The sequence below is a fragment of the Canis lupus genome, unplaced genomic scaffold (genome assembly GCF_011100685.1).
Source record: "Canis lupus familiaris isolate Mischka breed German Shepherd unplaced genomic scaffold, alternate assembly UU_Cfam_GSD_1.0 chrUn_S1789H1986, whole genome shotgun sequence".
NCBI lineage: Eukaryota > Metazoa > Chordata > Mammalia > Carnivora > Canidae > Canis > Canis lupus.
In genome coordinates, this window is record NW_023330644.1 from 6,876 (window position 1) to 70,919 (window position 64,044).

The 64,044-nt window shown below is 39.3% G+C and overlaps 1 long non-coding RNA gene across 1 annotated transcript; it reads right to left on the minus strand.

Annotated features, from left to right (window-relative positions):
• Positions 1-47,040: 47,040 nt before the first annotated feature.
• On the minus strand, positions 47,041-60,624 carry LOC119878663. The gene is made up of 4 exons (XR_005387055.1): positions 60,554-60,624; positions 59,864-59,967; positions 49,671-49,784; positions 47,041-47,100 (listed from the first exon to the last, which is right to left on the minus strand). It is a non-coding gene; the product is annotated as an uncharacterized LOC119878663 (long non-coding RNA).
• Positions 60,625-64,044: the final 3,420 nt, after the last annotated feature.

Consider the following 64,044-nt stretch of genomic DNA (forward strand, 5'->3'; position numbering starts at 1 on the left):
AATTTAAATAAGATAAAATAGGTAAAGTCTTTAGAAAAATTTAAAATATTTTTTTTGGTCCACAAGGGTAACTATTGAATGCAAATTTTGTTTCTTTTGATAACCTTTTAATTTATATCCAGAGTAAGTAGTAGAGCAGAGCTATTCAGACCTTTGCTAGAACACTGCATCAGCTGGATGTTTTATTAGAAAGAAGATGATGAGCTAGCCATCCCTAAACTTTCTCAAGACAGCTGCTTTGAGAGTCTATTGAAAGCTATATCCCTTTTCCTTTGCGGAATAACATGGTCCCCAAATCCTGCCTGTGAAATCAAGGGGCTCACATACCATTGTTAAAAAAAAAAATCTTTAAAATAGAGCAGTGATTGGAAGAAGCCAGGAGAAGGGTTGAGGAAACCATGCCACGTGGAGAACATGTGAAAGTGTTAGCAGTGTTGAGATTGGAGAGTAAAGGGCATTTATCACCCAAGTGGTAATGTGATGGCCCTTACGAGTGCTTCCCAGTCTGGAGCTTGCTGCTTCTGCTGCCTCACCGACCACCCAATCTCCATGAGGTTAGTTCTGGCCGATGGGACCCGAGCAGAAGGGGTGTGCATTATTTCTGGGCTGTGACATCTGGTCACTGCTATGAGGTACATCAGTGCTCCACCCCCCCCCCCCCCCAATTTGCACGGGGGAAACAGCATATTCAAGATAATAAAGTTAATGTTGGGGAAATCCTCCACCAGTGGGGGGTCTCTGAGGAACTGTGATAACCAGAATAAACATGCCATCTGAATAAAGGCTGTATTGGCATTTAGGGCCGGTTTGCTATTGTATCGTTTTTCAAAGCAACCTTAATTGACATGTAAGGAACTGTACACGTTTCGTGTGTATGATTTCACGAATTTGGACAAAAGGCATTTATTTAAATTAATCTGATTGTGATGGAAAATTTAAGACACTAAAAAATAGAAGTTGAGCAAAATATTGCATTACTTACATTTATATCAAATCTGGTACCCAGGGGGAAAAAAAAAAGGTTATCACCCATTCTGATCCTCTTTTCTCCTCTCAGAAGTTGTCCCATGTGGCCATCGTGAAGCCCAATTCCCATTCATCAGTTGAGGCACTGAAATCTAAAAATAAAGTACACATGATACCTGAACAAAGGGGTTCGAAGTATGAGATTTTCAGATACTCGGCCTTCCTCTCCCTGGTCATACATTTGCCGTCTATACTGTGAGAAGGACCTGTTTAAAAACCGTAGGTAAGAACCTTAGTCTGGTTGTCATGAGAACAAATTACTGCCACTTGTTGTCTGATGCTCTTCTGCTTCACGACGAGGACCTGCCCAAGGATTCTCTATAATGAGAAAGAAGAACTTTCTGATAATTAGGGATAATGAAACATTAAATGAATCACAGATCTATCTCCTTGTGGCTAGAAATACTCAGAGAATGACTATGTGGACGGGGTCTGGCCCTGGGGAGGGATTGCATTCCGTGGCCTCGAAATTGCAATCAGAAGCTTGGTGAAAAAAAAAAAAAAAAGCTCAATCAAGGCTGGTTTTGGCCTAAATGTCTCCAGTTCCCTTAAGTTTCCTCAGGCACTTTTTATCATGATCAGTGGACAGCACATACTTTTAATGTAATGCATATAAATGGATGTTTATGAACAATTCTAGAAGGCAACTCTGGATTTTAAAGGTAATAACCAAATTTGCCTTAAACTGGAGTAAGCACAGAATTGAAATATTCAAGAATAATGAGCAACTTTTATGAAGAATGCCGAGTTCAGTGACCACCATCGTTTTAGATTTTTATGTACAGAGCACTAGTCTGTGTCTCTTCATATTCAGAGAATTATTTCTTTTAACCACATTCAGCGTCAGGCGGTAATTTTGTGGCTTGAAACCCCCTCCCCTCCCCACCGTGAACCTGGAGACGTTGCCATGATCTCCTTCCTCTGACCATTTTGTGGCTCATTTATTGTGTCTTAAATGCGAATTCACGTTCTCAAGAAAATGAATCTTGCTCCACTGAACAACTTTCCTAAGGAAAATGAACCTTAGCATCACTGCGTACTAGTTACCATCATTGTTTGGGCTTTTAGGGAAACTAATTATTATTTCAGGATCAAATATAATATAACATACTTCATCCCTTTATGAAACAGTTTATATATATATTTTTTCCCTGATAATGGCAAGAATTCCTTTGTCTGGGCATGTAAGTAATATGTTCAAGTAAAAAAAAAATCTCTTCGAACTGGTTTATATGACTTTAAGTCTTCTGTTGCTTACATTGGGAAATGAGTCCGAGGAAATCAAGGTTATTACTCGCTGGCTGCGATGGAGCAGTTCTCGAGAAGCAATTAGGATACATCCTGATAGCGGCTGGATTAGCTGCTGCAGGTGGAAGATAAAAAGAGACTGCTTGCCTCAGAAAGGAAGGACAATAGTCCCGTAAAAGTCAGAGGCACACATTGTTCATGAAACATGGTCAACTGGCATTTTCTGGATGTGTGACCTTGAGTAAATTTCTTGACTTTTCTCCGCTCAAATTTTCTGCATCACTAAGATGGGGGTAATTGTACCTTGCTCATGCTATTGCATGATTAAATGAGTATTGGAAGCACAAAACATGTAAAACAAAACATGTAACACCTTGTCTGGTGTGTGGGAAGTGCTGGATAAATAGGAGTCTGTTGTTGGCGTTACCGTATGCACGCTTAGTGGGACTGGGTGCTCCTGGCGCAGGCCGGGGAAGGCCAGGGAAGCAGCAGGGAAGGCCTGTAGCTGTGGCAATGGTAGGCCATTCCTCACCGGCAGCCCTGGCTTCTCGGCCCTGATGTCGTGCCAGGAGACTGCACGGTGTCAGCAGCCACTCACCTGAGTTAGAGTTAAGATACCCGCTTGTATTCTGTTCACGTGTGTCTAGACTCAGGAATCCCCCCCTTTTTTTTTTTCCAGTTATAAATCTCTCCCATTTTACATGAGCTAGCGCTATGATCCCCAGAGCATTGTAGAGCGTACAGCTCCCAAATGTTGAAAATGACAAACGGGGGTCATCAGGTTACTCAGATCTGGTCAGGTTACACCTGACGGTTGCGGCCTGTGACTGAGAATCCAGTGTGTGGAACCTTCTGGCACGGGAGGGGGTGGGGGGGTCAGCGTTAGGGTGTGCAGAGCTGTGTTCTGGCCGTTATTCTCCAATCTCATCCTTCCATTCACAACCCCAGTGCTGGTTATAACCGTGTCACATCACGCAGGGAAGGGGGAAGGCCACGCAGCCTGTGACTCGGAATGTCGCCCTGCTGCCGCTCACACCTGTTTGCGGTCAGGGCAGTCCGTATGCAGACGGAGGGCGGCCGAGCGAAATGAGCCCATATGCCATAAATGCAACAGCAATTCATTATACCAAGTCAGAGAATGAATTGGTGGGTTTTTCTGAGTTACTTGAACCAACGATGAGCCTTTTAGGACTGTAATTAGATAGAGGTCATTGGGCAGATGCCATAGTAGAGCTTACAGAAAAGTTGTTTTTTTTTTTTTTTTAAAGGCATGTCTGGTCTTAAGGATGGAAATGTCTACAAAATGGACAAGGCCAATTATCCTGAGTACAAGCGAACACTCTGGAATAATCGCACGGAGCTGTCTCCTGCATCCCTCATTCAGGGTAGAGCTGTCTTCCGTATGTTTGGAAGTGGTCATAAAATTTACCTTTCGGTTAAGAATTATGGACAAATTTGCCCTTGATATAAAGATTTTTCACAGCATCTGTTCTCTCGAATCTACCAGGGCAAGGGTCCTAAAGGAGAAAAGGGCCGAGTGGGGGAGCAGAGGTGAAGCCTGTGCCCCCCGCCCAGCACACTCACCTGCACCTGTGCCTGCCTGGCGGCCGACCGTGGCTCATCGCAAAGGGAGAGGTAGGGGTGCTCAGGAGGTGAGCACGCAGGGGGCCCTCCAGAGTGAATCCCCGACTCTCACATACAGACCTTTGCTCCGAGGGTCTGAGAGGGCACTTTGCTTTCCACCCACATGGGCTCATTAAAGCTGCCTCCCTCCTGGCCGGCCGGCAGGTCAGGGAGCGGGAGGGTCAGGGCAGTGGCATGAAGCCTGGATGGAAGGGGGGCCAGGCTTTCCCACTGAACGTGGCTTGGGGCCTTTTGGTGGGAAACCCTGTTGGACCTTAGAGAGGGTCTCGTAAAGCATTTCTTTTTTTTTTTTTTTTTTTCGTAAAGCATTTCAGAGGAAAAGTCAGACCACAGAAATGTCTGTGGAGCTTTGACCTCCAAATGGCCATAGCAATGGCACAGGTAGTAAGACAAATCTGAAAAGAAAAGCTGCGTCATCTCCAGAAGATTATGGGGCATCCTGTTCATTTATTTAGATGTACACGTGCATACATGTAAGGAACCTATGTAATTACGTAGAAAATTACTGGGCCATAGACACGCAATTATTATAGAATGCAAAACTAGAATATCTATAAATACGTAATGCTTATTTATTAACATAAATAAAATCTATGGAATATACATAGCACATATATAAATAAGTTGTATAAAATTTGGATTTTTACGTAAGACTGTCTTAAAAAGCGGCAAGTAGTAGACCCTCTGGTATTTTCTCTTTGCCATCATATGTTATAATCCTGCTTTCTTCCTGTGTGAGGTGGCCTGGGAGTTGGTATTTTCTCATTGGAACCGGGGTTACTTGTGCCGGTCAACAGAGGGCCAAGCGATCAAAGGACACAACCCTTCCCTCCAGCAGATCGAACTGCGTCCGCCCCCAAACCAACCTGGACAGCCCCCATAGGGGACGGCGGGGGAGGCCACAAGATGCTGAAATAACTAGATTACTTCCTGCCACTGCTCTTGTTTGGTTTGGGTTTGGTTTGGTTTTTCTTTGGCTCTACTTAGAAGTAAAAGCATACACTTCCTCACAGATGCCAACAATGCCTCTTCCTTCGTAATCTCCTGACAGAAGTTGTTCCAAATCGGGTAGCCGATTTGGCGGTGTTGAGTCTTTCCTACTCATGATGATCAGTTAATGGTTTTAAAATTCTACCTTCAGAAGGAGGAAAAGAAGTCAAAGCACCCGGAGTGGAGTGGAGGAGTGGAGCTCGGTACTCACGAACCCTGTGTTCGGCGTCAGGGCCGCGTCCTCTGTGTGTGTTCAGTGTAGGCATCTGGTCAACTCGATAACCGCTCGGTTGGTTGGCCAGATGCACAGTCGGGGCACGAGAACTGTTCTAAGACTTAAAGACAAGGGACCCTTGTTTCACCAGGAGAGTTGGCGGTAGAGCTGGGGTGGTTTTGCTCGGTCACCTTCCCGTGGCCACACACCCCAGAGATTTCTACGGGCAGGCCCCCGCTCACCCAGCGAGCCGCCTTGCTTCTGAGGGGCAGTGTGTGGGCCGCTGATGGCCAAGTTAGGACACAGACTGGAATGGTTCATTTGGCCCACGACGTGTCAGGTTTTGTGAAGGACTTCCGCAGATGTTTTTAACATAATCCTCACGCCTGCTGGCCGACAAAGCCTGGGATACAGTAGTTGGGGTAAAAGCAGAGCATTTTCCAACGTCTGTCATGGCCAGTCCCCACTTTCCGCCTGCCCGTCGCCGTCCTCCTCAGGTTCCCCACCACTGGGGCCCTGGCCCTCACTGAGCACGGTGAGCCCAACACCATCCTCCTCCAGGGACTCATCTTGAACTCACTTGATACCTCCTTGGTGCTCCGTATCTGTGCTCTGTCCTTCTTTAAAATCGCGTTTTTAAAATCTCCAGGTGGAGGCTGGTGAATCATTTTTTTTTTCTAAATTCAGTGATGAAACTCCTCTCTGGGGCAGCATGCAGGGCAGGCTGTTGGGAAAGCAGCGAATCATCTTCATCCTTATTCTTGTCCTCAGAGTTCTGTCAACAATTACTTCCACGAAAGAAGGGCCTGTTCCCTGTCACGCACGACACACGCCTGTATTTTAGACATTACTTCCTTTTCACCCATAACACACCAACAGTCCCGTGACCTCCACTTTTACTGATGAGGCTACACCATTGGGAAATGGTGGCGTCTCTACTGGAATGCTGTTCTCTCTGAGTCCAAGTGTGTGCTCTCCCCATCGCTCCTGCGTCCCCCCAGGTACTTGTGATTCCTGTTTCAGGTCCTGAGGAGGAGAGTCCGTAGGGAACACGTGTGATGGGGTCGCAGCAATGGCTTCTCCTGAAGGATGACATCACCTCTGGATTAGTTCCTCACTGGAAGACCTGGAAGAGAGTTCTTACCACGCATGGATGGCTCTTTGGAGAGGTAATCCTTAGCGACGGTACCCCAAGGACTCCCCAGAGAATTGCAATTGCGTTGTTCTCCATTTTGAGCATTTTGAGAACTTCTCTGAGGCCCGCTCTTTGACCAGGTGATGGTGACGAATGCACACTGGTAGGGAAACGTGTGCATTACGATACCACTTGAGATGCAGGGAACCTTGGTTGTAAGATTAATACGTATTTGATTCTGTGTTTCGAGTAGGACAATATGTATTATTTGAGGGGTGAGACTTTTGTCCGCAGGTACGCACAAGGACTTACAAAATATTTTGCAAGATGAGGTCACAGATTTTATCCTGAATTGGGCTTTGGTTGAACTAAGGGGCCAATTAGGAAGGCAGCCACTTGCAAAACTGTCCAGACGTGAAGTAAGTGCTATTTGTGATCCTGGGGAAACCACAGGAGAGATGGGGTGGAATAGAGGGAGGAACAGCAAAGGGGGAATGCGTACTTGCCCTGCCAGGAACTAAGCCTCCGGTGTGACTTCGAAGCAGTCCCGTCACTAGCATCAGGCTCACTTCCTCGTCTGGACTGGTTTCTACAGTCCCAGAGCTGCCTCTGCTGGGATTGGAGGTGCGTGTAGGATTTCTTTATCATCAGAGTATACTTATTTTCTGTTCGTTTCCTTAGACATCCTTTAGCAAAATGAAATGTAGCCTTAAGTAGTTGAATCTGATAGCTTGGTCTTTCTAAGAATCGAAACCTGTTCGTGGGGGTCACCTTTTCTTGTTATGTTAGTGTTTGAAACATGTATATTTTAACCAATTTATACGTAGCTGCCCAAAGTATACTGGCGTTACTGATGTGTACTAGAGATATTAGAACATACAGGCTTCCTAACTCCACACAAGTGATTTACATTTTTAAAATTTTACTGTAACCCTACAACATAAATCTAATTGGCTGAAATGTATCCCCACCACCCCCAGATTCAGAAGTTGATGTCCTTACCCTCACCCTCAGAATGTGACTGTGCTTGGAGGGAGGGCCCTCACAGAGGTAATTCAAGACGAGTGCAGTCTTACGGACAAACCCTAATCTAATGGGACTGGTGTCCTTGTAAGAAGAGTAGATTAGCACACATACAACCAAGACCAAGGGGTGACTGTGGGAGGACACAAAGGGACCCACCTGCCGGCCACGCAGGTCTGTCTCACACGAGCCTGTTGTCCCCTTCATCGTGGACCTCAGGTTCCAGAAGTGGGGGGAAATAGATTTGTGTGTTTTGAGCCACCATCCTGTCTGTGGTACCTTGTTATGGCAGCCCTAGCAAACCAACACGTGTGAACAGGCTCATCTCTTGGTCGAGGGAACCTGACTCAGAGAGGTTAAGGGACTGATGAAAGGTCATGTGGCTGATAAGCGGCAGAACCAGAGTCCAGACCCAAGTTTTCCTCCTCTTCACCTTCTGTGTCACCACATGGTTTCCTGGGGGAGCACACAACATGACCCTCTGCCCACCCCGGACCATCAGAGGGAGCACACGTGGGAGCCTATGGAGCAGGGGTTATTTACATGTCACAAGGATTTTCCACATTTGGCACTTCAACCAAGAAGTGCGGCCTATTGTTCTCGACCCTGAGTTTCTCATTAGAGAGTTCCTAGATCTTGGGTGCTTTGCCTGGGAAGTAAAGGTGTCCACCTCATAAGTGTGTTGGAAGGCTTCAATGAGATACTGCGTGGACAACATTTAGCATAGATCTTGGTATATTTTCAGGACTTGATATATGGTAGCTATTCATAATGCTATGATGATGATGATGATGATGATGATGATGATTTATTTGATTTGATCCTACAGCTACTCTGAATGATGAACAATTTTAGGAACCTCTAAACTTTTAGTGACCATCTTTTCAAGTTAGAGAAGAATTTAAGGCTCTGAAATATAATCAATTTGGATGAGCTCAAAGGTCCATTTTATATGTATTATGTTGTGTTTATTCATGATAGTATGATGTGGCTCAATTTTTTATCTAGTTATTGAAATGATGAGGTGACGGATATTTAGTAGAGACAGATCAGTTGAGCTAAACTGTGATTTTTTTCTTTCTTCTTTACATCTTTAAGATACTGTCCTCAGTATAAAAATGACCTGCTCATTTGTAGTGATCCTTTATGACTCAGAATATTTTAATATACCTGAAAACTATAGTTTTCTCCCCTTAAACATTTCAGTCTTTGCAATCTTAGAGTTTAAAACCTTTGAAGTCATTGGCAATCACTCCTCCCTGCTCCCCAAAATAAACTTGCGATCTGCAGCAAAATGGATGACAAAAAGGATTTACGAAACAGCGCTGTACAGGAAGCCTTTTTAAGAGTGTGTTGTTAAACATCCTCAATATGTACTAAGTGCTTCCAGTGACAAGAGTTGGATTAAGGAAAAACAGGCAAAAGCATTTTTCACTTCAGCAGTTTCTTAAATAAGCATTTCAGTAAGGAGGATAAATAAAAACAATTTGATCATTTGACATTTTTATTAAATTGATGAGGCATTTAGCCCTTTCTTTTTGGGCTTTAAAAGTCTTTAATATCTCATTCAGGTGTGATTTCTCAGTCATCATTTCCTGGAGTGGTTCTTTATTCATTCCTAGGATGTCATGCAGGAGGTAATGGGGAATTAGAGGAGGGAGGAGAGTTTAGGCCAGGTGATGGACAGCAAGAATGTGAGGGTAGGAGTTTTATTCCGTAGGCTCTAAGAGACCTTTGGACACTTCTCAGGAGGAAAGTGGCCTCTAGGGAAGCTGGGAGATTAATTTGGCAGAGATGTGTAATCTCCTACAGCAGAAACCGAGGTTAGGAGTTCATTTTATGTCCTGATCAGAGACAGTGAGCATCTGAACAGTGATGCCCACACTGGGGATGGACAGCAGGGAGGGCAGATGAGAGGCGTCACTTGGGTTGATGAGATATACATGAAAAAGATGGCAGGGGCAGAGTAAAAGTTTGAGTGGTTGGGTTAAAAAGTGAATGTATTGAACACCGATAAAAAATAAATTGAAAAAAAAAGGTGAATGTAAACTAGAAAAGTGGAAAGAAATATCTAAGAGGCATTCAAGCGCAAAAGAGTGTTTTGTCTTATTTTGTTTTGAGTTTGCATCAACAGGTTCAGATGAATCCTAGTCCAGGATAATAATAGTCAGGAACCTTCTGGGAAAAGGCAGGACACTTCTGCATTCTCTTAGGGTACCACACCTTAGCTCTCCAGGCAGCGTGCCAGCAGGTGCGATAGGAGCTCGGGTGCTCCCCTTACTGTGGTCCTTGTGGGGGTGGGGTGGGGGGCGGACGCAGCACCCCTGGATAGAGCTCCTGCACCAGAGAGCCGGGGTGCCCTAAATGTGGGTGGCTCCCCTCCCGCGGAGGAATCTCAGCCCTAGACTGGCTGCTGGAGACAGAGGAAGCCTGTGTTCCCGGCCAAGCCTGCTGGGCTAGAGGTTTGAGTGGAGAGAATGGGAGGGAGCGGATTATGGATTACACGCCATGGACTTTGCCAAGCTTGCTAAGATTTAGTGGATTTTTCTCGAATAAATTCATCTTCATTTGCTGCATTTATGGAGCCTTTAAATAGCTGTCTGCATTGTTTTCATACTTCTCACCAGTTATGCCTGTCGGCGTGGCGAGTCCAGAGCTTCCCACACTTGCCAACTTGCCATCCCAGAAATCGTCTCAGAACTGTGGTTTATTCATTAAGATGCTGGCAAGTGAAATGTGTGTAGAGGCAGAGGAAGGATTGCGAGTGAGTGTGAAAACCAGGCCGTGGGGGTGTATGTGGAACACAGGGAAGGGATGCTAGGAAGCAGCGTTCTCGCAAGTACAGAATGGCAGTGGGACCTTTGCCCCACGTCACCCCACTGAGCGGAACTAAAACGAGCACTCAAATTTACAGGGAGGCAGATTTCATGGGATTTGGGAAACAAGTTTAGTTCAGCGAGAACCAAAGGTGTGGCACTGAGGTCCCTTCGACTGGAAACGTGCGAACAAAGGCCATCTTTTCAGGGGATGCCACAGGTGTCCACAGGGATAGATGGCCACGCAGGATGAATACAGTGCTCACGTGGTGCAGAAGCCAGTGTGGACGCTCCTGTGTTAATCAGGGGGAGAGATGATGCTGGTCTGGACAGGATGAAGGTGGGGAGAATGGAGACCCAGCACGATGGGCCACACCGTGGGGGGCGTACACTGGTGCACGGGATTAATTACAGCCTGTTGCAGACAAATGGAGTTCACCTCGCTTTGCGTTGGGACGCTCATCCCTTTTCATTTGTAGACTAATGGGCCGTAGCTGTGACTTACAGGAACGTTCAGGTCCCCACGTATCTTGCATCTTGTCCTTGTCTTTGGTTAGTTGTGGAATTGTTTCGTTGGTGCTCAGCATCCTACAGTATCAAATATTTGAAAATGTGAGCCTTGGCACCTGACTTATCAAGCAACAACAACAACAACAACAAAAACCAGCACAGAATCCCCCCAGATTATTGGACTTTCTCCTTCTAACAGGAGAAATTTTCAGAAGCAAGATGAACAGTAACACAAGTGAAAACAAAACAATGAATGCATGTCCCCAAGCAGCAGACCCACAGGTCCCAAGGTCAAGCATACTTTCGTGCATTTCTTTAAACCAAGGAATGTAAATGAGGAATATCTCGACCCTGAAGATCTATGGGAAAATTGCCAGAAAGCCACACAAGATCAGCAGAATAAATGGGGGAAAGTTTAAATAATAAAGCCTTTTGGTGGCAAGTAAATAGAAACCCTAAATGTTGTAAGAAACATTCTTGACACCAGATCATCAAAATCGGTAATGCAAACAATTGCAAGAACCTTGCAGTTCAGGTTGCAACTCTACAGTTCACCAGAATTGTTTTTTCTCTCTTTTTTTTTCTTTTTTCTTTTTAACAGTATTTGAGAGATCTCCAATACCTAACTAGCAGAATGCTAGAAACTGTTTTCTTTGTATTTTTCTTGATACTCATGAAATATTTGACATATTGCTTAAAATAATGTTTTTTTTGTGTGTTTTTTTGTTTCTTATTTTTTTTCTTCAGGGAGAATGTATGCACCTGCGGGTCTGTGCATGCACTAGTGGGGTTGTGGGGGCAGAGGGAGGGGGGACAGGCAATCACAAGCAGACTCTATGCTCAGTGTGGAGCCCGACACGGGGCTCCATCTCATGACCCTGAGATAATGACTGAGTGGAAATCAAGAGCTGGGCACTTAACAGGCTGAGCCACCCAATCGCCCCTAAAATGATAAGTTTTAGTATTAATTTCTTCCTTGGTTTCGGAGTGGATTCAATTAAAGTGCCTTAAGATCCTATAATAGAAAATCGGACCTCTGTAAATATTCAAAAGTAGTAAGTCAATATCCTGTACTAGTTCTTTACTTATGTTTTATAATGAGATTCAGGACATTTATCCATTATAAAATGTATTTCAGCAAGAAATTCTCAAGGAAATCTTGATCTTATAATTAAGACAATGTACCAAAATTCAGCCAAAGGATTTTTTTTTTTAAGATTTATTTATTCATTTGAGAGAAAGCACAAGTGGGGGGTGGGGTAGTAGAGAGAAAGGGAGGGAGAGAATCTGAAGCAGACTCCACACTGAGCACAGAGCCCACGAGGGGGTCGATCTCATGAGATTACAACTGAAACCAAGAGTCAGATGCTTAACTGCACCATCCAGAAGTCCCCTTACCCCACTCAGCCAAAGGATTTTGATTTAAAAAGTCTGTTATTAAGAAATAAGAAAGTCTGTTATTGGAAATAATTTTTTTCATCCTGCTGTAATGGGGAATTTTCAACTTTTATATTCCTTAAATTTCCTTTGCAGTTAGGTCATCAGTGATGACCTCATGGTATAATGGGGCTAACATTATAGGAGAAATTCCCTTAATGATCTTATATAGCTTCAAATATAAAACAACAGTTTTAAAACAAATTAGAAAACTATAACAAAAAACATGTTACAACTGTGAACACAGCCATTAATTTGAATCTCCCTCTTGCATTCTTGTTTCTCCACTTTGTCCTGGACAAAATGTGATTTTCATTTTCAAAAAAATGATACTTTCCTGTTTTTGAGAATTTTGAAAACCATTAACAAGTCCCGGGTACAGATTTAACATAATATGCTTTGGAAGGAGTTTCATAACACTTTTTTTTTTGTTTTGTTTTGGTCAAAGATAACTTTATAAGAAATTTGAACACTGGATGGTTTAATCATGAGGTTATTAATTATTTACCTTGAAATATGTGAATAAATAAAATATGTAGGTACTTTATTAGTAATTGATGAGGGAAACAAAGGCAGAAAGAATGTGACCACAAATGATTCATTATATGGTGCACGGATGTACGCCTGGGACATTCCCAAGGGGTCTCGTGACTACTGTTTTACTAGATAATAAAGGACAAGCTTATGTTGACAATAGGCCTCTAAGGTCCTGTTACCTCACTTTCAAAGCACATCGATTCCTTAGAGACTTACTCAGCCCTAACCCCCGCTAACTCAAAAGTATATGCTCAGTCACTGCCCCCCAATCCCAGGTAGCTCTTCCTTCCCACGGGGCCTGTCGTTCCCCAGGCTTTAATAAGTGCACCTGTTTGCACCGTGAAACGTCCCGGGAATTCTTTCTTGACCATCACATGGGATGACCCTGCGTCAGCGATCATCGTGCTCATTTAGAAAAGACTCCTCACTCTGGGAAACGAACTAGAGGTGGTGGAAGGGGAGGAGGGCGGGGGGTGGGGGTGACTGGGTGACGGGCACTGAGAGGGGCACTTGACGGGATGAGCACTGGGTGTTTTTCTGTATGTTGGCAAATTGAACACCAATAAAAAATAGATTTATTAAAAAAAAAAAAAGAATGCCGTGCTGTGTAGGCCTGTAAAGACACAATGCTTCTAATTTAATAAAGTATATTAAATCAGGATCTTCAAATGAACACATACCTAAGTCATCCACAGAGGAATCAGATTACAGAGTTAGCAGATGATGCGACTTGTGCGATCCAATCAAGTGCTCTTTTTGTTTTTGTTTTTTTTTTTAACTTTAATTTTGTCCAGTGAGAGTTGCAGCTTTTACAGGTGTTTTGAAAGGAGAAGTCTGGCCTTGATCTCCTGCATCATTATTTAGAAGAAAGGCTGTTTTGGAGAATAAGAGTATATGATTTCTTTAAGACAAAATAAGGAGAAAATGCCTGTCTTTTTCTGCATAAAATGAAATAGATGGCAGCTTTGAACTTGGCCTCATTGCTTCATGCTGAAAGTAGTCTCCAGGTACTGATTAGGTTGTAGAGCCTGTCAAGTATATGCATGTGACGAGTTCGTTTAGGCTCTCCTCCGAGGCTATGTTAGTAAAAATGGGCTAGAAAATTCTGCAGTATTAAACTGCATAAAAACCTTAGTAGTTTCATTCAGTGAAAGGTTATTTCTTAGGCTCTTTCCCCAAGAGTCAGAAGGAGACTCCCTCTGCCTGTTACCCAGGCTGATAGGGGATTCGTAACCCATGGTTTCATACTCTTCTAGCAGAGGCAGCGAGTACTGAATCTAGCACTGGCTGCCTAAGCTACGGCCTGGAATTGACATTTCTGATGACATTTTACTGCCCAAAGAAAGATCACATGGCCATGCCTGACTTCAGCAGTGCAGGGGCATGAAGTCTTGCCATGCGGCCAGAAAGCGGAGAGCCAGGGGAATATTTAGCAAATAGAATTAACAACGAAACATGCTGAATCTTGTCTCTGGGTCATCGTTGGATAACCCTAAATATATCTCATTAGTGTCAGAAGCTAAAGAATATGTGTGAATATTTTAAAGAACTGACACAGGTTAACATACACATTCTGGATATATGCCAACTGTGGTGATTTCTTTCACAGCGCAGGAGACTCTCATGTTACGGAGGTCACTTGGATCCAGTGACATTATTTAGCTCCAAGTAAATGGCAGGAACGTAGTGAGGACCTAACAGGAAGATCGGATGCATAGGACCTCTTCAGAATTCAGTTTTGGGGATGGTCTGTCTAATAAAAGAATCTGGGCAGGAGACAAGTCAAATCTGAGTCAGCCGCTTGGAAGAGGAAGATTGATCAAGCCAGGGGAGGAGTGTTTGGCGCAGAGTAATCAGAATAAGCAGACTGGCTTGAGGTGCTCCCTGGCTCAAGGGAAAAGGGGTCCGTCCAGCCGGGAGTCTTGACCAGGATGGACGAGATCGGAGCAGGTGAGGAGAGAGCTGACATTGGTGTGGTTACTGGGTCATTTCGGAAGGAAAGGAAATAAAGCACACTGCAGCTGACCTCACAGTTCCCAGTGGGCAGTTTCCTCCATGTCTGTTCACATCTCAAGTCTTTCGATTTCATTAATAGCAAATTTTTTTCGAGAAGTGATGCCTCATATTTTAATATATATGCTCTTTCTTGTGTGTGACATTGAAATCATTGCTTAAAGATCCTCTTTGAACCTTTTCCTTTAAAAATAGAAATCCTCACATATTCAAAGTTAGAGGCGAAAGAGATGACTTCAATTCCTAAAAACAAGACTTTGGTAATTACCCTTTTGTGCAAGAATATTACCATAAGGTCATTACAACATCCTCCTTCATTTCTCTCTTTTTTCAAATTTTTATTTTAGTTAGTATACAGTGCACTGTTGGTTTCAGGAGTACAATTCAGTGGCTCATCAGCCACATACAACACCCGGTGCTCGTCACAAGTGCCCTCCTAATACCCACCCCCCATCCAGCCCATCCCTGCCTCCCTTCGTCAACCTTCAGTTTTTTTCTCTATTGTTAAGAGTCTCTTACAGTTTGCCTCCCTCGCTGTCTTTTTGTCTTTCCTTCCCATTTGTTCATACTGTTTTGTGTCTTACTCATATTCCACATATGGATAACATCATAGTCTTTCCTTTGACTCCTTTCACTTAGCATAACAGCCTCTAGTTCCATCCCTGTCATTGCAAATGGCAAGATTTCATTCCTTTTGATGGCTGAGCAATACTCCCTTGTATAGATAGACCACATCTTCTTTATCCATTCATCCGTCAGTGGACATTTTGGGCTTTTTCCATAGTTTGGCTCTTGCCGATAATGCTGCTGTAAACATTGGGCTACAAGTGCTCCTTCCCGTCTGTGTTTTTGTATCCCTTGGGTAAGTACCTAGTAGTGCAATTGATGGATCATAGGGTAGTTCTGTTTTTAACTTTTTGAGGAACCTCCATACTGTTTTCCCCAGCGTCTGTACCAGTTTGCATATGCCACCAGCAGTACACGGGGGTTCCCCTTTCTCCTCATCCTTGCCAACTCCTGTTGTTTCTGTGTTGTTAATTTTAGTCATTCTGACAGGTATGAGGTGGTATCATATCATGGTTTTGAATTGTATTTTCTTGATGATTGATGTTGAGCATCCTTTCATGTGTGTCAGCCATCTAGCTTCTTTGGAAAAATGCCTATTCATGTCTTCTGCCCATTTCTTTTTTTTTTTTTTTTCTTCTGCCCATTTCTAAACTGGATTGTTTCTTGGGTGTTCGGTTTGATGCATTCTTTACGGATTTTGGACACTAACCCTTTATCAGATATGGCATTTGTAAATATCTTCTCTAATTCTATAGGCTACCTTTTAGTTTTGTTGCCTGTTTCCTTCACTGTGCAGAAACTTTTAATCTTTTCTTTTTTTTTTAGATTTTATTTATTCATGAGAGACACAGAGAGAGGCAGAGACACAGGCAGAGGGAGAAGCAGGCTCCATGCTGGGAACCCGACGTGGGACTCGATCCAAGATCTCCAGGATCACACCCTGGGCTGAAAGTGGCACTAAACCGCTGAGCTACCCGGGCTGCCCAGAAACTTTTAATCTTGATGACATCCCAATAGTTTATTTTTGCTTTTATTTCCCTTGTCTCTGGCAATGTGTCTACTAAGCAGTTGTGGCAGCCGAGGTCAAAGAGGTTACTGCCTGTGTTCTCCTCTAGGATTTTGGTGGTTTCCTGTCTTACATTTAGGTCATTCATCCAGTTTTATTCTCTCTTTGTGTATGGTGTAAGGCAATGGTCCAGTTTTATTCTTCTATATGTTGTTGTCCAACTTTCCCAACATTATTTTTTGAGAGAATGTCTTTTTTTTTAATTTTTATTTATTTTTTATTTTTTGAGAATGTCTTTTTTTTAATTGGATATTTCCTGCTTTGTTGAAGATTAGTTGACAATAGAGTTGAGGGTCCATTTCTGGGTTTTGTATTCTGTTCCAATGATCTATGTGTCTGTTTCTGTGCCAGCACCATAGTGTCTTGGTGACTACATCTTTGTAATACAGATTGAAGTCCGGAATTATGATGCCTCCAGCTTTGGTTTTCTTTTTCAGGATTGCTTTCGATATTCGGAGTCTTTTGTGATTCCATACAAATTTTAGGATTCTTTGTTTTAGCTCTGTGAAAAATGCTGGTGGTATTTTGGTAGGGATTGATTTAATCTGTAGACTGCTTTGGGTAGTGTAGACATTTTAACAATGTTCTTCTAATCCATGAGCATGGAGTGTTTTTCCATTTCTTTGTGTCCTCTTCTATTTCTTTCATAAGTGTTTTATAGTTTTCAGAGTGTAAATCTTTTACCTTTTTATTCCTAGGTATCTTGTTGTTTAGTTATAGTTGTAAATGGGATCCATTCCTTGAGTTCTTTTTCTCCTGCTTCATTCTTGGTGTATAGAAATGGCACAGATTTCTGTATGTTGATTTTATATCCTGTGATTTTGCTGAATTCATGTATTAGTTCTAACAATTTTTGGTGGAGTCTTTGGGTTTTCTACAATAGACTATCATGCCATCTGCAAGTAGGGAAAGTTTGACTTCTTCCTTGCCTATTTGGATGCCTTTTATTTTGTTTTTCTGTCTGATTGATGAGGCTAGGACTCCCAGTACTATGGTGAGTAGTAATGGCAAGAGTGGACATCCTTGTCTTGTTCCTGACCATAGGGGAAAGGCTCTCAGGCTTTCCCCATTGAGGATGATGTTAGCTGTGGGTCTTTTGTATTTGGCCTTTATGATTTGAGGTATGTTCCTTCTATCCCTACTTCGTGGAGGGGTTTTTATCAAGAATGGATGCTGTGGGGATCCCTGGGTGGCTCAGTGGTTTAGCGCCTGCCTTTGGCCCAGGGCACAATCCTGGAGTCCCCGAATCGAGTCCCATGTAGGGCTCCCGGCATGGAACCTGCTTCTCCTCCTCCTGTGTCTCTGCCTCTATGTCTATCATAAGTAAATAAATTAATAAAAAAAAAAGAATGGTTGCTGTATTTTGTCAGATGTTGCTTCTGCATCTATTGAGAGGATCATATGGTTCTTACCCTTTCTTTTATTAATGTGATGTATCACACTGATTGATTTGCAGGTATTGAACCACCCCTGCAGCCCAGGAATAAATCCCACTTGATGGAGATGAATGATTCCCTTAATGTATTGTTGGATTCAATTTGCTAGTATCTTGTTCAGAAGTTTTGTATTCATGTTCATCAGGGATATTGGCCTGTAATTCTCTTTTTAAGTGGGAGGTTTGCCTGATTTCTGGAGTCAAAGTAATACTGGCTTCATAGAATGGGTTTGGAAGTTTTCCTTCCATTTCTATTGTTATTATTATTATTTTGGAACAGATTGAGAAGTATAGGTATTAACTCTTCTTCAGATGTTTGGTAGAACTCCCCTGGGAAGCCATCTGGCCCAGGTTTTTGTTTGTTGGGAGATTTTTGATTACTGTTTCAACTTCCTTGCTGGTTTATGGGTCTGTTCAAATTTTCTATTTCTTCCTGTTTCAGTTTTGGTAATTTGTATGCTTCTAGGCATTTGTCCATTTCTTCCAGATTGCCCAGTTTGTTGGCATGTAATTTTTCATAATATTCTCTTATGATTGTTTGTATTTCTGTGGTGTTGGTTGTGTTCTCTCCTTCTTTCAGTCATGTTTTATTCATTGGAGTCCTCTCTCTTTTCTTTTTGATAAGTCTGGCTAGGAGTTTATCAATGTCATTAATTCTTTCAAAGAACCAGCTCTTAGTTTCATAGATCTGTTCTATCATTTTTTGTTTGTTTGTTTCTATATTGTTTATTTCTGCTCTCATCTTTATTATTTCCCTTCCTCTGCTGTCTTTAGGCTTTATTTGCTGTTTCTTTTCTAGCTCCTTTAGGTGTAAGGTTAGGTTGTATATTTAGTATTTTTCTTGCTTCTTTGGGGTAGGCCTGCATTGCAACATACTTCCCTCTTATGACTGCCTTTGCCTCATCCCAAAGGTTTTGGACTGTTGTATTTTGATTTTCATTTGCTTCCATGTATTTTTTTATTTCTTCTTTAATTTCCTAGTTAACCCATGCATTCTTTAGTAGGACATTCTTTAATTTCCATGTATTTGTGGTCTTTCCAAATGTTTTCTTGAGGTTGTCTACAAGTTCGATAGTGTTGTGGTTGGAAAATATGCATGGTATGATCTCTTTCTCTCTCTCTCTCTCTCTCTCTCTCTCTCTCTCTTTGTACTTGTTCAGGGCTTATTTGTGATCCAGTATGTGATCTATCCTGGAGAATGAATGTTTCATGTGCACTCAAAAAGAATGTGTTCTGTTGCTTTAGAATGGGATGTTCTGAGTATATCTGTGAAGTCCATCTGGTGCAGTGTATCATTCTAAGCTCTTGTTTCCTTGTTGATCTTCTGTTTAGATGATCTGTCCATTGCTGTGAGAGGGGTGATGAAGTCCCCTACTATTATTGGATTATTATCTATGAGCTTATTTATGTTTGTTATTAATTGATTTATGTATTTGGGTTCTCCCAAGTTGGAGTCATATATATTTACAATTGTTGGGTCTTCTTGATGGATAGACCCCTTTATTATGACATAATGCCCTTCTTCTTCTCTTGTTACAGACTTCAGTTTAAAATCTAGTTTGTCTGATATAAGTATGGCTACTCTGTCTTTCTTTTGACATCCATTAACATGATAGATGGTTCTCCATCCCCTCAATTTCCATCTGCAGGTGTCTTGAGCTCTTGAGGTCTAAAAGGATTCTCTTGTAGGCAGGATATAAAAGGGCCTTTTTAAAAAATCCATTCTGATACCTAGTAAGTTTTTAAAAAAATACTAGGCAGGAAATAATTAGATACGTTCATATTTTTTTCCTAATGAGATTTGGTCAAAACTTTCTTATGCCAATTGGAAATACTTTGAATATGGTGCATTTGAGTAGTAAAATTTCATTATTTTACCTGTATCTCCTTTAAAGAAATATTGAATTTTATTTTTTGATATAAGTTCAATTAGTTAACATACAGTGTATTATTAGTTTCAGAGGTAGAGGTCAGTGATTCGTCAGTTGCGTGTAACACCCAGTGCTCATTACATCATGTGCCTCCTTAATACCCATCACTTAGTTACCCCATCCCCTCATCCCCTTCCCATCCAGCAACCCTCAGTTTGTTTCCTATGATTAAGGGTCTCTGATGGTTTCTTTCTCTCTGATTTTGTCTTGTTTTATTTCTCTGTCCCTCTTCCTATGATCTTCTGTTTTGTTTCTTAAATTCCACATGAATGAGATCATATGATAATTCTTTTTCTCTGAGAAATATTGAATTTTATTAACATATTAAGTACTCTGTAAGTCATTTTATGTATATTTTAAACATCCTATGTTGACTTCTATTTTATATAAAGTTATTTTAAATTTATTGAAATATTCTAAGGCATGTAAAATATAAGTGTTTTATTTCATCATAAAGCATGGAACACAATTTTTAAAATTATTATTTAAACCTTTAATAAAATGTAATAGACCTGGATATCTATATTTAAGAGATTTTCCCCCAAAGTCCAGCAGTATGTGAAATAATTTGCCCTTGTGAGAGACATTCCTTATTTAACTGTAGACACTGTAGAGAAGATTATTCATGACCCAGAGACTTCACTGCAGGCCTATTTACTTCCTCAATTTTTTTTCCCACTCAAAATTATAGGAATTTTTGAATGCCTCATTAATCTTAAGAATCTACCCAGCAGTGTTTCAAAATCATACTCCTTCATGTGGAAGAAGGCCAAATATTTTATGCATCATACAGTTACTTTTGTAGTAAATAATAATGCTATAGTAAAGAAGAGATGTAAATAGAGAATAAAGCAAAGATTTTTTTCCAGTTGTTTTCTTTGAATAAATAGGGTTTTAATGTTTACAGTTGCTGTAAGAAACATTATCCTGTTGCTTGAAACAGAGATTTCATTAGGAGAAAGAGTATTTAAGGAAGGCCAGAGGAGAAAATGGGCCTGAGGGGTTAGGGACAGGCTAAGGATTTCTCCAAAGTTTCATTAAATCTTATGGTTTTGATTTTTCCCATCCTTCCTATCCTTCTTTATCTATGTTACCTTTGATAACTTTTTTTTTTTTCAGGAAACTCTTCTGACTTTTTAGATTGTATAAGAGGCTTGAATTATTTAGGTCCATAACACCCTGTATTTTTATCCTTCCTATGCAAAGTAAATCCTCCTTGGAATATAATGTTGTAACTGGCTATTTTCTGAAGATTATCTCTTTTATGGAAGAAACCATATCTTGCTAACCATTCACCTCTAGCACATAGCAAGGTAATCGATGCATTTTGGTATGTAATAAATGTTTTCTGAATGAAAGAACAGTTAAAATTTAGCCCAGTTGAGTGGTACGAGTTGTGTGCATTGGAATTGCTTAGACATAAATGATGGTGGGAAGGGTAAAATTCCACATCAGAATTGTTGAGATAGAATTCTTTCCTCTTTTGAATGCTTGCATTTTAGAGCCAATGAAAGGATACTTACCTAGGAAATAGGATTTCTGATTGTGATCTCATTTTTGCAGAGAGTTACTTTTATGAAATTTGGACAAATTTTCAAACTACCCTATCATTGGCTTCTGCATTTGTAAAAAAGTTAAAGTCAAGTAGATGATTTATTAATATCCTATGAGTAATAATGTTATATGCAATGTGGAAGATCCTTTGCCCCCAATGATGAGGCTGAGAAATTAACTGGGGAGGAAGGATTCCCATGGGATAGAAGAAGAGCACTGCCTCCTTCTGTCATGTTTCAGAAGCAGAAAAAAATAATTAAGACTTCTTCTGATATTCTGGACAAAATGAGAAATGCCTGTGTGTTCATGACATTTCCCAGAGGTCCAGAAATGGGCCTGAAGACATTTTTGTTCTGGAAGCATGGCTCAGGATCAGGAGAAGGAAGTTGAGATCCACGCTGCAGAGGTGGAGTGATGCAGGAGTGAGGATGTGCAGTGGGTGATTCTCACTGTGCCAAGAAGAAAGTGTAATAAGGTAAGGCCAGACCAATCAGTAATGAGTCACTTAAAGGGAAGGTCAGCGTGGACCAGCTCTGCACCTTGTAGGCACCCGGCAACCCGGTTTGGGTTTGGGTGTCCTCAGGCATTGTGCCCACCCCCGTGATGGAAACCAGGCTCCTGCACATTGGGTCTCCCCTGGGGAGGAAGTGTGAGTGTGAGCAGATGGCAGTGTGTGTGCAGCAGACGTAGCATATCATTCCTTCTTACTGTGTGTTTTATTTTTGGTGAGAAAATTTTTCTTCTTGGTGAAAAATACCCACACAAGAATATTCCCTCCTGTGCATCCATGAAGCAAAGGAGAATGAATACTGGTTAGCATATAAAAGTTTACTACTGGGTAGCTGTACTGTTTGACTCTTTTAATCAAGAGAAATGGTCAAATGCATTCAATATGTACTTTATTATCTGTGGAATTATTGCGCACTTTGGTTTCATCAACCATTACATTCAAATTATATACTTCTTTGGTATATAATCATGATGTAGTACAAACATATGCTAAATAGCCATTAAAATTATTTTGTAAAACCATATTTAACAGACTGGAGATGGGTTCACAATATATTAATAATTTTAAAATGCAGATTATGAAATGAAAAGCTAATTTTTACAAATTTTAGGTGTGAATCTATGGAAAATATTGACATATATAAATATATCAATTGTACTTACTGCTGATATTTTTGTTTTAGGTAGTTATGTCTTTGATTTTCTCAATGAGCATATTTTTATTACATAAATAAATAGAAATAATGAAATTCATATACAAAAATTAGATATGAAAATCCGAATGATCACAGAATTTAAATTCAAGTTCATTCTACTTCAGCTATAGCTCAACTAGAATTAGTAATTTTCTTGGTCCAAAGATGAGAGAAGCTTATGATATCCCAAAGGAAATTTGCCACCAAATTCAGGGGAGGGATTGTGAGGAGGAGGGAGTTAAAGCAGCTGGTCTATGATCTCTTTCCCCCTTGATTAGCATGGAGTATTCCAGGAGGAAAGAAAAGGCAGAAAACTGGAGTCCTCTTCCAGTAAACATTGTAACTGGACCTCTGGGCAAATATACCAGTATTTGCTAGGAGACAAATTCTTACCTATCTAGTGTTTTGAGTGGGATGTTTCTGTTTTGCATTAACTTGTGGGAAACAAACTTACAAAGTGTGGGTTTATGAAGCATAGCCCCTCGGAGAATGCCACACAAGTGGTACAATTCTGAGGGATGTAAAATGCAGGTGTTTCGTAATTTTAATACTCCTTGTTTTGTGCGAGACAATCTGCAGCCCTAATGTGTAGACTTTATATATTATTCAGGCCAGAAATTACATGCTTAATTAAGAAGGAGGCCCTGGGAGCCATGTAGGATGCAGTAGACCTCTATCTTCCTATTTTTCCTGTACCTCTTGCTTGCTCATATTTTGAAAATTCTTAAGGAAGGTTGCTTCTGGGGCTGTTAGTTTGTGAGGCGCTACCACAACATAGTATCACAGACTGGCTGGGTTAAGCAACAAAAATCCATCTCACAGTTCCGGAGCCCCAGACGAGGTAGCTAGCTTTTGGTTTGAGGCAGTGTTGTAAGCAATCGATAAGATGAATTCAGGTAAAAGAAGGCAGATGGGTGATAGATGAGAGGGAGGATAGATGAGAGGGATTGTGCAGGTAAGCTCTAGACAGGTAGTCTGCCCAGCGAGCAGTGGTACCCTTCGGGAAGCCCGCAGGAACCGCAGAGTCACCCCTTTGTTCTCACACTCCACCCAGGGCATGCTTTCACTGAGTGTCCTAGTGGCTGAGACGGCCAAACAAAGTTCACAAGGGGGGATGGATTAAAGAACAGAAATGTATTTTCTCACTGATCTGTAGGGTAAACATCCCTGGTTAAGGTGTTTGGCAGCTTTGGGTTCCCCTAAGGCCTCCGTTTGGCTTGCAGATGGCCACCTTCTCACTGAGTCTCTGTGGCCTTTTAATTCCTGCTGCTCTTCCTCTTATGCTGAGAACATCAGTCCTGTTGGCTTGAGACCACCAACATGACCGCATTTTACTTCCCCTACCTTAGGAGTCTGATCTCCTATAAATACAAATATAGTAAATATAGTTACATTCTCAAGTTCTAGGGCTCAGGACTTTAAGCATGTGAATTTGGAGGAAAACAACAATTGAGTACAAAACCCTGGATAGGCTCTCAAAATCAACTATGTATCTTATTGGCAAATTTAATCCTTTATGTTAACTCAGAACAAGATAGTGGTTGTGAGTTGGGATACTCTCACTGAGCTAAGAGCTGTGCTGTATGAAAACGGTTGCACGGTATAACAAAATCACATAGAAAGTGTTATCTCAAAGCCCCGTAATAGCATAAAAATGTAAAGTGAGTGTCTGAAATGAGTACATCATTTAAAAATGTGTTGTTATTTGCTTTCTAAATAGAGTTGGATGAACAATGCATCCTCCACTTTGCCCTGATGCTGAATATCTGCTTGTTTCCTCAGCTGCATTATGCAAGGTAGCAAACATTTTATCATCACAAAACTTGATGGCTATTGTAAGAGAATGTCATAGGCTTTTGATTAAATACACAGATTCCTCCCCCCCCTTTTAAACCAAAATAGAAAGAGATAAAAAGGTTTATATTAGTATGATTCTTTTTTATACCAACTTCTGACCTGGCCGTATGGGATGTGTTCAACAGTTAGTATTTCATGAACATGTAACCAAAGTAATCTCATTTTAATCTATTTGCTGTCCCTTTTATTCCTCCTTTAAAGGAAGCACTTTTTCCAGTCTATGGTCTAAAGGGAGGGTTTTTCTTGCATTTAATCTTACACCCAAACTCCAGTATAGTGCTTTCGGCTTTGTCATGGGTCACCGTCTGGCAACAGTGATCACCACCTGAAACCTTGGACCTGTTTACTCTTCAGGCAGGTGCCTTCTCTACACTGTAGCTGAGGAGTTTGGGCAGAGCAAAGTTCCCTTTCCTTTGCTTCTTCATCTTTCATTCCCTACCTGGCTAACGTCCAAGTCTGCATAGATTTACAGTGGGAAGGCACCAAATTTTGGCTTAAGCTCTGGTGTAGAGCCAAAGCTGGCTGCTTGCCATTTGTGTTTGGCCTTTAATAGCTCGATAGCTAAATATTTACTTCAGCATCATGCAAATATCATCGAAAACAGAACAAACTTGGAAGTGCTCTCAGCGATTTTGGAAGCATATTGTGTTTTATTCATAAATGCCAGTTTTGTGTTCAGAATGCAGTCGTAGCCTAGAATGTGTCACAGAGCTACTCACGGTAGCCAAGGGAGAGCATGCTTCTTTCATCCTTCTTCAATTGTGGAAAATCTGCGTGCTAGGCAAAAGGCACGCAAAAAGGTTGGAAATCCGTTATCATACTCTTAAACAATATGTTCTGATAATTCTTTTAAAAATGTCTTGGAGACTCCTAACTCTGGGAAACGAACTAGGGGTGGTGGAAGGGGAGGAGGGCGGGGGGGTGGGGTGAGGGTGACTGGGTGACAGGCACTGAGGGGGGGCACTTGACAGGATGAGCACTGGGTGTTATTCTGTATGTTGGCAAATTGAACACCAATAAAAAATAGATTTATTATTAAAAAATAAAAATAAATAAAAATAAAATAAAAATATCTTGGGAAAAAATGTTTTAATATTACACTTTGCTGATCAATCTACAAATGTTGAAGTAGATAGGTAACAAATGGCATGTTAATACGAAAGTAGGCTTACCAACAACAGTGATTGCTTTAGAGAAAAGAGATTGCTCACCTGGAAACACTGAACGACTCAAATGATGCCTCTCGTACTCAAGTATTTTTTTACATGGTGATTGTGTCCTGTACCTGGAGAAAAAAAACTTTTTTTGCTAAAATTGGTAGACGTGCAATTAACTCTGAGATGCAGTTTGGAATCTGCAGGTACTTTAGTTCTCATGAGAATCGCTTAGATAGCTCCATTGTGACATTTTACATCAGAGATTTAAGAACATTTTCCTCAAGTGACTCCATAATGGGGCACAAATGCAAACAGAAAAGAACAGAAATAAAAAAAAAATAGAGCGAAGGGCTGTAAGTTGGCTTTTCTAAGTGCTCAGAAAATCCTCTTCTTGGGAGTGCACACAGCTTCGGTTTATGGGATTGCTTCTTTGAAACTGCAACAACGTCAACGTCAACCGAATCTTCCCGTCTAAAGAAGAGTTGTCTCTAATTGGTTGTTTTTAGCAATAAAAGGGGACTTAAGAATTGATGACGTCACCCTTGTCTATAACCTAACATGGTTTCACCGAACCAAACCATTCCTTGCCCCTCTACTCCTCTACATTGGAAGTAAGCATCCATTTAGTATTACAAATATTCATTGTAGTCCCTGCAGGAGGAAGTAGCAAGTGACAGTGTTGAGAATTACTTTTTCTGTAATGCCAGAGTGATAACCCCCCACCCCCCCCAAAAAAAATCGCAACACTATTACAGATTTACAATCCTATTTTGTAATTTGGGGATATTTTGTAATTTTAGCTTTCCGTGCATATTTTCAATATTCATCCTCTGATGATGATACTCAGCTCCCACTTTGGTTGGGCATAAACTGTAATTCTTAACACTCAGGTAGTGTGTAGCCAAAAGGTTTATTTGCTCCACAGTTAAATATACACATTTATTTGCAGGAAGCTCGGGGGAATTTATGAAGGGAACTACACTGTAAGAAATTAAAGGTTAATGTTCCAGTGGATGGGTTATTGCTGGGCCTCAGGCAGGGGGTCCCCAGGGGAGGTCTCCCGTCACTCCTGATCTGGGTTTTCTAAGAAACCCTTGTGTCAGGCCCCTCAGTCTAAAACTCACAGCTTTTCCCACAGGGAGAGAGCTGGCTTTCTGGTTTCTTCCAGCTTCCCACTCCCCCACCCCACCCCGTACTGGCCTACACTGCTTGACACTGGCGACCCTGATGTTCCTTAGCTCTGGGCCTCCCAGGGAGCAGGGAAGGCCTGGCCACGCAGGAGCTGTGCTGTAGGGAGGCCACAAGCAGCTCCATGGGCCCGGGATGCCTTCCTTCAGTGCCCCTGCCAGGGGGAGCTGCAGCCTGCCACATAGTGAGCACTGACCCACTCTGCATGCACTCCTTTCCAAGGACAAACATTAATATTTTAAGAGACTATATGCTTTTAGTTCATATGTAGAAATAATATTTCGTACATTAACGATGTCTCTGCCCTGCCCTTGGAGTATATGGTTCCTCAGTGTTGCTCTGAGGGGCTTTTAATTTCTTTTCTCCTCTTTCCATGGCTCACAGGAGTCATAAAAACGTACATTAGCCTTTAACGTCCACTTTTATTGAGACCTGGGGACAGACTCCAAATTCCATCCCACTGTATGGGTTCGGGCCTGCCTTTGATTTAAGGGGAGGGGAAGCTGGGGATTGCCAATATGTCCTACAACTGACCCACAAATAAATAGTTAAAAGACCTGAATAGGCATATTATCATGCTGCAGAGCAAATCGACATACATAGAAGGGAAGGTTGGAATTAAAATAATTTTAATTCACACATCCAGTTCACAGTGCAGATAACTGAATCTGGCTCCCTCTTCCAGGGGGTAGAATGGCCATCTGGGAAGGGTCCTCAGGGGGAGCTGAGGCCAGAGAACTTCTTTGCAGAATTAGAACAAAATTCTGAGGACTGTGACCACTCTAAGTGTGAAATTAGCCATCTAGAATTATCTGATACCAACAGCAATGACAAAAGAACTCGATCTGAGCCTGCTAAGGGGGGTGATGGGGCCCAGAAAGGAAGGCATTCCTGACCCAGTGGAGGGAGCGTACCCCTGGGCAGAGCACAAAGTGGTTTTAGGGAAACTCAGGAATTCTAACACAGGTTAGTCACCTGGTGTTCGGTGGGTGTTCGTGGTGGATCATGGCATGCAAGGGGGCATGCAAGGGGGGGGGGCGTGCTTGTTTGTCATTCATTTATTCATATATTCAACTACTTTTGATTGAATTCTAGGCTTTGGAACTTTGCATTGCAGAGAATAAAGCAAACCGTCATCACAGAGCTGACCTTCCACAGAAGATAGATCATTGAAAAAGAAGGGAAGGATAATAGTAAGAGTTTAGAATATCGTAAGTGAGCAGAGAAGAGAAGGGATAGTCTGGCAAGGAGTGGGTTTAAAGAATTTTTTTTTAAATATTTTATTTATTTATTTGAGAGAGAGAGAGAGAGAGCACGAGTGAGGGGAGCACAGAGGGAGGAGGAGAAGCAGACTTCTGAGCAGGGAGCCCGATACAGGGCTGGATCCCAGGACCCTGAGATCATGACGTGGGCTGAGGGCAGATGCTTAATTGACTAAGCCACCCAGGTGTCCCTGGTTTAAAGAATTGAAAGAGGTTGGTCCCCGAGAAGACCACATTCGAGATGAAGGAATGGGCTCTGTCAGCATCTGGATGAGAGTCCTGAGCAGAGGAGCACAAATCAAAGACCATGAGCAGATGGTGGCTGGAATATTCCATAAGCAGCAGGAGGCTAGCGTGATTGGAAAGGAGTGAGCCCAGAAGCAGCGAGCAGCCCTGAGACTTATGTATAGATTTGTGGGCCGCCCCATATACTTTGGCCTTTCCTCTGAGTGATAGGGGATTATTATCCTTGAGCATTTGAGCAGAGTAGTGACATAATCTGATTTATTTTTTAAAAGAATCACTCTGGGGATCCCTGGGTGGCTGAGCAGTTTGGCGCCTGCCTTCAGCGTGATCCTGGGGTCCCGGGATCGAGTCCCGTGTCAGGCTCCCTGCATGGGGCCTGCATCTCCCTCTCTGCCTGTGTCTCTGCCTCTCTTTCTCTGTGAAAGAATAAATGAATGAATAAATGAATGAATGAATAAATAAAATCTTAAAAAAATCACTCTGAGTGCAAGCTGAGGACCATTTAGAACATCTTTTTTTTTTTTTAAATTAAGATTTTATTTATTCATTCATGAGAGACACAGAGAGAAGCAGAGACAGAGGCAGAGGGAGAAGCAGGCTCCCTGCAGGGAGTGGGATGTGGACTCCATCCCAAGACCCCAGGATCATGCCCTGAGCCAAAGGCAAACACTCAAGCACTGAACCACTCAGGCGTCCCTAGAAGATCTTAAAACAAGCCAGGCGACATAGTATGGTGGCTTAGAATGGGGATATATGGGAGACAGGTAGATTCTGAATATTTATCTAAGGAACAACCAACACTCTCTGCTGACAAACTGAGTGTGGATTATTTGAGAAGAGAGGAGTGAAGACTATATCCAGGTTTATAGCTCAAGCAACTGGGATGATGGGAATGCTATTTATTAAGTTGACTAAGTTGAAGAAAACTACGGGAGTTGTGTTTGCAAGGAGCGAGGTGGGGAAGATTAATTTTCTTGGTTGTGAAGATGCTAAGTGTGACCTACCTAATAGATATCCAAGTGGGCAGGCGGTCAAGTAGGACGGTGGGATATAGGTCTGGCTTTCAAGGGAGAGGTGTCGGTACAGATATTATTTTGAGAATCAACATCATGTATGAATTATTCTCTGGGGTTAAAGTAAATTCATAGTGATCTTAGCATGTCTTCTTTTTTTATTTATTAATTTTTTTTAGCATGTCTTCTTAATGTTGATTCGCTAATATTATCCAGTACTGGTGTGAGCGTACGTATTGACATATGTTTATCGTGAGGCAGTATATCCCACTGGTGAACAACAGAAGTTGGAAGAAATTGAGTTTTAAACCATCTGCTTTGTCATGGAAAAATTACTTAACCTCTTTCTGCCCCAATGTTCCCATATAAGAATTATAACTTACACTATTATCTATCTCAAATATTTTAGTAAGAATAAAATGAATTAACATATGGTAAGTACTTGGAACAAGTTTGAATACATAGTGAGTCCAACACATATTAACTATTATTATCATCATAATTTTTGTTAGTAGTGCTTTTATTCTGTAGTAATGTCATATTTGGAACAGCAAGTGATTTGAGCATATCATTGCTTTCTGTCAGTTTTGAGTGGAAAAAATTACTCTAATTTTAGACCAATTACTTGATTCATATTTATATATGTGTAAATTCTGGTTGTTCCTAAATTATAATTATTAATTATTATAACAGTCACATTCCCCAAACATTAAAAAAAAACAATTTAAAAAGGACTTCCCACCATGTTTCTTGTAGTGATTTTTATTTTTTTATTATTGTTATTTTAAAGATTTTCTTTATTTACTCATGAGAGACAGAGACACAGGCAGAGGGAGAAGCAGGCTCCCTGAGGGGAGCCCATTGGGGGACTCGATCCCAGGACCCTGGGATCATGCCCTGAGTTGAAGGCAAACGCTCAACCACTGAGCCACCCAGGCATCCCAACAATGATTTTTAAATAAAATTATTTGACCATTCGCCGAACTTTGTGGTTATATCTAATATTGTTGGATTCTGAGCGGATGTACTTATTTTATACTTTTTTTAAATGAGAAATAATTTTCATATATTAAACCATAAGGAATTTAAGGTATACTAATATGAGTTTTGATAAATGCATTCATTCATGTACTCTACTCTTTCAAGATCTAGAGTATTTCTATCACCCAAGAAAAATCTGTCTTGTTGACCCCGAGGTAATCAGTTACCACTACTCCCAGGAACCATGTTCTAATTTACTGCCTCATATATTACTTTTGCCTGTTAGAGAACATTCTATAAATGGAATCGTACAATATGGACTCTTTTTATGTCTGGCTTGTTTTATTCAGCATTATGATTTTATGGTTGATCTGTGTTTTTGGGTGGATCAGTTTCTTTCTATTGTGATGTATTTTTTCATGGCTAAGATATACCAAAATTTATTTAACCATTTTTCTGTTGATGGACATTTTGGTAGATTTCCTGTATTTTTGCTAATATGAATAGATTTGCTACAAACATTTTTACACAAGTCCCTTCGTTTACATGTGTTTTCACATTTTGAGAATAAATACCTAGAGGTGGGATTGCTGGATCATAGAGTCGTTTGTTTACAAGAAATTACTAGACTGATTTCTAAAGTGCACTTACACATTTAGACTTCTACAAACATTGTATGAGAAATCCCAGTGGCTCCACAGTCTTACCAACATTCGTTGTTATTTGTTTTATTTTGTTTTTTTGTTTGTTTGTTTGTTTTCCAGGAAAAGTGTACTCACTGATTTTCCCATTTACTGCTATAATCCCAAATGGGGCTTAGTGCCATGCCCTGTGTATTTTTTTAAGATTTTCTTTCTTTCTTTCTTTCTTTCTTTCTTTCTTTCTTTCTTTCTTTCTTTCTTTCTTTCTCTCTCTCTCTCTTTCTTTTTCTTTTCTTTTCTTCTTTCTTTCTTTCTTCTTTCTTTCTTTCTTTCTTTCTTTCTTTTTTTCTTTTCTTCTTTCTTTCTTTCTTTCTTTTCTTTCTCTCTCCTTTTTTTTTTTTTCTTTTTTCTTTTTCTTTTATTTTTTCTTTTCCTTTTTCTTTTTCTTTTTCTTTTTCTTTCCAGAGCAGTCTCAATTTTATAGCAAAATTGAGAGGAAGGTACAGAGATTTCCCATATACCCCAGCCACACACACACACACATAGCCACCCCAATTATCATTGCCCATCAAAATGGTACATTTGTTATGTTGATGAACCTACATTGGAACATCTTTATCACTCCAATCCATGGTTTACATTAGGGTTCCCTCTTAGTATTGTACATTCGGAGTTTAAACAAATGTATAGCGACATGTATTCACCACTATAGTGTCATTCAGAATATTTTCACTGCTCTAAAAATCCCTTATATTCTGCCTATTTATATCTCCCTTCCCTTTAACCTCTGGAACCCACTGATTTTTTTTATTTTTTATTTTTTATTTTTTATTATTATTATTTTTTTACTATCTCCATAGTTTTTCCATTTCTGGTATTAAATAATTGGAGTCATATAGTAAATTGTTTTTTTTCAAATCAGATTCCTTCATTTAGTAATATGCATTTAAGATTTCTCTGTGTCTTCTAATGGTTGATAGTTCATTTCTTCTTAGCATGGATAATATTACATTGCCTAGAATTACCATGGTTTATTTATCCTCATAGGAGTTCCCTTGATTCTGTGTTCAAATACTGAGCTGTACATAAGGAAAGTCAGAATCCAAGAGGCTTCTGAAAAAAACAAAACCAAAACACTCTGAGAAAGTACAGCTACCAGGGAAATAAAAACAACAGGGGAGTTGTGACTCTTGCACAGGGCTGGGAGATGCTTAAGTTACCACTGCAGAAAGACTGGAGACAAATTTGTGATACTGGAAGCATTCACTAGACATCTCAGAAAATACATTAAATTTAGAAATAAGGCTGATCTAGCCTTATAGAAAAGGCATAACAAAACAAGTTATCAAATTATAGAGCACAGATGTCCCTTCTGACCACTCCTTTTCAACACCATACTGGAAGTTGTAGCTAATGTAATAAGACAAGAAAATAATAGGAAAGGTGCACTGATATAAAAAAGACATAAAATTTTCTAGAAAATGGAACTAAAGACCAGTATGTCATCAACAGATATTTTTATTTGAAATTTATTTGAAATTTTGAGATTTTATGAATTTTATGAAATTTTAGTAGAGCAAATTGAAACTGTATAAAAATGATAATACATTAAAACAAAGTGGCATTTGTCCCAGGTAGAGGATATCCCACAAAGGACCTGAGAATCTTCTTGGATTCTCTTTTCTTCTAATAGGTTTGTCTGGTTTTGGCTTCAGGATAATGTTGACTTCATGGAATGAATAGGGTCTTATCCCTTCTTCTCAGTATTTTGGATGAGGTTACATAGAATTGGTATGATTTCTCTTTTAAACCTTGGTAGAATTCAGCAGTGCATCTGTCTGGTCTGTCGTTTTCTTTGTGGGGAGGTGTTAAGTTACTGATTCAATTCATTTAGTAGATCCAGGACTATTCAGGTTATTGATTCTTTTATTTTAATGAAGTATAATTGACATACAGCATCAGTTTCAGGTGTACAACATAATGGTTTGGTATTTGTTTATATTGCAAAATGACCACCAAAGGTCTCATTAACATCCACCATGCATAGTTACACAATTTTTTCTTGTGATGAGAACTTTTAAAATCAACTCTCTTAAAAAAAATCAACTCTCAGAAATTTCATATATGGAAAACATTATTAACTATAGTTGCCATGATGTACATTACATCTCCATGACTTATTTATTTTATAACTGTAGGTTCGTACATCCTTTTACTTTACATTTATTTATGTGTTTATATTTAACTTGGGTTTCTTGTTGTCAGCATATAGAATTAATGAAATCTGACAATTTCTGTCCTTTAAGTAGAATGCTTAGACCACTAGCATTGCTATTGTCAATTTACTATATTATTTGTTTTGTATTTGTTCTGCTTGTTCTTTCTCTTTTCCATGTTTCCATTCAGTATTTTTTCTTCCACTTCATTCCTTTGCTTACTTGTTCTCTATATTTTTGTGTGTTATTTTAGGAATCTTATTATTTCAGCATGTTTAAATTATCACAGTCAACATTCAAGTAATGTTTTACCACTTATAGTGTAAGAAGTTTATGGCGGGACTGTCCATTTATTTTCTTCTGAATTTTTACAGTTTTGGTCATACATAATATGTTATTTTTGTCCTATGTCTTACATATACACATTTTTTCCACCCATATATTGTAATTGCTTTTATTAAACAGTGCATTAACCTTTCAATATATTTAAACAAAATAAAATTCACGTATTTATCCATGTATTACCGCTACCGTTTCTCTTTGTCCCTTTGTGTGTGTCCACGGTTCAATGTGGAATCATTTTCTTGCTTTTTGAAGAAACTTCTTTAATGTTCCTGTACTGTGTCTTCTGATGATTAATTTCTTCAGGTGTTATGTATGTGAAAATGTCTTTACTAACTTTTTTTTCAGAGATATTTTCACTGGATTGATATATCTAGGATGATGGCTTTATTCTTTCTATGCTTTAAAAGTATTGTTTTTTACTAGCATTTTTTTTCAGATAAGTCATCTGCTGTCATCTTTATATTTTATCATAAGTAACAAGTTTTTTATTTTTCTGACTGCTTTAAGGATTTTGTCTTTATTTTTTTGAGGAATTTGATTATGATGTGCCTTGGTGTCATTTTTAGTGTGCTTTTGCTTTGATATTGTTGAGTGTATTGATGTGTTGATTTATATAGCTTTCCCTGAATTTGGAGCATTTCCAGACATTATTTCTTCAAGTAATTTGTCTCTCTCTGTCTTTTGTCTCCTTTAAGGATTCCGATTCCCAAGTATATTCACGGCTTGAAGTGATCCTGTAGAGCACTGACATTCTTTTCTTTTTTCTGTTTTTAAAAATTTATATGTTCTACTTGTACAGTTTCTATTGCTCTACCTTGAAATTCACTGCTCTTTTAAACTGTAATGTCTAATCTCCCATAGAGTATATTTTTTTATTTCAGACATTGTAGATTTCAATTCTTTGTATTTGATTTGGGTATTTTGGTAACTTCTGCACCTTTCTTCTTAAATTTATGAGCATTTAGAATACAGTGTTAATAACAGTTTTAATATCCTCTTCTGCAAATTCTAATATCTTTGTCAGTCCTTATTTAGTTACAGTTGATTGACTTTTTTCCTGATTATTATGTGCCATTTTTTTCATTCCTGGTAATTTTTAATTGGATCTCGGACATTATAAATTTTACCACTTTGGATATTTTTGTTTTTCTGCAAATATTCTTGAACTTGTGCTGGATGAAGATAAGCTTCTTGGAAGTGGTTTGATCATGCGAGTCTTGCTTCTAACATTTGTTAGGAGTACAGAGCAGTGCTGATCCTGGGGCTATCTCCCATGCTAAGGCAAGAGGCTTCTGTGAGCTCTGCCCAGCTCTCGCTGAACTGTGGGATGCATCAGTGTGGGAACAAGCACTGTGCTCAGCCACCTTTTCCTACTGTGCACTGTCCCCAGTCTCTGGTAGTTTCTGTACACACATGCCCTCTTCAGTTCTTAATGGAATTATCAAGGGAAATACTCTGTGCTTCTTGTACATACTCCCTCCCTGGCACTTTGGTTTTAGAACTCTGTCTGCCTTAGTGACAGCATGTCCTCAGCCTCAGTCTGCTTATCTCTGCCTGGGTCCGCTTCCTCCCACTATGACATGGCCTCAAACCCCTCTTAGGACAGTAAACTAGAGCAGTTGTATTATCTCACCTGTTTCTTCCAGGCACCGCCATCATCTGCCTTTTGTCAAGGATCAAAAACAGTGTTTTGTATATTTTATCTAGTTATTTGGCTGTTTCTGGTAGGAGGGCAAGGGTAGTCTCTTTTACTTTGTCCTAGCTGGAAACAGATGTCTCTGGACGTACCACACTGATTTCAAATGGAGGCCTACAATAGCACACACATCCAGAGGCTTCAAGGAAATATTCTTTAAAGTAAGAAAAAAAGACTTGAAAATCTCTGGTTTAAAAATACAATCGGTTACCAAAAATCTTATTGTTGAAATTGATATGATCTAAAAATCATTGTAATTAAAAGGAGAATGTATTTTGAAAGGTTAAGACATTTAGGGAAATTAGTTGTCTTACAAGAAAGTTTTTTTTTTGTTTAGGGTGACTTAGTTTAATCAGATGTTTTTCTTGATATCTAATTTAGATTTGTGTGTGTGTGTGTGTGTGTAATAAATAGTGTTTTGGAAAAGAAGTAAGAGATGTAACTTTGGAGCATGTGATGTTGTGAGACAGGTCAGGTTTAGGGGACCCTTAAGAAGAAATCTACCTGCCAACAGTGTGAGGAAATTGGATTCTTAGGGAGTGACATAGGGCGTAGGAGAAGTTAAGAGTAATAGAGCAGAAAGCAACAACATGAAAATTCTTAAAATTTCACAATTTGCGCTTAGTCACTTTCTTGCCTATTACACTTTCTGGCTGGAGGAAGGAAGGGCTACATGTCAGAGCTGGGGGCAGGCCCTGCTATACGGAACAATAGTACAGTCTGTAATTTTCCATGTGTTACTTCTCCAACTTTGTTCCTGTGAAAAATACAGGGTTATTTGTGGACAAGAAAAAGAAAAGTCTAAATGCCAAAGCTTCTTGTTGTAGATAATGGTCCAATTATGACCTAACTTTTATAGCAAGAGTTATTGGTGTTGTATCTCAAAAAACAATATCCCACTAACTAATATGAACTTGACTTGTGCCTTGAAAATGGGAATCTTCAAGTGTGGAGATTTCATGGTGCCCTAGTGAGTGTCAGAGGACTGGAAACCAACAAAAATAGATCCTATTCCAGGTACTAGAATACACAGTCTTATGCAAGGTCTGCTATATCTCTGTGACTCGTCCTCTGAAAACTCTGAATAATGATTCCCCTTCCTTACATAAACATGAAGCTTGAGAGAATGTTGCACATTGTGGGGAATCTCCCTTTCTCGTCTAAAAGACATATTACTTTCCTCAAATCTGTTATTCCGCCTCATGGTCTAGTTCCTAGATTGAATATATCTGGGTTCATTTTTTCTTAATGCATTGGCTGGTTGATTTGAGGTAAATCCTACTTTCCCATTCACCTAAGCACCTATATAATCTCTCCTAAAATCCAACAATTATACCATATGTTCATAAACATATGGTATAATTCTAACTCCTGAACGTTTCACCTAAGAATATGGCCAGAAAATAAAGCAGCCACAAACCATGAAAGGGGAAAAAGCCTAAGAAAACATTTTTCGAGCTCATTCACCTCCATCAAGACTGGTGAATTTAAACTGGCTCATTGAAGCAGCAAATACATTTTGTCTCCCTACTGAGCATAACCTCTGTAGAATCACATAAATTTTTTTTCCCATCTCTGAGATCTGTTTCCTCTTCAGTGGATTCTTGATGATAGCAAAGCACTCGAGGTGTATTTCTGGTTAACGTTTGACAGCATTAAGTGTTAATTTGACAATTCAAATTTTGCCTCTGACGTTAGTAGGACTCTCAAAATATGTCAAGGAGGAAGGAAAACAAGCTGATAAGATTTAAGCACATCTCACTGCATGAAGATGTTTAATGTTAATGTAATGGGAGACAACCAGTATTTTTGCGTTCTTTCTCTTAAAAAAGAAAATGTGTAGTTCTCTGTCCTTATTGACTCCTCTGGGCATAAAAAAGAAATGAGAATAGTTCAAATAAAATTACCTTTGACTTTTGTGAGAAGATTTAAAAAGAAAAATCTGATGCATGATGTTATATGATTTGTGGTCTGAATAAATACAGTTCTGTGACATCCTTTAGCTGCCCTGTTGTAGGCTTTAGGACTTTGAAATTTGAGACAAAAAGCCAATCCTAGAATAAGAACAGTAGTAGTTACCAAGTGCTGAATGTTTACCTATGCCAGGCACTATGTGATTTTACATCTATTCCTCGTAATAAACTCAAGATTTAAAGTAGAATTTTTCACTATGTAGATGACAAAACTGATGTATAATGATAATAAATACCATGGCCAAGACAACAAAACCTCATGGGAAGAAATTATTTGCAACTGGGAGTCTTTTGTCATCATAATTTATATCCTTATCCTCCACAGACTAACAATTAAAAAAAAAGATTTTTGACAATTAACTTGTTAGAACACAAACATATTAGTTGAGGAAATCTAATTTCTACACAATAAAATAGCTAATATTCCCTTTGCATTATTAAAAGAGATAGAAATAAAAAGATGTAAATAGGAAGTTTCCCAGTTATTTGTTAATCCACCCAAATTGCCTTTGATTTCTGATAGACTATAGAGTCTCCATGTGTATTTTATATTCAATTATTTCATGTTTTTACTTATTCTTACTAATTCTTTGCTTTTGGATTTACTGCTATCATTTAACTCCTGGAAATGGATATTTAATTGTATTTTTAACTTAATTTTCTAACATGTACATTGAATGCTATTAGCTCCCATACAACAGGGCTTTAGCTGCTTCCTACACAATTTTATACATAATATTTTGTTATTTTTTATGTTTTTAATTTTCTTTTTTCTTTTTTTTTTAATTTTTATTTATTTATGATAGTCACAGAGAGAGAGGCAGAGACACAGGAGGAGGGAGAAGCAGGCTCCATGCACTGGGAGCCCGACGTGGGATTCGATCCCGGGTCTCCAGGATCGCGCCCTGGGCTAAAGGCAGGCGCTAAACCGCTGTGCCACCCAGGGATCCCTGTTTTTAATTTTAATTTCTCATTTTACCTCTGAGTTTTTTGTTAGTCATTTAATTTCCAAACATCTGTGGATATTTAGCATATTTACAGTATGATCAGAGAGTTTAAAAGTTTTTATATCAGTCTATTAAGCCTTTTCAAGACTTGCCTACAATATCGTTCAGCATCAACATAACTTGTTGATTAGCTCTGTTGATTACTAATGAAAGAGTATGATGTGCATTAATTGTGAATTTGTCTCCTTTTAGATTGTATCAGTTTTTTTTATATGTTTGAGGCCATGTCATGTGCATACAGATTTGGGATTATTAAACCTCACTTGTGGCTTGACTCCTGTAACATTATCTCTTACAATGGTCGTGGTCACAAACCAATAAAGCATTGAACCTAGTCAATACATTTTATTAGAAAAGAAAGAACTAAATAAAATAAAATAAAATAATGAGGAAAGAAAGAGAAAAGGGTTTATGTCCTTAACATCCCATGAGGTAGACTATATTTTCTGTGATTACTGAAACAAAGTAGCACAGGCTTAATGCTTAAAACAACACAAATGAATGATCTTACAGCTCTAGAAAAAAACTATCTGAAGTGAGTCTCACTTGGCTAAAACCAAGACTTTGTGGGACTATGCATCTTTTGGAACTTCTAGAGGAGAAACCATTTTCTTGCTTTTTCCAGCTTCTAGAGGCTGTCCTCATTCCTTGGCTCATGGTCCATCTTCAATGGTTTTCATCTTTAAGTCCTGTAAATACATCGCTCCAGACTTTGCTTGTTTCATCACATGGCTTTTTCCATCTCTGAGACTCCTTCTCCTGCCTCTGTCACTTGGAAGGACCCTTGTGATGATAGTGGACCCATCTGGATAATGTGGCATAATGTCTCCCAAAGGTCAACTGACTAGCAAACCAATTTCCACTCGCATCCTCAATTACTCTTTTCCGTGTAACTGAACATGGTCAGAAGTTCTGGACATAAGGATGTGCCATCTCTGGGTGGCCAGAAGTCTTAGTAACATGGCCATTCTGGGGCCCCCACTGAAAATCTGTGCTAATTATCTGAATCCATCATCTTTGGGGACCATCTCAATTTCAATTTTTTGTTTTCCCAATTACACAGGAAGAGATTAAGAGCAGACCAGGGTTGCTTGGAGTCTGTCCATTCCACACGAAGTCCTGTTTTCAGGAATGGCCCTTGGGAAGTAACCTTTGGGTGGCTGGAATATCCTGCCCGGGCCACCCCATATCTACATGACCAGATGACATCATGACAACAGTGTGACTTCTCGTGAATGCATTATTTTTCTCCCAAGTCTGTGATGAGACTGTTAAAACTCAGCTTTGCTTGGGTGCTTTTTAGTTGTCACCCCTCTTCTCCCAGCATCTCAGTGGAAAATGCTAGGAGGTGGTGTCTTTGCATTCACTGTGTAGTAGAACGAAGCAGACAGAAGGTCTGCTGGGCTCATCATGAGGCATTGTCTCCTCCTCCGATAGGTCTGAGGACCTGGGCCTGTGTTCGATGGGAGGGTTTACCTGGCACAGGCTGCTTCTCCAGGCAGAAGCACACTGTTCTCGATTCCCATTCAGTCCTGCCTGTCATTTCATGAATTTATTGGTAACCTCACTCATTTCTTGCCAGATACATGCTACTACCACCAGCTTTTCTCCTGTCTTCAAGTCCACTAGGGACATGGCTGGCCTCCTGATTTACCTTTGGGGACATTGTCCCTCACTGCATCCCCCAGTTGCAGTTGTTTTTCCCATCTTCCCTCTCATCCTTATCCAGGGCTATGTAGGCCACAGTGTGTTCATGGCAACGTCCCACTGCTGATACCCATTCCTACTTCCCACGATGCACATTTACTTCTCACCTCTGTTGGTTTTGTGCGGAGGGTGGCTCAGTGACTCAAGGAGCTGGGGGCGATGACATTGCTTAATCTGACCACCTTACTATGAGAAATGTAGTGAGTTCTTTGTTTTAGTTTTTTTCACTTTGGCTGACAGTTTTGTTCATAGTACGTTGCTTCTAACAAGCCATATGGTGCTGTCTAGCTGCAATGGGGCTAGAAAGTACACTTTCCAATCTCTTGGAGGGAAAGGAGCAGGGTATTGGTCAGCACAAGTCAAGTCCACCCCAGGAACTGGCTTTCGTTGACTTTAAGCTTGTGTTAGGCTCAGGGGCAGGAGGCTTATGTACGTTATTCCTTTTTGTTCTTAGAATAGCTGTGGAGCATAACTATTCACAATTTCACTGAGGCTTATGTAGGTTTAGTGCTTACCTGTAGGCATAGCTACTTAGTACAACAGCCAGGGTTTGAATCCAGAGTCTGATGCCATCTAGATCTGTGTATTTTCTTCTTCTGCATAAAATTTTTGAATGAGTAAATGGCATGTGTTATGGTATCTGGTGCTGTCTTATTCAATTCTCTTTGGGGGAAATCTTTTTTTTTTTTTTTTTTTTTGGAAACCTCTTTTTTCTGTGTGTAGATTGGAAAAGTAGGTACAGTTAAAGTTCTACTCACTCTGCTTGATAAAAAAGTAAGCATTACGTGGGCTTTGTTGGCAAACTTCTTATGGGACTTTTCATATCATTAGTCTGGACTGCAATAAACCATAATTGGCACAATACGTGGTTTTAATAAAATCACAAGGTTATTTTGCCTAAAAAAGAAGTTTTGGAAGAAGACACATTTAATCAGATTTAGTTCAATGTTCTGTGGGATGCAAGAGTGTGGCTTAGAAGGACATCTTAAGAAGGGGCTCCTGGGTGGCGCAGTAGGGGAAGCGTCTACCTTTGGCTCAGATCATGATCTCAAGGTCCTGGGACTGAGTTCCTAGTTGGGATCGCTGCTCAGTGGTGACTCTGCTTCTCCCTCTGACTCTGCCTGTGGCTCCCACTATTCTCTATCTTTCTGTCATAAATATTTTTTAACAACAACAACAAAAAAGGATCTCAAGAAATCTCTCATTGTGATGGAATTTGACCATAGATCATGTTTGTGGGAGAAATGTGATCTGACACCTGAAAACAAGGGACACGAGGGCTGTGCCCCCTAAATGTTTTTTTTTTTAATTTTTGTAATTTATATCAAGACTGGCTGGGGATCCCTGGGTGGTGCAGCGGTTTGGCGCCTGCCTTTGGCCCAGGGCGTGATCCTGGAGACCCGGGATCGAATCCCACGTCGGGCTCCCGGTGCATGGAGCCTGCTTCTCTCTCTGCCTCTCTCTCTCTCTCTATCATAAATAAATAAAAATTAAAAAAAAAAAAAGACTGGCTGTGCTTTACATCAAAGCTTGCAACAGCACATTATGAGTTAAGACAGGATGCATTTTGTTTGCATATTGGGAAGAGCAGACGGCCTGTTTTGTGCCAGACAGCATGCGTGGTGCTGCAGTGTGAATTTTCATAGACCATTTAAAGGAAATTGGTAAATTCATGTGACCTGAATTTTAAAAAAGGGTACCCTTGCTCCCAGTCTTTATGCCATTATGAGCAAACTCCACTTGTCGGCACCCCCGAAGCTTCTAAAATAACAGGAAAATGCTTCTAAAAGTTGGAGAAATAAAGTTGAAAGAAAAGTGAAGCAAAATTAACCGACTATCACAGTTAATCTTACGTCAAAAGAGTCGTTGGGCAGAAATAGGGAAAAACTGCAGAGACCCTTCCAGGCCAGTAATTTCCAGAGAGGTTCATAACGTGTGAATCAACCTGATGTGAAGAGAGACTTGATTATCAGGTGTGTTCGTAACCCCCTTCCTTTTTTTAAGAGAAAAATATTAGTAACATCACAGATTTTCCTTCTGAGATGAGTGCGCTTCTCTGCTAATTTTGAAGCCCTGTGGTTTCCTTAAATCATTCAGAAAGGTCACAGCCGAGAGTGGCTGTCAATAAAGGAGCAATTTGTTTTTCACCTGGACACACACGATGGTGCCTTTGCTGCCACTAGTTATTGATTGTGTGCTGGAGGTCGGCCCTTTCTCTTCACACATCTGAAAACCATTGTTTTGTGTTGTTGCAAAGGCTAACTTGCCCTCTGCTCCTCCCATGTAGCTCACCAACATTCACTACTGAAAGCTTGACGCTACATTTCGTGGTTGTTAAGGAATTCTATGCACAGAAAAACTTGAGTTTTCTTAGTAGATTGTTATTGCAATAGGTGCAATTTCTTTTTCTGTAATTAGGCTTAAATTATTGTTGGATGTGAAGAGAGCCATTTTGGTCATAGTATACATGTTAAGGAAAGGCACGAGACCTTTGACGTGCAAATGAGCCAGGCAAGATAAATTAGGTGATACTGTGACAATGAGCAACCCCCACATCCTTTTTGTTTTGGTATCTATCTATCTATCTATCTATCTATCTATCTATCTATCTAATTTAATTTACTTTTTTTTTTATTTTATTTATTTTTTTTTTGCAACCCTCTATCCTAGGGGCTTAGGGTGATGAAGGATTTATTTCTCGTCCACATAGCATGTCCATCATGGGCTGGCTGGGAGCTTTGCCCCATGTCCTCTTCATGTCAGCACCCAGGATGTAAAAACCATCTCCTGAAACATTCCAGGTGGTGTCAGGGCAAAAGAAAATAGAGTTGCATGTATAATCTGTATTTCCATAGTCGAGATGCAACGGTTCTTAAAGCTTCCCTTTGGTAGTGACACAAGACTCTCCTGCTCACATTTTCGTTGGCCAGAGAGTTGCATGAAGAGCAGTTCAATTGTGCCGTGTGACCAGAAGGAGAAGAACCAGAATATTTGTGAATAATCCTACCTACCACCACAGAAATCATGTACATGTGTTGGTATATATATATATATATATATATATATATATATATATATATAAATATATATATTCATATATATTAAGAAAATGTCTTTTGGGGGCACCTTGGGGGCTCAGCTGGTGAAGTGTCTGCCTTTGGCTCAAGTCATGACCTCAGGGTCCTGGGGTCAAGATGTGCATTCGGCTCCCTGCTCAGAGGGGAGTCTGTTCCTTACCTCTGTCCCTTCCCTCCCTGCTTGTACTCTCTCTTCCTTTCTGTCAGATAAATAAATAAAATCTTTAAAAAAGAGAGAGAAAACATCTTTCTGAGAAATTTGTGTTTTGGGGAATTCTTTTCTGACTTATTCACATCCTCTAATTTTTTTGGAAGAATTATTTAGAATTTATCTAAAAGGGACTATGATACACAGACTATAATAACCTTTTTGTTTTGTTTTGTTTTGTTTTTGTTTTTGACAAAGAAGCATCTGTTAAATGTCTTGACAACCAGATCTGTCCAGTCTAGACACCATTACCTTATTGCAGTAACCCATCTGGTTAATCTGATTTGACAACTATACTAGTTTTTCAACTTGGAACGTTAATAACCACAGAGGATTATTTGAGAATCACTGAATGCAGGGTCTGTAATAAGAACCATACATGGCTTACTGAGCCAACTTGATATAGGACTCAAGCCCTAGCAAATGTACACACTAGCACTATTTAAAGCTTCAGATCTTATAAATTCCAAGGTTGAAAATTCATAAATCTCTCCTTTTTAAAAAGATTTTATTAAATTTGCTTTTAATTTTAAGTAGGTTTCATGCCTAGCAGGGAGCCCAATGTGGGGCTTGAACTCACTACCCTGAGATCAAGAGTTGGATACTTAACTGACAGAGCCACCCAGGCATTCTTTAAGGTTTTATTTTTAAGTAACCTCTACACCCAATGTGGGGCTTGAACTTATACCCCCAAGATCAAGAGTCTCGTTACTGAGCTAACCAGGCATCCCCCAATCAATCTCTCCTAATTGCAGACATTTCAGTACTTTGTTGTGTAGCTCTGCTCTGGGTATTATGGTATTATCCATTCTCTCTGAAATTGTTGCTGGTTATTGAAAAGAAGCTTTCAATCTAGTTCAGTGGTTCTCAAATTTGGTTGAACATTAGAATATCTCCGGGGGTTTACTAAATGGGAGCTTACATGCTGGGGAAATTCCAAAGGAGTAGGTTTTAGGTGGAGCCTGGAATGTGTGTTATCTAGGAGATGCTGATGCAGAGATCTCTTCTACTAAGTATGCCCAACAGTCTTAGAGAGTCACACTAACTAAAATGTCTAACACGATGCCTGGCACTTAAGTACTTAATAAGTGACGGCTGTTGTTAATTTCTTGCATTGCTTATCAATGTCAGTATTGCTACTTGATTTCTTACCATAGCAGCACAAAGAACAGAAGCCTGCATCCCTTTTGGATTCGCAGTTTGCCCTTTGGACAGAAGGTAGACAGATGACTTTCAGGTGTTCCCCATGGCAGACGACCCCACCGTGAACTCCCCATTCCTGGCTGTAGTCCAGTCACTTAGAGTCTGGCTCCCAGAGATATTTTATAAGATAAATGCAACAAAACATCAAGAAGAGTTTCTCTCACAGGTGAATTTAGCACTGACGTTGGATAACAGTTGCAGCTCTAAAGCTAACTAATTTAAGACATTAAGGAGAAAATGATTAAACTATAGAAATATTCAGTGGATATTTCTAGAACTACCTCTGTGTTGTAGACCAGTGGTTGACACATGCTTTTTGTTACAGAGATGGAATAAAAGATGACAGTGAGGGGCAGAAACGTCCAGCTGCCTCCATTAATTCCCCTCATTTCTTCATCCCTTAATAGATGTAGAGGAGATTGGCTGACCCCACTCTACCCAGTAGAAGACTATCTGAGAAAGCCTTTACAGAATGCTTTTTGAAGGAGGACACTTTTCTGATATAGATCCCTCCTCTATACCACTGCCTCACTTTCTTCTGTCTTGGGACACATTTATAATGGCCAGGACTCTAGCAGCCACCTCAAACCACAAGTTATGTTGAAGGAGAGAATCTGTGTGGCTCAGGGTGCTTTCTCCACTAGCAGAAAGAGGGATTGAGGCTTGGTCTCTGGGGTTTTAGAGTTGTCAAATCTGCATTGCACTACCTATATCCCCAAAGCGTTAAATTTTGATCTTTAAGTTTGTGTTACTTTTCCTTTTTTGTTACTCTGTCCTATGTAACTCTTGGGGGACAGGGGGCAATAAAATATATTGGAATAAGAGAAAGATAGTTTGAGAAAGATACGGAAGACAGAGGTAGAAGACAGAGGATGAGCGAGGTAGTTGGAGAAAGATACAGAAGATACCGAAGACAGAGGTAGAAGACAGAGGGTGAGAGGGGTAGTTGGAGAAAGATACAGAAAATACAGAAGACAGAGGTAGAAGACAGGATGAGAGGGATAGTTGGAGAAAGATGTGGGCATCTGGATACATCACAAGGGAACTAGAGAAAGAAGAAAGCTGGGCAAAGGGAGGACAGAGGGCCCGGAGAAAGCCAAGACGTGGCTGTGACGTGAGAAAGGAAACATGGACTCATCTCGTGCTCATAGACGTGGCAATTACAGGAGTTGGTGTAACTGTCTGCTTAGGGCTGGTTTGCTTGAGGTGTCTCACTCACAAACCAAAATATATTTTCTGCATGGCTGTTTGCTGTGGTTCTCCAGCTTTTTCATGGAGTAGCGTGGTGCAGACCTGTAAGGACTGTTACCACATGTTACCTTCTTCTAACGCTTGTTTCCTCCGGAGGACAGAGCCCTGTGCAGTGACGAGTGCGTAACTGAAATCCAACCAGTTTTTTACAGAACTAGGTTTCAGTCATTTTACTTTACATGTCATGCATTATGTAATATTAGGTATTTTATTTTAGTCAAAGTATTGCATATACAAAATAGAGGTGGTGAATAAACAGTTTCAAAGGAGCCTAAAGCAGTCTTCTGGTAGTTTTTTTTTTTTCTTCTGGTAGTTTAAATACATTTTGATCCCTCTCTAGGAAATCATGCTTATAAGCTATAATAACTCACTTTTCGGTCAAGAAGCAATTTTGGACTAATTCCTTAAACATAATATATTTCTAATATGTTTTGAAGCAGAGATGTGTCCAACAGCTTAAATATCTGTGATTATTAGCAAGAATATAACCGCAATGATTTTATTCATATTCAGATAGATACTGTATTTCTTTCTGTATGAGTTAAGGTACAAAAAGCAATGTACCCCTGAAGAAAATTGAGATTTCTACTAATTTTTTTAAACCTTGAACTTTAAAAGATGTTGCAGAAGAGAATAAAGTAGATTTGTGTGAACAGCTGCTATATTCAAAACAGTGCTGCAACGGGGGGGAGGGGGCACCCGTTATTTGCCACCTGCTTACAGTGGTACAATGTGGGTTCTCAGGAACAGAGTCCTAAACTTTGAGTCTGTCATGGTTTTTGTCACCATCTGGAGCTGGGCAGAGCTGCCTCCCTTACCCGGGCCAACTTTGCCTCAACAAAGAAGTAGAGGGAGGAAGAGAGAGGGGTCGTTGCAAGGTAGGCCAGCTGCCAGGCACAATTAGTGCAACTGTCCTTTATCTCTGCACATTTTTAATTAAGAAACATAAAAGAGCTCACCGAACACAAAGAGGCTGGCTTCTCAGAAACAACAAGGAGGAATGTTCGTTAGAGTCACAAGCAGTCATCACAGGCAGAAAAAAAGATATTCCGAAAACAACACATATCTAAACAAACATTTTAATGAAAACCTTAGAATTTTATAGAATTTGTTGCTGAGAGTCCTTTTAAGGCAGTCAGGAGAAGGTAGGATATTAATGTTTGATGAGGAAACAGTAGCTATTAGTTCAAGTATTTGCTTCTCTAGCCAGACTTTTTTTTTTCTTCTCTTCTTTTTTTCTTTTCTCCCCTTTTGAGGGGAAAGCTCTGAGTTTGGAATTGAAACTTGAGAATTTCAGACTTGTCACTTATTAGATGCTTCTGTTGGGAGAAAGTGAATATGTGATTAAGAGAATAAACGCTTGAAATTTGTGTATATGTCGTATGCTCCCACACCCACCTGTTTTTAGGGTATTCCATCTCAGAGGGCAATGAAAAGACCACTAAGATTTCAGGTCTAATATTGATATTCTAGTCAAATATTTAATAATTAAATGATTATTAATAATTATTAGAATTATAATTATAGAATTAAACAATACTTTTTATAGAATTTTTTATAGAATTTATTTAATTTTAGAGGATCCCTGGGTGGCTCAACGGTTTGGCGCCTGCCTTTGGCCCAGAGCGCGATCCTGGAGTCCTGGAATCGAGTTCCGCATAGGGCTCCCAGCGTGGAGCCTGCTTCTCCCTCCTCCTCTGCCTCTCTCTCTCTCTCTAGGTCTATAATAAATAAATAAATAAATAAATATAAAAAAAGAATTTATTGAATTTTATAGAATTTTTAATTATAGAATTAAACAATCATAATAATTAAACAATTAATAATATTAATAATCTCAAATATTCGCGTCTTGGGTTTGAGTGGGCATATGTGAGTCCATGTACCTCCTATTATGAAATATTTCTGTTTCATAATAATGTATTTTGGAAACTACCAGAACATCAAGGAATTACTACAAAATGTTTCTTTGTGATGGAAATATCTGGATATAAAAAGCCAACCATAAATCCCATATCTACATATCTGGATATATAACAAACATATGTGACTCACAGATGACACAGAAATTAAATATCTAAGTAAGAGACTGCTTTTTGTTTTGCTCTTCTATCAGTAATGTGTAGATACACTCTTATAAACTCTTTAAGCATGTGAGTTATGGGGAAATGCACTGTTTCATTTGGTAAAGGGTAATCTACATGCAAATGAGGCATCTTACTATTTAGAATTCAGGTTTTTACTCAATCCCCCCACTTTTGGTTACTCTCAACTATGTCTGGTTTCCCTGATCCTGAAGTTTGTTGGTTTCTTTTCAGAAAACAGAACTTCCTTCTTCTGCTCAGGTGTATGCAGGAGACAAGGTCCCTGGTGCCCAGGACAGTGAAAATGTCGGCAGTTCTCTTCTCTTTTAATTTTTTTAATGTGGAATTTAAGTGAAACCTTCAGCTTCCGGGTGAATTTGGCACACATTAGCGATTCCTTTCATTGGCTGGATATGAGAAGTACCTTGAAAGTTTAAGGGAAACAAAATCAAGAAGATGAGAGAGAGAGAAAAAGGAGGAAGGAAAGAAGGAAGGAAGGAAGGAAGGAAAGAAGGAAGGAAGGAAGGAAGGAAGGAAGGAAGGAAGGAAGGAAGGAAGGAAGGAAGTCAGCCAAGGAGAGAGGGAGAGAAGGAGAAGGAAAGAAGAAGGAAAGGAAAATGAAGGTGTGTATTATTAACTCAGAGAGTCTTTTAATTGGGTGCTGGAGGTGGTTACTAGGGGCTCGGCTGTTGTTTTCCTGTTTCTTGCAATTTCATCACCACAATAGTTGCCTTCTGCTTTCTCACTTTTCATTAAAAAAGAATCTACTAAATATCCAGGTTTGTGCCACTGTTTTCTTCAGCACCTGATTTAGGATAGCAACACTCTCTTATTTATCCCCCCCACTTCCCTCTCTGTTTTATTTTTTCCTAATGCATGTCTCCTTACTTTTAAAGAATTTGCATTTTATGTAGTCATTTTCCCTTGCTTTTCCTAATAGAACAGATATGCTATAAAGCAGGAATTTATATTGATCTATTGCCAGTTTTTTTCCTTTCCTCAAAGAGAGCTAGATATAATTTCATGTTAAATAAAGAGTTCTTGACTACAGCAGTAAATGAGTGACCTCATCCAAATGTATAAAAAAAAAACCAGAGAAAACATAATAACATAAAACTTTAAATTTGTTTTGTCTGCTTTTACTAGATCAAGAGGACTTAAAAATTAGGGATAGAGCAATTCTGAATTATATTACTACTAAATTATTCATGTTTTCTAACAGTAGAGTTGATACTAAACACCCAACATAAAAAAAAAAATCTAGAAAATAAGCTTAGAATTAAAAAAACCAACAAATGCTTGGAAATTAAAAGTAAAAACAAAGACAAAACTCCATTCCTAAACAATTTTGAGCTACTGTGATATAAATAATAATAAAATACCTCATTATTATTTTTTTAAATACCTCATTTTAGACTAAGTAAATGATGAACAAACAGAAACTCAACATTATGTCAACAGTAACAAATAAGATCAGTTTCCAGATCTGACCCAGAAGAGTTAACCCCAAAAGTTAACAGCCTGATAAAAAATTTACTCCAATATGTATTGAAATCAGTTGATTACACAGAGATACATGAGCTTCCACACAACCAAAAAGTCTTGAAATAAAATAGGGTATATTTAAGTAGGCGCGTTTGGAAAAGTTTTAAAATGTATTTTTTCCTTTGTGTTTCTATATGATATTTATAAATCTTCACTCATGTATCCAAATGTGTTTTTTTATTACATGTCATATTTACTATTTGAATAAGAACATTTTCTCTGGGGCTAGTAATGAAGCCAAGTTAATGTCTTGGCAACAAGCTTTCTTTTTGTGTCATGAATCCCCTCTTGTTGTTGTGAAACGATCCCCCGTGTGGTCAGGACGAGCCACCATCCTCATTTCAAACTGGCCAGTGCCATACAGAACCACCCCATGACGGTATGGTGGGTAAAACAATAAACACCCCCTGTCTCATGAGCAGGGGACCTGGAATCCCAGGCGCTATGACGGTGGGGGCATCTATCACCAAATGACATTGACGTCACTCTGGGAATATTGGGGAGCAGACAGAGTGGGGTCATCATGCCAAACACATGAAGGTCTTAAAAATTTGTATTATTTTTATTTTGTTTGCAGAATTTGAAACAGGTTTAAAAAAAATAGAGTTGGTAAGCATGGAAGTCTATTACTACCTTCAGGGACTGTGGGACTGTCCACTTACCCATCAAAGGTAGGACTTTGGGTCTGCTGTGGCCAGAGCCACAAGATGAGCAGATAACCGGATGGCAGTGCTGTTGGTTTAGAAGCGTTCTTTATGGTCCAGAAATTATCACAGCTGGGGGAAGAAATAGATAAATAAGATGTAGATGAAGGGTGATTCACACTTCAGCTCATGAAGTGTGTTTTGGTATAATGCTATGTATCAAATATGTCTCAATAAAAGGAAAAATGTGCAAAAAAATTTTCACCTGGGTTGCAAAAGTAAGTAAGTGGAAAAATACCTATTCTTTGTTCTTTGTGTAATTTTGTGACTGTTCTAAGCAAGAGGCAGGATGAAGTGACTGACAGATACACAAAAAGTAATCAGTTTCAATTCTTATATAAAACTATCTGATTTTTACCACGAATCCTTAATTCTGCCCAAATGTCTTCCTAAAATCCTCTACTAATGTTAAAATTTCAGTGGATCGACAAGTCTCTTCCTTCTTTTTTGCTCTTTTAAATATTAGCTGGCTCGCAAGTGTCACTTCAGCAAATGAAAATTTTTGCAAGGATTGTGCTTAGAATTTATCATCCCATTAAATAAATTAAAGGATTTCTTGAAACGACATGACCAGCAACTGCTAACTATTGAGGTAAAAACACTACTCATGATAATTGTAAGAATTATTAGATGAAGGGAGGAGTTGGAATCCTGTGAATTTGCCATGTGGAAGAGCATAAGCATCTGCAGGTGGGTGCAGTCCAGATGAGCATTTCCCTGAGCGGCGCCCTAGCTGGGGGGCAGGGGCAGGGGCAGTTACAGATGACCCCAATGATTTCCCCCAATGATTTCCTCCTCACAGGCCTCCTCTGCTTGGACAAGTCGGGGTCTGGCCAAGTTTTCATACTCAGAAAACCCCCTAAAGCTTCTAAAAATGAGATCTGAAATATGTACAAATACTAGCTGACACACCCTAGGTCTCTGACCTCAAATACCTTTCCTCTTTCTCTTCATTTTTATTTAGTTTAACCCCACTCAGAAAAGAAAGGATATTGTCATAAATGGTAATCCAAAAACTAAGCCTTGATTCATTTTCCCACATAATTGTGGAGTCACGTTTAATATTTTATGCAGCAAATAAAACTTGACCCCAACAAAGCAAATCACTGAACATATAGAGAAACACAAACTATACATTTCCTTTTAACAGTTTCACAATTTTTAGTAAAGAAAAAAAAAAGTTGATATATTTTTGCTTTTAAATGTAATGCTTATTAGAGGTAAATACAAAATGGAGAAGAAAAAAAATTAGTTCTCTATTATACCACCACATACTTTTCTCATTTTGAAGTTTTCCTTTTTTAATTGAATTTCATTTTTTTTCCATCATGACAAATGCTCTCCTTCATCCCCATCACCTACTTCATCTATCCCCCTTCCCCCCAGCAACCATTAGTGTGTTCTCCGTAGTTAAGAGTCTGTTTCTTGGTTTGTCTCACTCCTTTTTGTTTTTTCCTTTACTCGTTTGTTTTGTTTCTTAAATTCTACATATGAGTGAGACTCTATGGTATTTGTCTTTCTCTCACTGATTTATTTCGCTTAGTATTATACTCTCTAGATCCATCCATGTTGTTGCAAATGGTAAGATTTCAATCTTTTTTTGGCAGAATATTCCATTGTTTTTGTGCAGGTGCACACATATATACATATCACTTTTTTTTTTTTTTTTTTTTTTTACGTATCACGTTTATCCATTCATCTATCGATGGACACTTGGACTGCTTCCATATCTTGGCTGATTTTTGAGGACCCTCCACACTGTTTTCCACAGTGGCGACACCAGTTTGCATTCCCACCAGCAGCATTCAAGGATCCTTTTTCTCCACATCCTTGCCAACCCTTATTTTTTGTACTGTTGATTTTAGCCACTCTGACAGGTGTGAGGTGATATCTCATTGTGGTTTTGATTTGCATTTCCCTGATGACGAGTGATGTTGAGTATCTTTTCATGTCTCTTGGCCATCTGGGTGTCTTCATTGGAAAAGTGTCTGTTCATGTCTTCTGACCATTTTTAAATTAGATTATTTGGGGATTTCTTTGTGTTCAGTTGTCTAAGTTCTTTATATATTTTGGACACTAATCCTTTATTGAATATGTCATGTGCAAATATCTTCTCATGTTTAGTAGTTTGTATTTTAGTTGCTGATTGTTTCCTTCACTCTGCAGATGATTTTTATTTTGATATAGCCCCAATAGTTCATTTGTGCTTTTGTTTCCCTTGCCTCTAAGGGAAATATCTAGAAAGATGTTGCTATGGCTGATGTCAGAGAAATTATTGCCTGTGCTCTCTTCTGGGATTTTTATGGTTTCAAGTTTCCCACATTTAGGTCTTTAATCCATTTTGAGTTTATTTTTGTGTGTGGTGTGAGAAAGTGGTCCAGTTTCATTCTTTTGCGTGTTACTGTTTAGTTTTTCCAATACCATTTGTTGAAGAGATTGACTTGTTCCTATTGGGTATTCTTGCCTCCTTTTATTTATTTTTTTTCTTGCCTCCTTTGTTAAAGGTTAATTGACCAGATATCGTGGGTTTATTTCTGGGCTCTCTGTTCTGTTCCATTGATCTATGTCACTATTTTTGTGCCAGTGCCACATTGCTTTGATTACGATAGCTCTGTGGTATATTCTGAAATTTGGGATTAGGCTACCTCTAATTTTGTACTTTTTCAAAATTGCTTTGGCTATTTGGTTACTACAGACTTTTAAACAATATTAATTCTTCAAAACCATGATTATGGAATTATTTTCCATTTATTTATGCCGTCCTCCATTTCTTTCATCAGTGTTGTATAGTTTCCAGAGAACAGGCCTTTCACCTCCTTGGTTAAGTTTATTCCTAGGCATTTTATTCTTTTTGATGCGATTATAAATTGGATTGTTAAATAGATTAAATTTATTGTTAGATTTGGTTTACTAATAGTTTCTTAAGGATTTTTACATATGTGTTCATCAGAGGGATTGGTCTATAGTTTTTTTTTTTTTTTTTTTTTTTTTGTAGTATTTTTATCTAATTTAGGAATTAGGCCAATGCTGGCCTCATAGAATGAATGTGGTAGCTCTTCTTTCTTTTCTTTCTATTTTTAGAATAATTTGAGAAGAATAGGTATTAACTCTCTTCACCCCCACCCCCGTTGTAAGTGTTTGGTAGAATTTACATGTGAAGCTATCTGGTCCTGGACTTTGTTGTTGGGAGTTTTTTGATTACTGATTCAATTTTATGCTAGTAATGGATCTGTTCAACTTTTCTGTTTCTTCCTGATTTGGTCTTGGTATGTGTATGTTTCTAGGAATTTATCCATTTCTTCTAGCTTGTTCAATTGTTGGCATATACATTTTTCATAATATTCTTTTTACGATCCTTAGTATTTCTGTGGTGTCAGTTGTTATTTCTACTCTTTCATTTCTGATTTTATTGATATCTTTTTTTAAAAAATCTTTTTTTTTAGTGAATCTGGCTAAAGTTTTATTAATTTTGTTTATATTTTCAAAGAACACACTCTGGTTTCATTGATTTTCTTTCTTTTTTTTTTTTTTTAGTTTCTGTATCATTTATTTCTGCTCTAATCTTTATTACTTCCTTCCTTCTGCTGGTTTGGGGTTTTGTTTGTTTTTCTTTTTCAACTCTTTTAGGTATAAAGTTAGGTTGTTTGAAACTTTTCTTGCTCCTTGAGGTAGGCCTGTATTGCCATATACTTCCTTCTCTGAGACACTTTTGTCGCATCCCAAAGGTTTTGGATCATTGTGTTTCATTTTTGTTTGTCTCTGTGGACTTTTTCATTTCTTCTTTGATTTTATGGTTGACTCATTCAATGTTTAGTAGCATGTCATTTAACTTTCATGTATGTGTGTTCTCTGCAGATTTTTTTTCTTGTAGTTCTACTCTTAAAGTGTTGTGATTGGAAAGATATGACCTCAGTCTTTTTGAAGTCGTTGAGACATGTTTTGTGGCCTAATATGATGTATTTTCTAGAAGTTCCATGTACATTTGAAAAGAATGTGTATTCCAGTTTTAGGATGGAATGTTCTGAATATATGTATTAAATCCATCTGATCCAATGTGTCATTCAAAGCTGCTGTTGCCTAGTTGATTTTTTGTTTAAATTATCTATCTGTTGATATAAGTGGGTGTTAAAGTCCCCTATTATTGTACACTATAGATTACTTCCTTTTAGTTTGTTATTAATTGTTTTATGTATTTGGCTGCTCCCATGTTGGTCACATACATACTTATAATCATTATATCTTTTTGTTGGATTGTCCCCTTTAAGATTATATAGTGTTTTTCTTTGTCTCACTACAATCTTTGTTTTAAAGTCTATTTTGTTTGATATGTATATTGTTACCCTTGCTCTTTTTTCACTTCCATTTGCGTGATAAATATTTTCTCAAGCCTTCATTTTCAATCTGCATGTGTCTTTAAGTCCAAAAATAGTCTTCTGAAAAAAAAAAAAGTCTTTTGTAGGCAGCATACGGATGGGTCTTTATTTTTTATTCATTCTGTCACCCTATATGTTTTGGTTGGAGTGTTTAGTCCATTTAAATTCAATATAATTATTGATAGGTATGTACATATTGCCATATTGTTTCTTGTTTTATGTTTGTTTTTGTCATTCTCCTCTGTTCTTTTCTCCCTTGCTTTCTTTTCTTGGGGTTCCCTGGCTTTACTTAGTGATATACTGGATTTCTTTACTTTTTGCATATCTACTACTGGTTTTTGATTTATGTATAACATCTTGTGCAGATAACAGTCTGTATTAAGTTGATGGTCACTTAAGTTTGAATCCATTGTGAAAGCACTAAATTTTTACTCCTCTCCCTGCCACATTTTAGGTATATGGTGTCACGCTTTACGTCCTTTAATTTTGTGAGTCCCTTGATTTATTTTTATAGATATACTTAATTTTACTGCTTTTCTGCTTCATACTTTTCTTATTCATGCTTCTAGTCTTTCCTTTCCACTCAGAGTCCCCTTTAACCTTTTTGGTATAGCTGTGTGGTGGTCATGATTTCCTTTATCTTTTTGTTTGTCTGGGAATCTCTTTTCTCTTTCCTTCTATTCTGAATGATAGCCTTGCTGGATAGATTCTTTCTGGCTGTAGATTTTTTTTTTTCTTTCAGTACCTTGAATATATCATGCCACTCTCTTTGGGCCTGCAGTGTTTCCACTGGAAAAAAAAAAAAACTGATAGCCTTATGGTTTTTCCCCCTCCTATATACAACTGTTTTCTTTTCTCTTGCTGTCTTTAAAATTCTCTCTTTGTTACTATTTTTTTTTTTTTTTTTGCCATTTTATTTACTACATGTCTCGGTGTGGACCCCTTTGGTCAATTTTGTTGGGAGCACTGCCTCCTGAATTTGGATTTCTGTTTATTTCCCTAGATTCCAGAAGTTTTCAGCTATTATTTTTCAAATAAATTTCCTGTCCCCCTTTTTTCCATTCTCCTTCTGGGATCCCTATAATGTGAATATTTTTATGCCTCATGGTGTTGCTGTGTTCCCTTAATCTATTTTTATTTATTGTTATTATTTTTTCTCTCTCCTATTCCTCTTGGTTTCTTTCCATTACTCTGTCCTCCAGGTCACTAATCTGTTCTGCTTCCTTTAGGCTACTATGTATCCCATCTACTGTATTTCAAATTTCAGTTATTGAGTTCTTCCTCCCTGGCTCATTCGTCTTTATGTATTCCAGTCTTTTAAAAAAAATATTATGAGTTTTTGAAGTTTCTATTTAAATTCCAGTTAGTTAACATACAGTGTAATATAAAATTCAGGTGTACAATATAGTGATTCAACACTTACATGAAATACCTGGTGCTCATCACAGCAAATGTACTTCTTAATTCCCATCACTGATTTAACCCATTTCCTTATCCACTTCCTTTTTGGTTACCATCAGTTCATTCTACATAGTTAAAAATCTGTTGTTGTTGTTGTTTAATTTTTATTTGAATTCTAGTTAGGTAGTACACTCTTTTTCAAGTCCAGTGAGTTATCTTTATGATCATTATTTAGAATTCCCTATTAGGCATATTATCTTTGTTTTGTTTAGATCTCTTGCAGTGATTTTGTTCTGTTCTTTCATTTGGGACATGACTCTTTTGTCTAAGTTTCTGTGTCTAACTTTTTTTCCCCCTCTTTTTTCTTCTTTAGTCTAACTTTCTGTCTGTTTCTGTGTTTTAGGAAAGTGAGTTGTGTCCTGCTCTTGAAAATAGTGGCCTTATGAAGAGGACATTGTATAGTGCCCTTCAGAGCAGTGTCTTCTGTTCATCAGAACCTAGTGGTGTAGGGCTGTCTCCTGTGTGTATTGCATGCACCCTGCTGTTGTGGATGAGCCACTTTTGCCTTTAGTCCAGTCATCTCTTTAGTCCACTTTAGCCCAGTGGATCTCTTTGCCTATTGTGAGCAGTGTTTAGTCCCTGTGTTGTTAGTGGGCTAGTCTGGAGCCACCTTGGGTTTTGAGTTGAGTCAGACCAGGTATTTGCCAGAGATGTAGTAGCACCGAACTACAGGGGTTTCTCCCTGTGTTGACCTCTGGGAGGATTTCATTGGTGAGCAGGGCCTGCAGTCAGACCAGATGTCTACCCCAGCCCATTGTTCTGGCTCCAGTCAGACTAGTGTATTTGATTATCTTCTCTTCTCCTTGGGGCAGGAACCACTTTGGAGTGGTGCTGGTTCCTGTCATTGCTGCTTGCATACTGGCACCACTTGGAAGACTTGTGAAAGAGGATGGGGGTGTGGATGGGTCTGCAGAAAGTGTGGGAGCAAAATGCACAGTGTTAGTAAGGTTTGTGGAAGAGGACCTGGTGCTGATTTGGGGAATGCCTGCTGAGTACAGTTGGAGGGGGTGGGTCAGCAGAAGTGAGAAGGGGCAGGGAGAGCTGTTAGCAAGCTAGGTGGAATGTTTGTGCTGTGCTAATTTTTCTAGTGTCCATGTCTCTAGACTCGGGGACGGGGGAGAGAAATGGTACCTGCCAGGGCTTTATTATTTGAGAAGTCTCCCAAAGATCTCTGTCCACCTCAGCACATGCTCTGAGATGAATAAACAGATTCCCTTCCAGTGTATCCAATGTGTTTTTCATACTGCTGCTTCTTTGTTATTTCTCAGTGGGGCTGTTTGTTGTGCTGTTTCTTTAAGGGTGGGGACTCCATTTCCTCTCACTCTCTGGGCTCTTGCAGAGCTGGGCATCTGATTTTTAAAGTTCCAGTTGTTAAGCCTTGCTGATTATAAGAATTGGAAAAATTGAGTGCCTCTGCTTTCCAGAGCCAACTGTGATGGGGATTTGTCTTCCCAGTGCAGATCCCTTGTGCCTGGAGTGCCCAATGTAGAGTCAATCCTTCTCCCTTATTCGTGTCCACAATGTCCCTCCTCCTTGGACAGCCTCGCATGTCAGCTTGGCTCCTGACTCTGTCTCTACCTTTCCTACTGTTTTCAGTGTGTCCTCTTCTCTACATTTAGTGGTGGGAGTCTTCTGACAGTCTTTGGTCCATTTCCTGGATTATTTATACTGATGTGGGTGTGATGTATTTGTTTCCAGGGGACAAGATAAGCCTACAATCCTCCTCCTCTGCCATCTTTCTTGGGAGTTCTTGATCTTTAGTTTTTAAATTATTACTAAAATATATACTCATTATAATAATCCAGACAAGCCTTAACTGCATAAGACAAAGGTTGAAAATTTTCTCATTTCAGAAGAAAGTTAAAAGTGTTAGTTGTATTATTTCCCACATTTTCTGTGTACATACATAACCTTAGTATACATATATGTTATATTACATGTAAATCTATAAGTTAAATTATATATGAATAAATGAATATGAATTATGCATATGTAAAATTTCAGATATGTATTGAAATTGTTTATGAAACTTTAAATTCTGTTTTACCTTGTGCTGATATGAGCACTGGTACATTAGCATATAACATTGACAGTTATCACTTCTAATGTTTGTACTATCACTGCGTTGAGACAAAATGCCAGAATTTAAATAGTGTTTACTTATTGTTATATGTTTAGATTATTAGAATTTTTACTCCTGTGAGTTATAATGAACAACTGTTGGATATAACTTTCCCCTTCTATATTTGGATTATATCCCTACATAAATAGATTTCCAAGAGTGGAATTAATGAAGAAAAGCTATCACTATTTGGTGTAAAATTGCCTTCCCAGTGTTTTTTATTATTTTTATGTCATCACAGCAATGTGTCAGTGTTATTAAAGCTCAATCATTGGAAGATTATAAAAACTTTTTATATCATAAAAAATGTTATAATCTCACAGTTTAGAGGAGAGAAATAGAATAGTAGGCAGGGGAACTAGTTAGGAATTGATTGCAATGAACAAGGAAAGAAAAAAATGTGAAAACCTGAAAACATTTTGCAATATAAGCATTTATTTGTTTGTTTTTTATTGATTTTAAATTAAATATCGAGGCACCTACTCTGTTATAAGAATTGTTCTGAGTGCTGTGCTGGGTGTTTAGTAAACCTAGAGACCACAGCTCACATACTTTTCTGGGCATGTAAATAAAAAGCAGAGTGAAGCTGAGATACTGAGGACATAATGGGGACAACTTGGTGGTAAAGGCGACTCTCCATTTTCAGGTGTGGTGACACAGTGGATGACGTTATCACCTACCTGCACCCTTTTTGGTGTGTTTCTGCAGTGCTTCCCTCTTTCTTCCACCATCCCTAGGGCCTTCTTTCCCGGATAACCTCTATTTATCTTTCAGTACTAGAGTACATGTGTTTTCTTCCAGGGAAAACCTCCATGTTGCTGCTTTTTTGGCATTTTTTTTTTTAATTTTCATAGAAACAGAGGGGGTAATATCCTTTATCTACATATTTAATTTTCAGCACTGAATTCTTGTTTTCATAACTATAGCTCCTATTGTTCATAGATTTCTTAAGAAAAGACTTATAAATCAGTAAAGAACACTTGCAAACATAAGGATACCTGAGAGTCTTTGCATTCATAGATGTCAGTCATTTCTAGAGAAATATTTTTCTTTCAACCATGTCTTCCATGTGAAGGCCCAGTGTGGGACGAGCATCTCACCCACCCTGACATGTCCTTATTCTTTGTCTCACACCAGGTCTACTTATTCCATCTCCTCAACAGTTCAGAGATCATGTGATTATGTGATTGATTTTCTTTCATATCACATGAGAAGATAAATGTGTATAGATAATATGTTGTATCGATTCGTTCATCATAGAGTTGACTCAAACACAATTACTACTGTTTTACTTCACTTAAAAAAGTTATGTCTTTAGCATTTTGTAGAATTGATGACTTTTTAAGGAACAGACTCTCTTTATTTTTGAAAGACTGTAAAATTAATAAGCCAAATCATAATTAACCATTTCCTCTCAAAAAACCATTTTTCTTGAAAAAAAAAAGTCTTCCTTCTGTTTATCATAGTTAGAAAATGAAGAATCAGTTTTTACCCTACTTTGTTGACTCCACATAAAGTCAGAGAGATGTAGTCATATATTGACATATTATGTATGGGAAATGTTCATACTGCTTTTCCCACAGTCATAATTTCCCCTTGGTAAAACTGTCTTACTTAGTCATGGCTATACTTTGAAATTATTAGAGAAAGCAAGGAATTGTATTAAATATGTCATAAAATGATTTAATTTGACAATGACACATGCATAGAGGATGTATTCACATCTTTGCCAATGTCTTATTTTGATGCTGAGACAGTATCTTATTTTCAATAATCAAATTTTAAAAGTTAAAATATATTAATTCACATTACATTGGGAAACAAAAATGAAAACATACAAATTCTGTTAAAGAAAAGCATCCTTTCCCCAGCTTCTATGTCTTTCATTTTACGAGTGTCATCTGTCTCCATATATGTTCCATTGAAATACATTTAACTGTTGTTTTCTTCTTTGTTCCTAAGCAAGAGCTTTATACAGGAGCTTTCTGACTGAGGCAAATTGGAGATATTTACATTTGTTTTGTAACATATTCTTGAAATACTTCAGGAACTATTCTCACCAATGTGTCTTGGAATTCTTTACCAAACTGTTCATCTCCATCTCTCACTTTTCTTAAGTTTTACTGTGCATTATAAATGTTTCTTAAGAAATTTGGTGCTTCAAGGGAGCCCAGGAGGCTAGGGGAATTGCTGACCTGATGCTTGGGGTGACGTCTCCCAACTCAGGGGTGGCGCCGAGATGGCGGTGGATGGGCCTTCCAGTGAGTGTTCCTGCGGGCTTGGGGCAGACTGAAGATTTCTGTTAGATTCGATAAGCACAACGACCAAAGGGAAAAAGCAATGAACTAGACTTAATCAAAATTAACAACTTATGCCAGCAAAAGTGTGAACAAACTACACACCCTGTATACAGTGTTTTGTGAATAGCCTGAGGGAGGATCGGGGGTGCGGGGGACATGAGGGCCTCCATGTTCTAGTTTGTGAAGAGCAAGCCTGCTCATGGACCAGAAGGACCCAGAGAGCCCTGATCGTCCACCCCCGGACCACAGGGGTGGGGGGGATTGGTCATCACATGTCGGGGTCCATGTACCTAGGACTGACTGGAAAGGTCATGGCTTGGGTCTCCCCTGCACAGAAGAGGGCTTACAGGGGAGTAGGGGTCCTGGATGAGCTGCCCTAGCCCTGACCACAGCCTCCTTCCCTGGCCTAGGGCAGCAGGGAGGCAGCTCTGACCCCGTGGAGCTGTGGAAGGGCTTCAGGAGCTGCCTCATGGGCATCACACAGGGGTCGGTGCATTCTCACCCCAACCCAGGATGCCAGCACCCCCACCTGGACCCACAGGCACCACAGTGACCCGAGGTGTGCAGGGAGAAGGTCCCACTCACCTGCGACTTGTCGCTGTGTGAGCACCTACACTTTATGCATTGGGGGTACTGGGGAGAAGTGGGCTTGTTCGGGGGCTGTGAGCCAGATCCAGGCACGAGTGCCTCCCACTGCCTGGGAATGCAGAGTAGCGCCAGGCAGCAGTGGAACCCTGGGGGCCAGGGTTCCGCCGACAATGGGGGTCCCGTGTCATCACTGTAGGTCGGGGGTCCAGTCAGCACTTAGCCTGGCACCCTGAAGACCAAGGGTGCGTTGGGAGGTCCTGCCTCACGCCGGATGGGAAGGGGTTGCAGGCACCCTCCCACATCCCTATTCCTACCTTCAGGCCCTCCAGGCCTCCCACCCTTCTAGGTAGACTGGGGTGTCCCAGCTGTCCTCCCACCCCCAAGGGTTCACAGCATGAATTTTGCACTTAAGAACATTTGAGAGGCTCCTGGGTGGTTCAGTCAGCTAAACATCTACTCTTGATTTTGGGTCAGTTCAGGATCTCGAGGTTGTGGGTGTGGAACCTCAGGTGGGGCTCGGCCCCCGGCTGGGTGGGGAGTCTGCTTCAGAGTCTCCCTTACTCTCTGCCCCTCTCACTGCATGCTCTCTCAAATCTTTTAAAAATCAACATTGAAGACATTTGAGGAATCTTTATCATCTCTGAAGAGGTGCCTTCACATGTGTAATGCCTGTGGTAAATGCCTTTTTTTTTTTTTTTTTTTTTTCATTTCTCTGGAATAAATTCCCAGGAGTGGTACTGCTGGAAAAAAAGGAAAGAAAGAAAAAAAAGAAATTTGGTGCTTGATTACATGTTGTTTTACATTATTGCTAATCAAATTTTTCTTTTTTTAAAGATTTTATTATTTGAGAAAGAGTGAATGAGACAGAAAGAGAGGACAGAAGAGAGGGCAGAGGGAGAGGAAGAAGCAGGGAGCCTGACATGGAGCTTCATCCCCATGAGATCAGACCTAAGCCCAAAGTAGACATTCAACTGAGTCACCCAGGTGCCCCTCATATTTTGATTTTAAGATCCAATCAACTTTGAAGCTTCCAGCTTTTCCTGGATACTGTCTATTCTATAGCAGGAATCAACAAACTTTCTCTTAAAGGGACAGTTAGTAAATGTCTTTGGGGTAAAGAGTTTAAGAGAGTTATGATGAACTATTCGGCTCATATGTTGTATGTGTAGAAGCAAAGAATATGGAATGTGAAGAGCATGGTTGTGTTTCATAAAACTTTATTTACAAAAAGAGGCAATGGACTGGATTGGATAGCAGGCCATAGTTTCATAGACCCTTTGTCTATAACAGAATCTAAGAACAATACTTACAGCAGCTACACAGGTAGCATAAGTATAGCAAGCCAGAAGCATTTCTTTTTACCTGAAGACTTTGTTTGTCTATTAAAGATGTAGGAGTTCTACAAGAAGCATAAATGCCTTTCTGTTTTTTGTAAACATGTCCTTGTTTTATTTCCTTGTTTTATTTCCTTCTCTGAAGGAAACTTACCCCCTATTACCATAAAAGTAATAATAGCATTGCAATCAACCCCTGCGCTTTTGTGTAGACAGCAGGGAGTAGTGCAGACTGTGGCAATGTGGATAATGTCACGTGGGAAAGAGGCCAATGTTCCCCAGATACTTCAATTATTCAATTTATGAAAAAGATTACACTGGAATTTTCCCAAATTTTTAAGTGTTGCAATAATTTAATAATTATGTAGGTGAAGAATGTATAGTTCATATAAAATATGTCTTCAGGCTAGGACTGACCAACTATTTGCAACATTGGTTTAGTAGCACACAGCATACAAAGGATGTTTTGAGGAATAAACACCAGGTTAATAGGCTTTCACCTGATGGTGGGTGTCATGTTATGTAGAGGGCTAAGAAAAGCATATCAATTTAGGAAAGATGAGAAATATCAAGCCTCTCATTTTCTCTTATAGACACAGAATGGTCATCAGTTGATCATTAGCCATAGAGACATGTCCAAAGGTGTTTCTTTGACTAGACCATGTGTTGCTTAATTCATGTCATAGGAACAGAAAGCTAAATGAAAGAGATGGAGGTGAGAAGATGGGCATATTGAGTTTATAGGGAGGTAGACTGATAAATAAAAGATATTAAGGTTGGAGGATAAAAATGTAAGTAGGGATCAAGTAGCAGACAAACTCTAAGTGAGGACAAAACTGTATGAGCCTAGACTTGACCAGGGTCTGTTATCTGATGGGGGAAAGACATGGGCGTACAAACTAATGTTTAGAGACAAAGATCATTCACTCTGATGGCGTTTGTGGCAAGGATTTGAGGACAGAGGGCTCATCATCTCCCTCAGAACTGACCCTTAAAATGGGAATGGAGAGTAATAAGCCAAGCCTGAAGCCAACACACTTGTTTCTGAGTGTAACGGGAAAATAACTGTGAAGCGTATCACCAAGAGCAAGATCCTGGAACTTTCTACGCGCTCTTGTGTATTTGCAAGCAAGAAAGCACTGCTCGATTTGAGCCATGACCAGTTGCTAGGGAAGCTGGGGTCAAGCCGGAGTTGCCATGACAGTATCAGAGCCTGAGTAGCTCTGGCAGTCAAGACAAGATGCAGAGCTATTTTACCCTTTGGATTTAATCTAATTAAGAAATATAAATTCTGTTCTCATCTTCTGACTTGATAACTCAGCTTGACCCAGGGCCAATTTGGCACAGCTTTTTGGATGGTAGTATCATTATTGGCAGATATCTCAACTGTACTGGGATGTGTGACAGTTCCAGTCTCAAGTTGTTTAGAAGTATTTGGATGACCTAATAATCTGTGTAGGGTGAGTGTACAATGGAACGATGTCCCTGAGAGTCTCCTTAAACACTGTATTCTTACCCACAGGTTAAGTAGACCTCCTTCCTCCCTCCTTCCTTCTCCTCCCTCTTCCTTCCTTTCTCTTTCTCAGCCTGTCTCTATGATCCAAACACAGCAGGATCATTTCTTTGGTGATCTACATAGATTCATAAGCACAGTTAGTGATGAATCACAAAGTTGGAGGGACAGTTTGTTTTTATAAAAGCCCACTAAAGACAAATGAGAAAATCTAAGATGATCTATCAAAGCTATATTTTGAAAGCACTCACATGGTCGAAATAGGAGCCTCTTGAACACTTCCATAAGCCACTTAATATTTCAGATAGCTGCAAACCCATATGTTATTTGAGGTCAAATTAAACTACATAATATGAATGTTAAAATGTAAAAGTAACATAAATTTCAGTTTAGATTGAATACAAAACCTCCTAGCTCTGAAGGCAGAGCTACGTGATAGAGAAAGAGGTTTGGCCTGCAAGATCAACAAACAAATAAGGGCCGTCATATTACATTGTCTTGAAATTATAAAAATGGATTAAAAGGTCTGTGCATGGTCAAAGATTATTGTTCTAGGTCTTGACTTATCTGAAGTATAATTATAAAATTAATTTTGCATTATCTTCAGTGTATCACAAAAAGACTATTTCATTTTTTGTTTG